The sequence below is a fragment of the Sprattus sprattus genome, assembly GCF_963457725.1.
Source record: "Sprattus sprattus genome assembly, chromosome: 8".
Classification (NCBI taxonomy): Eukaryota; Metazoa; Chordata; class Actinopteri; order Clupeiformes; family Clupeidae; genus Sprattus; species Sprattus sprattus.
Window position 1 is genome coordinate 20,655,441 of NC_137927.1, and position 72,089 is coordinate 20,727,529.

General features: G+C 40.4%; 2 protein-coding genes across 2 annotated transcripts; both read left to right on the forward strand.

The window, feature by feature from the left end:
- Positions 1–28,232: 28,232 nt before the first annotated feature.
- Positions 28,233–30,323, forward strand: slc35c1 (solute carrier family 35 member C1; the record flags this gene model as incomplete). Its single annotated transcript, XM_080843128.1, has 2 exons — positions 28,233–28,755; positions 29,115–30,323. 2 exons carry the CDS (start codon positions 28,233–28,235, stop codon positions 29,687–29,689), a joined length of 1,098 nt encoding a protein of 365 aa, XP_080699254.1. The 3' UTR covers positions 29,690–30,323.
- Positions 30,324–31,858: 1,535 nt separating this feature from the next.
- Positions 31,859–46,585, forward strand: LOC308369641 (cryptochrome-2-like). Its single transcript, XM_080844142.1, has 12 exons — positions 31,859–32,077; positions 32,718–32,826; positions 34,402–34,544; positions 36,740–36,924; positions 37,187–37,272; positions 38,089–38,229; positions 38,705–39,016; positions 40,339–40,490; positions 40,949–41,151; positions 41,800–41,889; positions 42,313–42,467; positions 42,587–46,585. The coding sequence occupies exons 1-11, from the start codon at positions 31,920–31,922 to the stop codon at positions 42,462–42,464; spliced, it is 1,731 nt and encodes a 576-aa protein (XP_080700268.1). The 5' UTR covers positions 31,859–31,919; the 3' UTR covers positions 42,465–42,467; positions 42,587–46,585.
- Positions 46,586–72,089: the final 25,504 nt, after the last annotated feature.

Consider the following 72,089-nt stretch of genomic DNA (forward strand, 5'->3'; position numbering starts at 1 on the left):
TGGTCTCTTAATGGGTCTGCCCAGAAAGACCATTAAACAGCTGCAGCTCAATTAAAATGCTGCTGCTAGAGCTCTATCCAGGACCAAGTGAAAAAAGCACATTACTCCAGTTCTAAAATGTTTACAGCGGCTTCAAGCTAGTTATAGAATGGACTTCAAAGTGCTGCTATTAGTCTATAAACCACTGAATGGTTTTAGGCTCTAAACATATCTATATGTTTAAAGAATATAAATCGAGTAAGGCTATAAAAATCAAATATAACAGATGAATTTGCTACAGATGATTTTCAGACCAAGCAAAAAAAAACGTATAAGAAAGAAGCATTTTTGAAAGCGTTTGTCTGTTACAGCCAATCAAAATAGCGGCAAAGCGATCACACAGGAAGTGAGATGATATCTCGGCCAGCCTTTGGTCAATAGACTTGAAACATGCTGTGAGGGAATACAGCCAATGCTCATGACATATTGACATCGGGTTTCCATGGCAACTCTAGCATGCAGGCAACTCTCATCGCTGCTTGCAGCTATATTTTTTTATCACATTAGTCTCATTTAAATGTTATATACTATATTCTCTATGTACTTTCTTTTTCATTTTTATCTTTTCATTTAAAATCTTATAATTATTGATTTTTCACTTTTTAATTATTGATTTTGTCTTTGGATGTTCCTTTTGCTTGTATTTATGTAAAGCATATTGAATTGCCTCTGTATGAAATGTGCTACATACTGTAAATAAACTTGCCTTGACTTGCGCTGATTCACCCCAACATTGTGCTGATCCACCCACGTTTGCTGAATCTTGCTCATATTATGAAATTAGCTAAATGATTTTGCCAAATTATTAAATTAGCTTTAGGTCATACGCGATGGACTTGTTGTGTGTTGCCAGCTGCGTTGCCCATCAATTAAATGATAGGCCCAAGAGTGTAAGTGAATTCCAACATCAATTACACCTCCAGCCTTCAGTAGTTGTTTTATTACATCTCTCAAGAAATGCATATGAGCATTCACTTTATTAAAAGCTCGATACCTCCTACACTGAAGGTTTCAGTCATTGTTTACTTATCATCAGCTTACTATTCTGCTCAGGAGAATGAAATTAGGATTGTACTGAATATGGTGGTTTTCATCAGAAAGCTCCAGGAAAGGTAGATACATTGTGACATACAAGATCCATCATAGAATTTTACTGTAAGTGAATGACTTGTTTTTTAGTAGCCAACAAAATCTTAACGCCCTGTTGTGGAAATTATCCATAAATAACAGGTGAGGCAGGATCTCCTTTAAATCTAAATCACAAAGTTTGTTATCCAACCAGTTGCGCACATGTGAAGCGAGTCACAAAATACAAAAACCACCAGTCTACTAACTTCTACCCAAATTTACATCACTTCAGAAGAGCATTCCAAATAATCATCCTAAACTTATTATTTTCCCCACCCCATTCCAATGGTTTCAATGGTTGCTGGCCTTTAACAGTGTGGTGCTCAAACAGCACTTAGAGAAGGTTTTGAAAATATTCCCTACTGTCATATATGAAATTATGAATATGCATTCAAATGAAGTTTATTGTTAATTTAATTCAATATTCATACATCTACAACCAGTAAAAAATCATTCATTTTAAATTGTTATGATCATATCAATTAATGCAAGAAATGTAGTAACACATAAGAAATCCATAAATGAGCTCAGCTTCCACACTCCTCTGTCTGTTATCATTGGGAATGTAGAGAGAACCTAAGATATCAGTTTACCTGCTGGCAAGAAGAAAATAAATAAACTGTTTGCATTGTGAGTTTAAATAATACACATTTTAAGGAATTATGTATCAAAAGGTCCCAGAATGTGTAAAGATTTGTGATTTGTGATCAGTGCAAACAGCTGTCTCTACTGTGGAGACCAGGAAACAAGAAGGAATTGGAGGATGGCAAACCATGCTTGTGGTAGGACCTAACTGGATGCTGAGAGACTTAGAGGCGATTCATCTGAACAGGTCCTTGAAATTATGCATCTGTTGTTGTAATTATTTCTGGTCTGGCGTTGACAAGTTGGTTTGCCAGCTTGTCACATGACCCTAGGGATTTAAACTTGCTTCACAATCAATACCCTTTAGGGCTCCTTCAGACTCACGGTGTCATTACAGTTCCCTATCTAATTACATTATTAGTGACTGACTTAGACTGATTGTGGCTGATTGCTAGAGAGGAAAATAATGCCAAGAGCAGGATAGTGGCTATAATCACAAGCATGCTGGTGACTTCAATGTCTCACAAGCAAAGTGACAAGGTTTCCTTCAGGGCTTTTATTGTGCTTTAACATACTGTGGACTCTTAACAGGATCATAAGCTAGAACTCTTCCCAAACACTGCGGTGCTGCCTGGCATTTTAACATTAACACAACACCCACACACATGACTGACTGGTGGCAACTGTTGTTATGAATACAAGACATAATGAAAGAAAAATTCTTAAACAAAGTGAACTGAAAATAGTGTAGATTACTTCAAAGAAATTGTCTATTTTCAACTAATCTCATGTTGGTTGGTTCTATTTGGGACTCACTTACATTCACACCATAAACAGGTGTAGCAATCTTCAAAAGCCACTCAGATTATTTAAAGCCAGATTTTGTCGTCAGTTTTGAGTTCACATATATCCGTATGGAAAGTAATTTTCTCCACCTGTTGGATATGTTAAGACCTGAGACACTTCAGTTACCAGAATAATGTCCTAGACTTAATCACATTGAGAAGTGAACTGCCACAGTGAAATGTGGAATAACGCCATGACTGGCTTTTTCTGTCACACCCACATTAAATCCAGATTTCATGATATTAGCTCAAGCAAGACTGTAAATCACTTCCTATGACCCTGTGGCCATTTCCACCCTCCCCACCCCACCCCCACCCCCAAGTAAAATCTCATTCGAATTCACCCTCACTTTTTTTAAGCGCTGAAAGTCATTTCACTCCAGTCAGCAGGTGAGCCTGGCCCTGAACACATTGCCCACAGGGCTGACTAGATTTATTGCAGCAGTCCTAATTGAATTTGAATTATCAATGGGTTCTTAAATGCTGCAGATCTCGGTCACTGGAAAGAGGCAGAGCTGCAAAATATGCAACCGAATGCAAAAATCAGTCCTCCTGCCAATGGCATCTTCCAGAATGTACTTTCCCATCTCAGAGGAGCATGCTGCTTCTTAAATGCCATATTTTGGTCATTGCCAAATTGGGAGGCAGCAGCCTTCCCCTTTCTGTCTCCTACATTATGCATGTCTAGGGGAGCCAGGCAGGAGAGCTTACAACTGTGATAAAAAAGTAAAAAGTGATCTCACCTCAGGTAAAAGAAAATCTCCTAGAATAGTCTAGATGTGCACAGAATGTTCTGGTTTCTGTAGGAATTTTGCATTATTGTATTGTTTTGTAATTCCCACTCTCAAACAAACGTATGTTCCTGTTGCATTAAAGCCAATTTGTAAATTCCAAATGGAACAGATTTCCTTGAAAAAGATGGATGCCAACATGACAGTCTGCTTACAAAACATTAGATTTAATGCCAAAGAGTTGCAGGCCTAGATGGGTCCTTCCATCACTAACTGGTTTATGAACTGCCTGACTGACTGATTTATTTATTTATTTATGTATTTATTGATTGACTGACTAATAGACTGATTGGTTAGTTGGTTTCTTGGTTGGTTGACTGATTTATTGCCTTCCTTCCTCAATTTGCATGGGGTTCCTTCTCCCAGCATTTTGTCAGTGTCTTACAGATTGCACACACTCAATAATTCACCTAGGTTAAAAAGATTATCTAAAATATTTAAAAGTATACCTATGGACTATAAAACAATGATTGGGCGTACAGGTAGAGACATTCCCCTACCTGTTGGTTATACCTGCCTGTTACACCTTTGCTGGTGCTACAGGTGGCATAATGGTCTTTCTTTAAAGACCACATTCAAATAATGGTTCACCTGCCAGTAGCTCCCTGTGTTAGTGGACTGTGGAATGCAAAAATACATTCAAAAATGATTCTTATGTGTAGATCTGTTTCCTTTCCTCATTGTGGAAGTCAATAGTGGTGGTTCTTGAAACTTGACATTTTCCTGAAAGAATGAGTAAGGGCAACAGTCTGTAGAGACCCTTTGACATTTGTCAAGGTATCATTGAAGGATAAGGGGTCTTTGAGGTTCTCTGTTGAGATAGGAGCTGGAGGATTGTCTATGAGATGTGCACATGGTAAGAGCTAAGGGAGGTTGGGAGTTTGAGCTGCCAGCACATATCCACAAAGAATAGGGGTTAGATAACAGTCGTCTTAAGCAGAAAGAGTTGTAGAGGGCTGTGTGTTGGGTTGTGAAAAGGCTGCAACTGTGGCCGGACCCCTATGGGTCCCCTATAAGGTTTAAAGAGTACACCTCATTCATTTAAGTTGTACTGGTAGCTGACAGTATGGGTTGAAGGGAGTCCACCCGAGATTGTTTTGTACTGCAGAAAAGAAATGTGGTTACAGGTTTTGGAGGGAAAATATTGAAGTGAAGTGAACAATACTTTCAGTCACATGTAAAGCCTGAGATTGAACTAGGCTGAGAGTCCATGCCTTGGGTCATCTTTTGATTCTATTAGCTATGGCAATAATGTCTGATATAACTGAGAAGTCTACTCAACTCTTGTGGACAAAAAGAGCAGAGTAAATAGCCTCTCCTTCTTACTGATTGATACCTTAAAACAATGCAGTGACTTAAACCTATCTCAACTTTTTTTCTATTTAATTTACTGAATAGATAATGTAAAATCTTCAAACCTCTTGATGTAATGCATTCTGGTCCTTCAGTCCGATATCTCCTTGTTCTACACTTGCAGTACTTTGAAGAGAAACACAACTCTCTCTCCAAAGTACTCTAACAAATATCAAATTGGGTCTCAAATTTGAATCATGTTCATTGGGAATGACTTTAAGATCAATTCACTGCATGAGTTTGGTTTTTAGTTCCCATGAATTACGTCATCACGTGAAACTTCAATAATCACTTTTAATTTTGATGTTATTAAAACTAAGGACACTTAGGAGCCAGAGGAATACAAATGACCCCTGTTGATCGTGATTAGCTCCGTATTCTGGTTTGTGTTTCCAGAGGGAGTGAATAATTGCTTCTTCTGAGATCAGCACAGCTAATTTTGTCCTGCAATTTGGGTAGAGATGGGAGAGAGAGTGGTAATTCATTCTTGAATAACACAAATTTGGTAGTAACAGGAGCCTGAAGATATCTGTGTAAACACTGTCCTCCATTTGAAGGGTGCAATAGCAATACAATATACAGCAATTGTAACAACAATTGAAATTTACTTTGTGTAAAGTATTTATATTATTGCATGAGCCATTTACAGACTCTTATCTGCAGCCCGGACACCAAGCGTTTACAATCAGTACTGCATTCCAACTCCAAATATTGGAGAGCATTGTCTTTCCCTCCCCCTCCTCCCCAGACTAAAAGCTCACGTGAATTGCCAGGTTGAGGACACTGAACCTACACAAATGAGAGCTAAATATTAAACTTTGCAAATGGAAAGCAACAGGGAGTTCTACACTATACGTAAATCAGCTAATGCATACATTTGCAGTGTTACTATGGTTTGCTAATTATAAACCAGCATATATGCATATGTTATACTCAGTGCCAGTGTTAGCTAAGATTCATTTGTTAAGGTGAGCTAACCTTAGCTCAATGCATCAATGCATTTGTTTTACTTCATCTCGTGTCATGCAGCTTATCCGAAGAATGCGTAGGATTTTTTTGCTTGGGTAGAACATTATCTGTGTTGGTCCAGTTATTTTGCTTTCTTCCATGGCGGTCACACGGTGTGTCCGTGTTCTTATCTAGCAACCCAGGGTGTCAAAATGGTACTGGAGAAAAGGGCAGAATCACACAGGCCAAAACACAGACAGATGTTCCATTCTGGAAACGGAAATGCAAAAAGGATAATAAACTGGCTATAGCATTGTTGTTGGAGAAGCCAGTGTTTCAGTTTAGCATGTTTCCTTAAACTCTGATGACATATCATGTACATTTTAAGATTGAATACAGTAAATGCTTTAATCTTACCACTGGAGGCTACACACTAACCCTCTTTCATTCTCTTCTTTTCTCTTACCAGAATTTTTTTACTCCAAACTCTTACCTGATTGTCACAGATTTAAATGCAATGCTGGAAGCAATCCTTTGTTATTGTGCTAATGTGTCCATAGTATTGGCCAGCACACTTTAGCACCTAGTGCATAGCATGCCAATTCTGAAACACATGCTCCAGCAAGAACAGCAGGGTTTGGACTTTGACGTGCCTTGAGATACAACTTGCACACCCACAAATATAGCACTGATTTGTCGGAAAAAGTATTTCCTGCTGATAAATGTCTGCTGAACATTTCCACAGCCCAGTCAAGGTGGATTAACGAAATGTTTTTTCTTTTGGTACAGACTGGCAACCAACTCATCCAAAGTTGAGTTTGATATTGAAAGTGCATTTGAATTGGGATTAAAAACTTTCACACTGATAACACTACTGCTCCATCAGATGTACCGTCTAGAATAGATAAAGCCACCTCACAAGTAAAGTAAAAAAAAAAAAAAAGATATTCAATTAGAAATTCACCTCATGTTAGATAACAAAGGTAATGGTTCAGGGGGAAATCATTTTCATTTAATTAACTCCATCAGAGTTGTACTCTGAAGATAGATAAGCTTTTAGCTGTGGCTCTGGAGTCAAATTCAGGTTAATGGACTCAAGAGGAGAGTTTTTATGTAATGCTGAAATCTACAAATACCATTCAAGAGAATGTTAGTGGAATACAAACTCTTCCAGCTGCAGTCCAAAACCAGTCTGCACAGATTGCACAGTATGGGGTACTCTATATCATTACTGATTTTATTTGAATTTAAATTCATTCACACCTTTGATCACACATTATACGATAAACACAGATGTTATTTACTTTGTAAACAATGTTATTTGATACCATTGATGGAATAAAAGCATGCTGACTGTGTAGTATACAGTATTTATTGTTGCCTTCATTATAAGCACAAGTGACAAGTTCAGTCATCAAGATTTGGCAATGGAATATAATTATTAAGCACATTCTTTATTTGTCAGTTACACATAGGCTGTCCAGTTACTACAACTACATGTACAGGGAGCCAAATACAGGAAAACAAAAATGTTAAATTCTTACTGTCAGTTCAACAACTCTGGACTGAAGTCAACAAACAAAAAAGCAACATTTGTGTCATTGATCAACCTTTGTGGTGCTTATGAATTCTACATGAAACATTACTCACACAGTGAAGAATAAATGGTTTTGATACCAGTTTTCTTAGATTGATTACTGGCAACATTGTACCTCTTTTGAAGATTAAACTGATCTCACCAAGGGGTCATTTTCAGCTCCAATGGTCAGTTACAACCGGTGAGAACTAATGACAAAGCTGTGACCTGCAACTATCTGTTTGTGTCTTGAGTTTTACTGAAAAGTTGCCTTGACTGTCTCCTGATAACTCAAGATTTGCCATCAATAAAAGTTATTTAGAGATGCTTAATTGGTTTGCCACAAAATTGACACGACTCCGTGTGAACGCGATAAAAAAAGGTACTGGACCCAAAAATGTTTCCAGATTCAGGCAATCCAGGCTCAGAGTAAATGTAGCCTAAAATGGTTCTCAATGGCCTAACCTCATTATCATACTACAATTAGGGGCCCTTGTTTACACCTGAGTTGATTTCCTGACCCCAGTTGCCAGAGCAATGGCCGGGTGTGGACCTTTCCTTACCATGATAGGATTGCCATTGGGGAGATTATAGCGACCACTTTTATGGGGGTCACAGCAGCTCCTTTACCGTGAATCTTACGTTCTCCGGCAGGATATCCTGTAAAAACACTGACCATATCTAAACACAGTCCTGCACTGGACTTGAACCTGCACCCTGAGATGAGGCTCGCTTGCAACAAATCCAAAATCAACTGATTTTAGCACGTCTCACGAGGTGTCAGGGAGGTTCACTCACTTTTACTGCTCTATACATACTGTAGATGGTGTGTAGGATGTGTGGTTGAATGTTTGTAACAGGTCATATCTGCAAAGTCTTAAAGAGCTAAGAACGTCATCGTTGGTGTTTCTTACATTCCCTGCACTGTGGCATTTCCTCTAGTGATGACAACCATATAATAGGAAAACAGCAGCCCACAGCACATGTTGAGTCTATCTGGGTGTGAATCATTGTAGGACCCAGTAGTGCAGATCGATCAAACCTTGACTTTCAGTTAAATGAATCGACTGAATGAGTTTCCCCATTGGAATAAAGCAGGTCTTATACTAATAACTAACAACATATGTAAATGATGGAAAAGGTCAGGAAGCACATAACACATCACATAAGGATAATGTGGCTGTGCAGGTATCAATCAAAAAAAGGAATTATATGTAGTAATGGGCATGAATAGATAGGAGTCAGTGGTGTAATATACATTCTCATACATATCTAGTAACATCCAAAACATCTTGTGGCTTTGAAATGGCTTTCTCAGGTCTTCATTTCCACACACTTTCTCAAATTGTTCATTATTCTGAAGAGGTGGGGTAGGCTTCCTATTGGAAATGTAAAACAAATAATTCGAATCTTTTCAGGAAAAACGGGAAGGTGATTTTTCCCATGTTGAAAGTGTGTCGCTGTGTCGCTAAAAGGGAAAAATCTGGAATTGTATCTACTTAGCAGCCTCTTCCCCGGAACAACTGTCTTCCTGTCAGAATTCCCCCTGGCTGAGACCTGTTTACGTATTCAGGCAGAGAAACTGTGTGTGTGTGTCTGTGGGTGGAGATCCACTCCTGCCCAATTAGTTGATTGTGGCCCTCACTGTTGCATCTTTACGCTCTCCTACTCAGTGGGTGGAATTCCTAATGATCTAAAGAACCTGCAACTAGAACTCAGTGAGGGGAAAAACAGCCTTCTCACTTTTCTCTGCAATGTGCAACAGACTAAAGTCAGAAAACCCAGAGGAGCAGGTGTGCTAACATATTGGCACCCGCTGGCTGGCTACACTTAGTTGAGGTTTAACTGCGTTGCAGCATGCACCTTAAAACATGGCATGGCATGTATGAACAGACCGCACACGGCTAAAACTGCATTCTGCCTGCTGCAGGAGCGCAGAATGATAACATGCACTTTACTGACTTCTGCAAATGCATTCATGGGAGGGTCATGGGAAAAGTTTGAAGAGTTTAGGGCAAAATGATGGGAGGAGAAGGTGCAAGGAGTGACTGATATCGCATTCTGTAATGAATTTATGAAAGCTGAGGGGGACAGCGCACGTCTATTTTGCAGTGAAAATGTTATGATGTCCAATGTCTGATTGGAGAAACTTCCAGAAACAATGGAATAAGAATTCTGAGAAACAGTTTTGCTCATTTGCACCGTGTGAAAAGCAACATATACTTTTGTTTGCCTTTTTATCGCTTTTTCACTTCCCTATGTGTACACGCCTGCTACACTATTTGTTTGTCAAAGCTGCAGAAATAGTCAGAGTATTTCTTTGAGGGGTGTTTGATGACACCTTATTAGCATGTGTATCTATATCCTGATCCCTAAACTTTTGATGTCCTTTTAACCCAGTCGCTCGGTCCATGATTCCATTCAATTGCGCCCTTGATTGAATGATACCATTCAGTGACGGGTGCCATTCATTATGGTTAGAGGGCGATGGCATGCCTTGATTACGCGATCAGTCGCAGCTTCAAACTAACCGTACATTCAACCTAAAATGAAAAGGCACAGCATGCACTTCATGCAGACAGTCCGGTTCACTGTTTACGCTGTGCTCTCTAACTTCTACCCCTTTGCAGCACATTAAGCTGACATGGAGTGCTGAAGTTTTCTTACTCATGAAACCATCTCCAGATTTACATTATGAAATATCAGCTTAGTAAGCTAAACTAAAAAATAAGGATTAGTCCAGCTCCAAAATAATATGTGCAGAGTATTGATAGAACTACAGCATGGACACTCATGTTAACGAACTGATGGAGGCTGTTAATCAAGACCAGAGTTGGACAGATGGGAATCACCCTCAGTCTACTCCAGTCACCTTGTGACAGATGGATGGCCACATTCACAAAATATAGTAGGCTGGTTTACAAGTTGTGTATGCTAGTACTCCATAATGATTGTCTTAACCCAACAGATTACTTTATATTTTCAAGGTGCTGGTTTGTGTAAAAAAAAAAAGAAATATGTCAAATATATGGATATTGCATGTGGAGATACAAATACCCAAGATTATAGGCTAGGCCATGCATGCAATCTTTTAGAAATGGCTTTGAAAGCTATTGTATAAGATGATTCCTGTCCCTATGACTAGTGGTGCATTAGTTATGCATTATTTTAGTGTGATCATGGGTAAATCACTGTCAGTGTTACTTTATTTGTTAGCCGGTGTCCAATCCACAGCTGTGCGAGCTCATCTTGATGCAGCATCCTTTCCACTTCTCCCTAGAGGGTGTGTGTGTGTGTGTGTGTGTGTGGAATGGCGAGGCAAAACAGTGGCTGTCACTCTCCAAAGCATCTTTATTATACTTAAATCACAAATCCAGCCCACAACCTATGAATTGAGCTAATTGTATTTGTCGCTATGAGAAAGATACTACTTTTTAAAATGGCTATGTGGACTTGTGTCTGTGAGTGTATGGATTATTCTCCATCGTCATGACGTAAATACATGTACTGGATACTTGGTTATCTTAGATTTTTATGACGTGTGCAGCCATGTTTAATCTTATGTGAAGGTAAACACACACCTCTGAGCAGAGACATACACACACCATCAGGTTTACAGCTCCTTGAATCACTCTCATTCATCCCCTGACAGTAGTTGCTGACAGGCAGGCAATGGGAGCCTTAATAAACCTGTCAACATGGGTAGTTCCATTAAAGCAAAAAAATGTAATAGAGCAAGTCCATTATAATTGTGTGAGTGTGTGTGTGTGTTTGTATCTGCCTATATGTAAGATGTTGTCAACTGTCAAATAAAGCAGAAAACTGTACAGCCATGCTAAAATCAATGAGGCCCATAGACAATTTAGAGACTCTACTTGTCTGCAAAATGCCAGGTATCTTCTAAGAAGGCAACATAGTCATAATGAATTGTTTACAGAACAGAACTAATGGTTGGAATGGTCATGGTCAGCATGCATGACTTGTGTTTACTATACGGCTCTGCTGCACATCATGGTCCTGTTCATCCTGTCGGGATTTATTTTTCAAGAATGATTGTGGACTATAGATTATCCCTCACACAATACATGCCTGTGCTTTCATTGTAATGTACATTGATAAACATACAGCATACAATGTCAGACAGTGCAACAGTGCATCTTGCTCAGGTATGTGTGTGTGTGTGTGTGTGTGTGTGTGTGTGTGTGTGTGTGTGTGTGTGAGTGTGTGTGTGTGTGTGTGTGTCTGCTTGTGTGTGTGTGTGTGTGTGTGTGTGTGTGTGTGTGTGTGTGTGTGTGTGTGTGTGTGTGTGTGTGAGAGTGTGTGTGTGTGTGCCTGCTTGCATGCGTGTGTGTGTGTCTGAGTGCTCCTATTCTCTTCTCTTCTCAAGTGATCTATCCTGTTCAGTATGTTTAGTCTGTATATGTGCATGCCAATTCTCTGTGTGGCTTATTACAGAATCAGCGATGTTTGTGTGCATCATCTTTATTTCACCTACTGTGCACTGTTGTGAAGATTCAAGAAAATTGTGTAACTTGTTTTTCAAACATTCCCTCAAGAATTGTCATGAAGGGAGCAATATAATTTTCCAGCAACCAGAGTGACAATTCAACGATCAGTGATTTAAACAAGCAGCCTTCATGCTCTTGCACTCTCCCCTTTCTACCTTAAAAGGACTGTGGAAAATTAATGGTTGGGAGGACTCCTCTTCTCTGAAACATGGTGTCATGACTGTCAGGGTCTGTTGCGCTTTGCAGTGGAAATAATAATTCCCAATTGGTCCCATTAGCCCCCAAAAGTGAAAGGCCACAGCTGTCGCCACCTCTTACTGTAGGTTTCCAGTTTGAACTCCTCCTCTGCCTCGTTACCATGCCATGACATCAACAGTAACAGGGCATTCTTTAAGCAACACTGTGTGCAGCTGAAGGCTGGCACAAATCACAGCGTATCGTTACTTATTGAATCATTTTTATTTGATATTAGGAGTGCTGTTATTATAAAGGTGAACTGTAAGTTAAGGCCTTTTAAGTTCTTTTGCCCAGAGGTGACTAGAGATTATTCCAATTTTCTGAATATTTAATGAGAGCTATAGTTGTGTGAATATTCAAAGCCTGAGAATTCTCAGATCTTCACTTAAAGCAAGAAAAAAATACCTTTTTCAGGGGCATTCATGAAAGTTTTATTTTCTCTTCATAAAAAATGTATACCTCTGTAGCTGGGAGGGTGGGCTGCCCAGATGAGACCATGTCATCAAACATTTAAGCCTAATGCCAGAAGTCTGACACTGTGACATATTCATCCATATCCCTGCGCAGAGACACATACTCGTTTGCTAGTGCACCTATCAAGTCAAACCTATCATCAAATCCTTGAATAAACTGCTGTAGTTTTTGATTTGTGAATGCTAGTATGCACTTTAACGCTTCATCCTGTCCATAGCTAACATGTCCATCTTACAATAAGTACAGCAGACAGGGGCCCTGGTAAAAAAAACCAGATGAAAGAAGATGTACCCATAGTGTTCTTCACTGTCAGACCAAGTTATGTTTTTATCATGGATGGACTCTCAAAACTCACAGGCAATTAGCTGAATGTTTGCTTTATGCATATCCTTTTTGCAGGTCATTAATGTCTACACACAAGATGTTTTACCATCCGCTAAGTTCAGCTAATTATACAGTAATCCTTCACATTTTTAATGTATTTATTTGGGGGGGGGGGGGCATCAAGAGAGATGATGATTCAGCTGCTTATCATTGTTCAATCCCTTTCTATAAACTGCACAGTGCAATGCAGTGCAGTCTTTACCCTATGAGGAAAGGCCTTTGAGTGTCAGAGTGAAGCTTTGGTTAAGCCCACCGATTATGGTGTTTCTTTATTATGTAAATCTGGTGGAATTTTCCCTGGATCTTCCCAAACACATGAAAGCAAGGATAAACCTCTGTACTGCACACAGGCAGTGTTGTTATTATGTAAAGAGGTAAATGGGTTGTTGTAATACCTAATATTTCACAATTTTTTAAAGAGATGAATCATAGCAACACAAATTGTATAATGTTACTTCCAATGGTCGGTGCTCAGTAGACAACTGTCAGTAAAAGTCTGCAACCATAATTTTAGAAACCTACATACTTTGGTATTTATTTGTATTTATCATTCTCGGTTCTGACTGATGTTGAATGAAAAGCCTGTCATGTTTTATTTGTGTTTATTTACTTTGCTCAGAGGTGAAATGATGGGGGGTTAAGAATTAACCTCAAAAGAGGATTTTGTAGAGCTGTAATTCAAATTCCATTAGCATAAGCTGTAATACCTTCTGCAACTCTAAAGGGCATAAAGGGACTAGAAGCAAATGCGAATGTGACTAAAATGTCTACAGTGTCCTGGCTAATACTAGGCATGCGGGCGGAGAATGTCACAAAGTCCACATCATTATCCATAGCAATGCTTCCACAAGCTTACAACACACAGTCTAGTCAGAGAAAGAATGAACTGAAGCCATGGATGAAGGGCTATCATCAGGATAAAGAGGAACAGCGAACAATACATGTAGGGTAGAATTAGAATAATGCTTTCTATTAGACTGCATTGAAGGAAGCCATGCGTATTACAGACAGAGACCAGGGGCCGTATTCACAAAGAATCTTAGGGCTAAAAGTAGGTCATAAGTGGCGAATTTAGGAGAAACTCCTAAAAATAATGGGCGTGTCAGTCTTAAATGTAGGACTCCTAATTTTTTTTACTAAGAGCAATTCACAAAATATTTTATCCCTAAAAGTAGCACCTAAGTCTAGGACAGCTTAAAACTCCTCATGAGGACTCCTAAATCACTAAGACCTATTCACAAAAAATCGTAAGATGGCTGCAGCCGACTTGGAATTGATAAAAGACATTGCTTAAACCGTGAAGGTATTAATATTGTCGTAGAATTAGCGCGGGATGCAATGACGCCTTTAAACAACAATGTGTCCCGAAGTGAAATGTTTGGAAACATAAAGATGGCCTATTTGGCTTCGCGGAAAACGCAACTGACGAAACTGGGAATCATCAGTCAGCCGTTTAATTCATCAAACTATCAACCCACTGTAGACCCCACATCATCCAACAGTTTATCCAGTTGCTTTTGGACAATCGCCTATTACACAATATCAAAGTAAATTCCATGGCGATCGCAGGAATGTCCAGTGACGGGACACACATTACAATAATTCGTCCACCGTGGCCTGGATGTACCGATGACTCGTGCATTTCAACGGAGAGCGGTCGCAGGTTTTTGAGAACTTACCAGCTGGATGCCGCTGGGGTGACAGTGGCTATTGGTCCTGGGACCAGTAGGCTTTCGCCTAGGCTACGGTTCACGTTCGTTTCGCTTTGATCAATTAAGATTGGAGGGCTTGAAGGGCCGTATGTGCTGATATTTGAAGTGGTCAAGGGCTGGAAATATAATAGCCTAACAGTTTGCTGGGTGCTTTAATTATTACTGCCTTGATTACATGCAATTGCCATATTATGTATTGATCGCTTTCTATTTATCTTATCGTGCAAATTGTCATTCCCGTTGGATGCACAAACTTGTCATCATGCGTGTGCATTCTGCTAACTGCACTGTCCATAACTATTTAATATGACTTAATTTGAAGCCTAGGGTATTCTCTTATTTTCAGTTGATATAGTGGGATTGTTAGAGGGACGTCACGAATGAGTTTTTAATGAGAGAGCCTGTCAACAACCAATCACCGTCCTCACCCCTTCTAAACTCGTGCATGAGAATCGTCGTCATCCATAGCAACAGAGTTTTTATCTTAAGCTTAGGAGTTGGTATTATCCTTAGTATGAGTAGGTCTCAGAGCCGTTGTGAATCACTTTTAAGAAATTACTCCTACGTAAAAGGTTTTAGCGCGAGTTAGGAGCACTCCTAGTGGTAAGATAAAAGGCTTTGTGAATACGGCCCCAGATTGTCAGTAGACAAAAATAAGAATATTACCTTCTGGACTGAAACAGTACAGAGTAAACTTCAGTGTTAGTTTCTATTTTAAAAGAAAGAAAACAGGAAGTTTAGAAAACAATAAAGGGGGACAGTCAGTAATCATAGCCTAGCCATAAGGGCAAAGCCAGACAGACCTAGTGACTCAAAGAGACTAGGCTGCCCAAATATTACAGGACGAGTTGGAGAGAGTAATCCACTTCTTGACGAGTTGTCCATGACATTTAGAAAAAAATCTGTACATTTGACAGTTTGAAACAATTTAGCCAGAGTTCCAAACCCTGCAGGGTAGGAGGGTCAGGTGAAGTGGGGGAAGAAGGAGATGCTGTGTCACATAGTCCTACCTGTGTGGTCCCTGTGAGCCAGTCTCTACTGGGGAGAGGGAAACTCAGCACGCTGTATGGTTGTCTGCGTGCCTGTGTGCAACAAAGAAACAAGTTTGCACGCGCACTCACACACACACATACTCACATATTCACCACAAAGGTGAGTTTTTGTGGTATATTAAATAAATACAGACATTTTATTAAAATTATATACTTCTGCCTTTGAGCCCGGATTTAGCTATTTTTAGGTGTGGAACATCAAGTGTTTTGCTCAGCTCGGTTGAAACTGATAACTGAACTTAGTCTGTAATGGCACATCAGAGTCTCTGGCAGCTGGTACATTTTCAAAACACCATCTGTGTCCAACTACCTTCTTTCCCTCTCATCCTCCTCGTCCTATCTCACTATTTCTATCTTGTGTCAGTCTCTCCCACAGCCTTTACTTTTTAAAATAGCCCCTGTAAGAGGGGAAGATCTGAAGTAACTCCTTACACTTTGCAAGGGGGAGCAAAGAAGTACCTTCTGTGACTGCAGCTCACAGGGATGACTTTACATAGTGATAACCTCTCAAGTACACCTCCCATGGTGAAATCCTCTTTTAAATGATTGCTTACATGGTAATTAATTTCACAGGCAAGACTTTTTTTTTCACATGCTCAGAATCAGGTTGGCCTCATCCATTAGTGACAGAAAGGGGGATTATTCACCTCAGTCAGCTTTCGCTCGCCAGCAGGTTGGTGTTTAATTCATACTTTACAGATGTTCACATGCTCATGATGGAATAGCAGTGGTGGCTGTATTACTGCCTTGTGAGTTTTGATATGGACCTCAGAGCTGCACTGTGCTCCCTTGGGAGATTAAAGTGTCATATGCCGAATACTTTGATTATTACTCATACTCTAATGCAATTTGTTTGCTTTAAATGTTTTTTGAGTGTTTGATTCACACTACTGATATATGTTACTTTGTATTTTTTACATTTACAATCCAACAGACAATACAAACAACATGTGCAATAAAACCGACAATACAAACAACACGTACAATACAACCGGAATTCATTTGCAGCATTAGATGTGACCGAATGATAATGTTCCTGCAGTTCAACTACTGAATCAAGGCCCTAGCAATGCAAGCAAGGTCATGCATTTCATTTTCAGTGAGCGTACATACTGATATAACATATACTTTCCCTCATTGCAAGTCGCTTGGGATAAGAGCGTCTGCTAAATGAATAAGTGAAATGTAATCACAAGAAGGCATGCTCCATGAAATAAGGGCATTTGTGATTAGGGGGACCTAATGGACATACATAAGGATTACTGATCATATCATGTACCTCAGCTGAACAGTCAAACGCTCTTTCATTACCCGTTGCAGCGTTTCCAGTGTATTGCGAGTCCCTTCTCTGTGGAGCCATTGAACAGTGACTTGTGTGAGATGCACTGCCTCCTGAGGAGCGAGGTCATTTAAACAGCAGGGCTGTCAGAGGAGGGGACAGAGGTGGGTGCTCCCTCTCACCAGACACTGGTGCTCTGTGTGGACTCGTTTTTTACAGCGCTGCCCTGAAGGCTAATCAATGCAACCGCTGGAGGAAATGAGAATCCCGTTTCATTTCATACACCCCTGCTGGTAAGCAATATGCTAATGTACACAAATAAATAAGGACATAATGCAATTCATCGGGGCTCAGTAAATAAGAGAGTGGAATTCCTGAGCTGAGCTGACGTTAGCCTGTTCGATTAGAATTATAGGGTTCATTCTGCCCATGTGGTGGTGTCTGTGTGTGTGATAGTGTTGAGTAGGTGGCAGGCTGGGGAGGTTACAGAGATACCGGGGATCATGGAAACAGACAGCAGAATTACAGCATGTCACTTACGATCCTTATCTTACATATTCCATATCATACAATCTGACAGCACAAAACATTTTCTGTCAGATGGTTCAATGAATTGTGAATTTCAAACACATGTCACTGGCAAAAAAATGGCACCCGGTGCGCCATATTGGTGTCACTGCCTGGAGGAAAGATGTCAGAACAAAACGTCTCTCTTTATATTACTGACACCAACATAGTACTGTATTATTTTTCTTTTGGACTCTATTGGTGTGATCTGAACGGTGCTGTTTCTGTATATATTGCCTTGTAATAAAGTATACAAACACTAGTGACTGAAAAGAGACTCCAGGGAAGTGTGAGGTGAATTTCCCACATTAATCATGATATTGTGAATGTGATACAGTGAGCTGAAAAATATGTTTCATCATAATAACAGCATGCCAAGCCTTCAGATGTGTCATGAGTTTCATTATTAGTCATAACTAACAGATATCTAGCATGACAATGATAAAATGACAGTCTCAGTGTACTGTAGCGGGGTGTGCACTCCTAGAGTTCCATGTGTCTGTTTATGTCCATGTTCTATCCTGTGCTTGTTCCGTTTAAAGAGTTCTAATGTTACCAATGTTGAGTCAGTGTGTTATGTGAAATGTACTGCTGTAGTTTCCTTGAGTGTTAACGTCTGTGCCCACCTTTCCTTGTAACCTTTGTCTGCGTATAAGATTCCTAAGCGTTTCCTCTGTTCGGCATCAGTTTGAAGCTTGTGTTCCTAAGTCAATAAAGGACATAAAGTAAAATAAAAGCCTGACTGAATCTTTGCTACATACTATATTTAAACACATAGCCCACACACACCCACACTATTCATGTCAGAATTGTAGAGAGAGAAATGTTGTTGAAAGGAAATGGACTGTTGACTGCATGGGCCTGATCCTGTAGTGTAGCTAGAGGATTTCACACAGGGAATTGTGCTTATTAATGATCAGGACAACAGTGTTACTACCTGTCCTACCTCCTCTCCACAGATCTCAAGTCTGTGTCCGCAGGAAAGGCTGAAAGTTGGAGTATTAATCTAAAGACTACTACAGAAGGGCCCCGAAACTAGCAAAGTATCCCTGAAGCTGATCATTCTCCATACTGCATTCTCAACCTCCTCTTCTCCCAAACACCATCACTCCACTCCCAATCCCTTGCAGGTAAAGTCTCTAGAGCTTTGCCAAGTTACTATCTAGACACTCCAGCCAAGCACTAGCTTGCCCATTACTGTTCTATTCCTCAGTGACCTGACCTCCAGTTCCTATCCACCTCTTACGTGGCAACAAGCCCTGGGTCACCCAAACTTAACTGCACCACAGCCCATGTCACTAGCCCCAACATGTGAGCACTGACCTCTGGGGTGTCCTTGCCCAGGCATGCCGCAGCTACTCCTCCCCTCTTCACGAGCCCAGGGTGCCCAGGGTGTTTCAGCGCAGTTAATGTCACACCACATCAAGCAGTGTCACGTCATCTGCAAGGTTTACAAGAAAATAGCCAGCCACTTGAGAAGTAAACAGGCTGAGAAACACAACCAAAAGTGCTGCTCCAAATGCAGTGGGCAAGGCTGTTCTGTTGAGTGGGCTGACTGGCCATAGAACCGCAAATTAATGCGGGTGTGTACCGTATTTACAGCCTTGGGCCGTGATTTTGCAGTCTCTAAAGATCCAGGTCTCATTCAATTAATGATGAAAACATAAATTTCACCACTAATGTCCTGCCTGTCAGATGCTCTGCTGGGCTGGCCTCGCCTCAGGTTTGACGAGACAGTGACAGCAGGACAGATTGTTGTTTGATGAGGGCATCAATCATGATTGGGGCTCCAGAAGAGGTTTATTATCAACCCATAAAGAACATATGCAATCCTCCACTGCTGTAGTCACAGTCATACTCAACATGAGGGTTATTTACAGCCAAGACACAAACTCACTGACGGGAAACATTAATTGTCAGGAAAATATGGCAGGTTCACGGAACTTCTTACATGCAACAGGCATTGCTGTGGCGCTTGGCCATTCAGCAGGAGTAATATTAACAATTTGCCATCATTTGGACATTTCATATTAAGTAATATTTATATGTGTTCAGTCAATTACTTTAAAAGAGCCTCTTGTACTCCCTGCCACTTTCTTGTCCAGCTATGAGATAGAGATGTTAATTATGCAAATGCCCGATGCCTACAGTAAGAAATTCTACCCTAGTTTGCCTTCTGTTATTATTTCTGGTTAGCAAGGACAGGGAGATGCATCAAGCGAAAACACTGGATGAAGAAGAGAGAAGAGGCGGTGGTCTAAGAAGTTTGTATGCAAGGACTTCGGAGTCGGAATGCATCCAACGAAAAGGCATACGGCAAAGATCAAAAACTCCTCATCCACAGAAAAACGAGAGCTAATTAGAGATGTCCTTATTAATTCAGCTGCAATAATTAGGGTGGAATTAGTATTTCACAATGAGCCAGCAGTAGGCACAAACGCCACATGGGACCTCCAGGTCCTTTTCACTGGGGTTTTATTTTTTATATATCTTTGTGCCGTCCGGCAGACAGATGGACACATGAGTCATCTGTCACCTCTGGTGCTCTCTTCTGTTGGAAAATCTAGGGAACATGGGAGGGAGGATGAAGGTTATTTTAATACAGAATGAACAAGCCATGTCACTTTCAGTTTATTTCTGTTATCGTTGTCGTTGCTGTTGTATATACAGTGGGGAAAATAAGTATTTGAACCCCTGCCGATTTCGCAAGTTTGGCCACTTGCAAAGAAATGTGTGATCTAGAATTGTAATGGTAGGTGTATTTTAACAGTGAGAAACAGAATATCAACAAAAAAATCCAGAAAACTGCATTTTATAAGATTTATGACTTTATTTGCATTTGATGCAAAAAATAAGTATTTGAACCCCCAAGCAAACAGCAAGAATTCTGGCTCCCAATGGCCAGTTATGTGCCCAAGAAGCACACAGATTAGTCCTCATTAGGTCTAACAAGGTATACCTGATCTCAACTGGTGACCTGTATAAAAGAAACCTGTCCAAAGAATCATACTTCACACCTTCAACCTCACCACCATGGACAAGACCAAAGAGTTGTCCAAGGACGTCAGAGATAAGATTGTAGACCTGCACAAGGCTGGAATGGGCTACAAAACCATTGGCAAGCAGCTTGGTGAGAAGCAGATAACTATTGGTGCGATTATTCATAAATGGAAGCAACACCAAACAACTGTCACCCGCTCTAGGTCTGGGGCTCCATGCAAGATATCCCCTCATGCGGTATCGGTGATCATCCGAAAGGTGCAGGATAACCCCAGAACTACACAGGGGGAGCTTGTGAATGTTCTCAAGCGGCTCGGACCACAGTCACCAAGAAAACCATTGGCAACACACTATGGCGTAATTCTTTGGCGTACTGCAGCATTCGCAAGGTCCCCCTGCTCAAGGAAGCACATGCACAGGGCCATCTGAAGTTTGCCAATGAACACTTGAATGATGCTAAGTAGGATTGGGAGACATGATGTGTTCAGATGAGACCAAAATCAAGCTCTTTGGCATTAACTAGACTTGCCGCGTTTGGAGGGGGAAGAAGGCTGAATATGACACCATCCCCACCGTCAAGCATGGTGGTGGAAATATTATGCTTTGGGATGTTTCTCTGCCAAGGGTACAGGACGACTCCACCACATCGAGGGGACTATGGATGGGGCCATGTAACGTGGAATATTGGGCTTGAACCTCATTCCCTCATTCCCTCCCATTGAAACGCAACCTTTAGGATTTTGAGAGGATCTGCAAAGAGGAGTGGACCAAAATCCCTCCTGAGATGTGTGTAAACCTGGTGACCAACTACAAGAAATGTCTGACGTCTGTGCTTGCCAACAAGGGTTATTCAACCAAGTACTAAGTCATGCTTTGCTAGGGGTTCAAATACTTATTTTTTGCATCAAATGCAAATAAAGTCATAAATGTTATAAAATGCCGTTTTCTGGATTTTTTTGTTGATATTCTGTTTCTCACTGTTAAAATACACCTACCATTACAATTCTAGATCACACATTTCTTTGCGAGTGGCCAAACTTGCAAAATCGGCAGGGGTTCAAATACTTATTTTCCCCACTGTATACAGTTTGTGTGCCACTGGTGTGTGTGTGTGTGTGTGGGTAGACTCACTATGGTGTATCAGTTAAAACACAATCTGCGTGACGTGCTGATGTCAGATCTGTTTTTTCTGGTTTTGTGTGTCTGTATCTGCACATTTATGGTGGGCATAATGGAACCTTTTGATTATGTGCCATTTAAAGCTACAGTTTTCATTTTTTTTCTAAAGATACTGCTATTTCATGCTTTTGTGCATCACTGATTTATTACAATTTCCCACTTCAGTCTGTTCAAAGTAGGCAACTTCCCATCTGGCTCAATTACATCATTACTCACTGAAAGTTAGTTACCCGAAAGATAACTATGCCCTGAAGAAGGCACGAGCCGCTAAGCATGGGCATTTATAACATTCCAGCCAGGACATGTCAGTATCATAAAGACATTTTAACCTTAATTAATATTGATATTGGATGAATCTTATTTGTTGATTTAAATGTTCAGGGCTCTGCAGCGTATACATATTATTGTCTCTTAAGTCACTACTGTTATTTTAATCCAAAGAGCTTTATGCCAATGTCTCCAATTGCCTCTGATCTGGAAGTGGTCATTGTAAGTGGTGATTTCTCTATTATTATGAGATGGGAATCCACAGCTTGAATCCTCATTTCAATTTAATCTTTAATTAATACCAGTCACAATATAGGCCTACCATTGGAAAAGAGCAAAGACAACATATCATTTTGTTCTGCCATGTAAATTAAATCATTCATACCATTTAGCCTTTAGTTATGTACATTTTCCTCCCATAATAGTGAATGGCTCAGTATGATTCAGAAGAATGGTAGTTACACATACTGTAACTGTATAAGGGGCAGGTTGCCATAGACTAATTTCATGGACCATGTCTTTTTTGAGTCTGCATATAGTAAGGAAGAGAGTTGTTGAGTTGTTGAGCAGAGAACGGTAAATAAAACCAGTGCAAACATGAAATACAGTGCACTTATGTAAAACCTAAGAAAAATGTAACAATTGAATACCGATTTAACTTACCGACAAAAAAAAATCAGTAAAGCACTTAAACATAGATCAGTAACAATACATTAATGACTGCATCCTAGAAAACCAGAGCTTTTATCATTTGACTGATAGACCAAAGAGCTACCAACATCAGGACCATGCGATGGCTTCACAGGGAGCATAACTACTGAAAATATATCCCCTCATTGTAATGTAACTCACTTTGGATAATTATTTTTAATTATTCTGCTTTGGTATTCTTTTCAATTAATTAATAACTGTGAATGTGAAGGCTAGAGAGAGAAGCTCAGATTCTGAATGCTTGCATACTGACACATCCAACAATAGCTAAGTCAAAGCACAGACTGCCATTTCCTTTAGTTTGTATGATTTCATGGTCTTCCGTCATGATTTTAACATTAATCAAATGACCCAAACTACCCCATGATGCCATCCCAGCCTATGAATGCATGTAAAACACATCCGTGATGCACAAATATGCATTCACAAGGGTAAGCAAGATGCATAATTAAGCTCCGATTCTACTACGGCTCAGGGCAGAGTGGTGATGAAGAGGGAAACAACCAGCCTGAGATCAACACTATAGAGATTCTGCCTCTCCTACTTTTGAACTATGATGGCGGTCATAATTAATTTCTTGAAATCAATCTGTGGTAGGCCAGCCACCCCTCAGAGCCAACATGTATTATAAAAGGCTTTTAATTGAAAACACAATCCTTTGGCCTGCACCAAACAACTAAAAACATACTGGTCTCCTCTGCCAAGTTCCTTTTCCCTTGAACATCACACACTACCCAATAAACCTGAAGTTATAAAACATGAATGGCCTATCCCTGAAGAATTAAATAGCTGAGCCAAGCTATTAAATGAACATTAACTATGCAGAACACGCCCGATATAAATGCATGCATGTGCTCAAACTTAAAACATCTGTCCAAATGACTAGGATCTATTCATAGAAATGCACGTGGTCTGTTAAAGAATGACATGTTTTTTGACGATTCTATTGCTTCTATTCTGGTGTTGTGTTCATAAAAGTACAATAACTGGATGCTTGATCCAGTGTTAGATTACAGCATAACTAATGAGGGACAACAACTTGGAGAAACAACGGCCGGACACCTAAGCTATGGTGTCAGAGCATACTCTAGTGGACAACATATATATAACATCCAAATAAATGTACTGGCATCAAGTAGGCTACATTTCTGTTTTATACTGAGATCATTCAAAACATTTAAAATGGTCGTATCATCATGAATTTAGCACAAAACTATTATATTTTTCTAAACAATGTTCGGTAGGAGCCAATAGGGATGATTGACAGCTCTCACTCACTCAACTTCCACATTCCAGAAGATTTAAACCAGCTAGCCTGTCTGATAGGTCATTGTCGCATGCCCTGGCGTTGCAAGCATTGACATAATAGCTATGACTATGTCTATATGTTTTATGGTTGCAAGCCCATCTCAGTTGGCGTAGGCTCTCGCTTCCAGGAATCTCCAGTCCAACTACACAGCTTGCTACTAGCTCCTTCTTTATACGTTTCCACTCCAGTCACTCACTCAACTCCCCCAGCTTTGATACACTAACTAACACCTATCTCCCTCTAGTAATTTAAGATTAACACATTTTTCAGAGTGTTGGTCTACAATCAGTTTTAAAGCATACATTGTATAGTTAGCAGACAGCTGGTTTTATTTATTATTGCTTAGCGACATAGTGACGATAGTTTCAAGGTGGCTGAGGCGAGCTGCAACACCCTTTCTTCATTTGATGCAACAGTAATTTCCTTAATAACTATTATAGGATAACTGTTGCATGAAAACAATGTCAAACCTGGAGTTGTGGTAACTGCCGTGGCCTACTCACTGAACATCTGCAGCATTAAACATGCAATTACATCTAATCACAAGTTTCGAATACCAAGGGTAACTTTGGCGGGCCAAATAATTCAAAAGCCTGGCCAAGAGAGACATCACCTATCCTGCTGCCCTTCACTGTCGAGTCATCTTGCGTGTGCAGATAAGGCGGGGCAGGTTTGGCCAGCAAACGAGGCAGGTATAGCGTTGACATAATAATAGGCCTATGATGACTGGACCTCCATAATGCTGTACCTTCTGTGAACACGGTCTGCGTGAGGTCTCCGGTTTGACTGCATTTGCGCAACTGAGCGTGCAGTAGTTTGCCGCTCCAATAGGTGGGAGTATACCTGCATCTCTCCTGCGCACATACCTCCCCTCACTCAAGAGCATTCTCACCCGTCCGTGAACAATGAAACAATCCCCAAAACATTCCAGAACCTTAACAACCAGTTGCCTTAAGCAGCTATTTACCGTCCAATAGTATTGCGAGGCTAAACCGTATGACCCATAAACTATACAAAAAAAAAAAACGTTGACAGAATATTCTCTTAGGAAAGCGAAAAGTGATGGGCCTTACAGCGTTAACCTCACAACCACTCAGATGTATCTGTCCCTATAAAGTAGTTCAAACTAGTTCCACCTCCAGCAGCTGCATGCTTTTACAGACTGATCTTTCAGTGTTGATAGTGTAATGTCATATTCATGTAAAGGACCTAATAAGTACCTTCACTTTAATACTTTAATATTGACAGCACATACGGTTGCTTGAAGACTTTAAAATGTATTGATACTTTTTAATTTGCAGCATTACTATGAAATGGGCAATAAGATTAAATTAATCCTTATAACTGCCCCTTGCTGTGCTGATGCACTTTGGGACGTCTGGAAAAGAGTCTTTAGATTATTTCTTGCCAACAGTGCGGCCCGAGCAGGTGTTGCCCCTCACTCACACAGACATCTCCATCTGGCCTCATATGGTCTGCATAGCTGGTCTGAATGTACTGGTTGGTTCCAGAGTCTGCAGCATTACACCTTTACGATGTGCATGCTTGGCCGGCTGAAGATCCTCATGTGTGAAGTCATGATGCAAAAGGCATTTTCGATAATCCTGGGTCCCTGACAATGGCGGTAGATATACAGTATATGCTCTGGTCTGCACTTAGTAAGATCCTGGTAAGACAAAAGAAAGAAAGAAAACGACCATGTCAAAATACTCAGTGCACTTACCATGAAATGGTCAAATCAAATTTGAATGACTGAGTGGGTCCCTTTCGCTAAAAAAAAAAGGTCACCACCGGCGTTTGATAGGGCTCTGATTGGACATGCTTGTCACCTATTGCACCCACACACAGAGTACAGTTCCATATACCCCAGAAATCTTGCGCAATGACCTCCCAATGTGCTTGAGATGATAAAGCTACAAACTTGGCTGAAAACCTTTCCAAATGGCTAGGCAGACCTTTGGAAGTATCTTCAATACTGTGTGGGACCCCAGCCTGTATATTGCAGCTATACTTACTGTACATCCAGCAGCCAAGTATTACAAAGTCACCATAGATTCTCTTTCTCGTTTAAACATACAGGAGAAGCCTATACTCTGTGTGTGTTTTTGTGACTCTACATCCGTGACTCTCATGTCATTAAGTGGTCACACACGCCACCTTCCTTCAATAACAGCATTTAACAATTCAGGGTCTTTCTCTCTACAGATTGTCATGTTACAATCTACCGGGCACAATGTTTGTGTTCTTGTTTTTATCTTCTCCTTCATCTGGGGATTATGGGCTTACATTTGTCTAAAAAAATAACTGCAAATGCACAGAGGCTGATCTACAAATATGCCTTGGAGTTGCACACGTGTTTTGCAATCCACAAATACAAATTTCCTATTTGTAACTTGTGTGTTGGTTTTTACAAATATATGTGTATTTGGAAATATATCATTTTACATTTGTAAAACAAAAAGCCATTTGTGAAACTGAAAATTTAGTTTGTGAATCGTGACATCAGTGGACAACAGTGCCATCTGCTGGATGGTGCTTGTGAATCACGAGCTCACGAGTTTGTGGATCTGTGTGGATTTGCGGAAAGAATGTCTCAAAAATACGAACGTGTGATTGGTGATCCACAAATGCTGAGTCACGATTCACAAACAGAATTTTCTGTTTCACAAATGGCTTTTTTTTCACAAACAGAATTTTCAGTTTCACAAATGGCTTTTTGTTTTACAAATGTAAAATGATACATTTACAAATACACATAGGCCTACATGTAAAAACCAACAGACAAGTAAGAAATAGGAAATTTGTATTTGTTGATTGCAAAACGTGTGCAACTCAAGGCATATTTGCATCACCCTCTGTGCATTTGCAGTTATTTTTGAGAAAAATGTAAGCCCATAGTGGATAGCCCTGCTTTGAGACCACGCCCTTTCCCGTCGCCAGTGGGTCAGGCGGGGTATTTCAATAAGGTCGTAGCACACATGCCCTCAGCTTGTTCGCAACTGCACAGGGACGACTGTACTTGGGACACATCAAGGCGCACGTCCGTATCTGTATTCCGCTCAAGTATTCGCAGGGTTTCGCGGCACTATAGTTTTCCGGTCCCCGGAATAAAAGTTGTGCTGCACTTTTGCCAAGTGCCAAAAGCGACTAGTCGAATACCTACACCACAAGTCTCTTATCTACATAATGCAAAAGCTTCGCTTGTACATTACAACATGAATACAAACGCTGATTATTGAACTGTGGATTATACAGAGAGCTTCTTGACCTTTACTAGATGGGGACACTTTTTTGTTTAAGTCACAAAGCCTTTTGAAGGATGAGGCTAACTGACCTACTGTTTTTCCGGTTTAACTCCTATTAACCTCCCGCAACATCTAATGTGAAGTTGGCTGTCCGGAGAGAGAGAGAGAGAGAGAGAGAGCGCGCGCAGTGATTGTACATTTGATTTGGTATTTGAAAGTTTCACAGCATGACTACAGACTTCAATAGCCTACATAAAAGCAAATACTTGTCTGTCAGGTAAACAAACCTATCCCTCTCCCTCACAGCCAAGCCTCCAAAACGATAGCTTGTTTGCAATAAGTAGGCTACAGGCTCAAGGATAGGTCAGTCAGGAAAAGCAAGATCCACCTCACCAACAGGTTTTCAAATCAGGCGTTAACACAAGCGCTCGCAATTGTCATTACACGACGAGTTGAAGACAGCGCCTGGACAACAAGGTAAAACCTACGTAGATATATATCTCTATAAAAAAGTAACACCTATCGTCTACTTAGACGTTCAGAAAACGCATGTTCCTGATCAATGTCTCCTTGAGAATGAGCAATATTAGAAATGAAAGTGAATAGAGAAGTCAGGAAGCAAATAACCCTTCTATCACTGTCTACTGTATTCGTTCAGGGAGGCAAAGTGGTGCAGATTGCACAAGGTACAGTTTTTGTCATTCAGCCACAAAGATAAACGTCGTTAAAGCCTATCACTAACCTATGTGCTGATCAAAAAAATAAATGTTTCTTTTTTAACGAGGTAACATTTAGTATCCATAGAAAATGTCAAATGAAAATTGCAAGCCGGATCATGTTCCGTTTTAAAATAAGTGCTGGTCCTTTAAGAGTACTGCAACCAGGAAGTTGTCATGTTTAAAGGAAGAGAGTTTGCTTTGTTGTTTCCAATGCACGGTACATGTATCAGATATATAGATTGGGGTATCGGGGAGCTCACTGTTACATTGTAATGTTGCCTCGCCTATTGTAACTTATACTTGTTATGTTGTGGTTTTGCAAATATGAACAGATCTCAGTTGAAGCGCTCCAATATTTTAAGAATGGCGCTTGCTGGTTCAAAGGATTCCACGGACCAGGATGGGACGGGCGAGAGTTTCATATTGAGATCCATCAAAATTGCTGCCGTGGTGACACTTTATTGGTTTATCTCCATCACGATGGTTTTCCTTAACAACTATCTGCTCGACAACAAAGACCTGGATGCACCAATTTTTATAACATTCTTCCAGTGCCTAGTCAGCGTGGGACTCTGTCGGTTAATGTATTTCTTATCCACTCTGTTCCCCGGCAACATTGACTTTCCCTCAATGAAATTTGACCTCAAAGTGTCCCGAGAAGTGCTGCCTCTCACAATTGTGTTCATTGGGATGATTACTTTCAACAACCTTTGCTTAAAACATGTTGGAGTCGCCTTCTACACCGTTGGACGCTCGCTCAGCACAGTTTTTAATGTTATTTTTTCATACACAATTATTAAGCAGACAACATCTCTTAAAGCACTGTTATGTTGTGGGGCTATTTTGGGTAAGTATCACTAATGTCACATTATGAGTGGATTTTTGTGGTGATCTGTGTTCAGGGATTTAGCAGGTTTATCTTAGCCTAAGTTTATGATGCTTGCTTGATCAAGTGAGACAAATGTATCATGCTTCAAACTGGTATGAGAGATTGTCCTGGTGCGTGTTCACATACAAATGTTCTAACCCGTAACCTAAAACCAGTGATCGTTTTACCTACTTTGACCTACATAAGCTTTGTGTTGTTCAGAAGAAGTTTCAAGTAGCCTATATGTTAATTTTATCAGGGTTTCTTACCTTGGTGTCACATCTTGCCACAAACATTTAGTCTGAGTTCAATAAATGTTAATGCTCTCCCTTTTTCAGGAGGGTTCTGGCTTGGTGTGGATCAAGAGGGTGTTGCTGGTTCACTGTCCTGGACAGGAGTCATCTTTGGAGTCTTAGCCAGTGCCTGTGTGTCTCTCAATGCCATCTTTACCAAGAAAGTTATGCCAGTGGTAGATGGCAGCATCTGGAAACTATCCTTCTACAACAACCTCAATGCATGTGTTCTCTTTTTACCACTCATTGTTATTTTTGGTGAACTGGGAAGTATCTTGAAGTTTAACCGCTTGGGAGACCCACAGTTCTGGGGTATGATGAGCCTTGGTGGACTGTTTGGCTTTGGCATCGGGTATGTCACTGGCCTGCAGATTAAGTTCACCAGCCCTCTGACGCACAACGTATCTGGCACTGCGAAGGCTTGTGCACAGACGGTCCTGGCAGTGATGTATAATCACTCTAGCAAGTCTGCCTTGTGGTGGACCAGTAATATGATGGTACTAGCGGGCTCCTCTGGCTATACCTGGGTTAAAGGGATAGAAATGAAGAAGGGTCCAGCCCAGGGACCACCAGTAACTGTGTCCAAAGAAGTGACAGAGAAAAAATATCCAGACGTATAGGGCTTTGGGAAGGCACAGAATAGCCCATCAGAGGACCAATGAAATGAAGACCAATCATGTTATATATTTTAGATTTTTATATTAACACCATATTCTGAGTAATATCTGGTGATGCAAACTGCATTTGTACCGCTTTTCATCAGCAGTTCATCATTTGTAGGCAAGAGAAAAAAAAGCATTTTGGGTTACACAAACAAGAAATAGTAAATTAAATATCCTTAAATGTTTTTTTAAGTAAGACTGTGATTCTTATTTTTTATTTGAACCATAAGTGTGGTTTAGATTTGCCAATCAGAAAAAAATAAACCACTGATTTTTTTGGTTATGAATATATACAAAATGATAGTGAAATCCCACGGTGTTCTCTATACAGGTGCTTTACTTGTGTGAAGCCACGTTTAGTAAGTTTCATATTGTTTGATTGCTTGTCTATTTTTTATATTTTTTTTGTCATGTGGCCTCTTTCTTTCCATCTATCTCATCAAATCTCTGTCCAACCCCCCATGGGATACACTACAGCCATGGAAACTTTACATCTATACTATACTATACATCCACACTTCTAGCTTTTAGGACATTTGGACACTGAGGTAGCAACTGAAACACTCCCGCCATAGGAACATTGACAGCAAAGAATGTAGTTGGGTAGATGAAGGACAAGGACATAAAGTAAGGTAACAGTTTATATTGGATAGATTTGAGCTATGCTATGTTTGTGAGCAAAACATTCTCTACAAAATAATAGAATACACATGCAAGTGCAGAATAGGATGGCTTGTGAAATGTATGTGAGCTTAATTTACATTAAGTCATTATGCAGATGCTTTTTTTTTTTGGTTCAGTTTAAAAGTCTCATGTACATGATGGAAATAATAGTGTTATAACTTGTGGAGTTATAAATGTTTTGTAAGTGTATTTCATTTTTTATTGCAAAGCATTTTCAGACAGTCCACGACTGACTAAATTAAACTTGTTGTATTTCAAAGTAAACTGAGTTACTCTTTGTTCACACTATTGTCTGTGGAGTTGTGAATTAATAGAGCTGGCGGTAATGTGTTTTTTATTTTCTCTCAACTGAATCAAACGAAAGTACGTCAGCGCACACAGTCTGACTGTAGGCTACCCCAAAAACATGTGGAAACCGCTAGATGGTGCTAATGACTTTGTTAACCACTGTGGGTCAATGATTTCAAGACGGTATTTCTGTGCAAGAAGCATATTTAGGCCAATACACCCTAAGCATATTCGCTTTGCTTAGTATATCTCGGCTTTTTAAGGCCTCCCGTGCGTAAAACCTTTTAAACTTAGATGTTGGCTAGGGTTAGCAGTGATATTGGTGTAACAAGTTACAACTGGTTTGAAAATTGCTCGGAATTATGTTGCAGATGGAAGTATGGTTTAAATCATAGACCTACATCACAAAGGCTAAATCCAATATTTTGACAAATCTATATCAACGTTTATCTTGGAACGAAAATAAAATGCCTCAAAAACAATAACAAATAAAAATATATTTTAGATTTTAAAAACGAACGTTTAATTATCTTTGTGTTGTGATACTGTTACTTTCAACTCCTCGGCCTTGGCTTGCTTTAAAAGCTTATAAAACAACGATGATGTAGCTGCTCTTATATAAAATATCCGGTGTCACAGCACGAGATAGTTGTTTTCTCCAGTGCGCGAGTCTCCCTAGTCCAGATTGCAACATCAAATTTGGATAACTAAGCAGTGTATTGAAAGTGTGTTAAAAATCAAGAATTCGTCAAATAATGAGTTTTCGTTTTACCCAGTTTGTAGTTTTAGAGACGCTTTGCTTAGCCTATTAATAATGTTTTAGAACGGAGAGGGAAGAGGAGAGCGGTAAATGATGTAACCTTTGCCTAGCCGGCAAAGGAAATCGCTATTGGGAGAATATACAAGGTGTAGACCCAATGGATTAGTGGCATGATTTCAATTATTCCTCAGTTGTAGTCAACATCGCTCTTGAGCACACCACGAAAACGTGACGGGGCGTTGTCTACACGTGCAAACTGACCAATCGACGAGAAGATAGGCGTGTTATATCCCTTCCATTTAGCCAATAATTGAGAACATGTCCAGTGGCGACGAATGTGTCTTGAAAACTATGAGGGCGGGAGAGGTTTACTCTCCGCACAAGAGACATGACAAGACTTTTGACAGAACTTAGAATCATTTAGTCGGTAGGTTTGAAGGCGATTTATTAAAAATCATGGTTGTAAATTCAGTGCATTGGTTTCGTAAAGGCTTGAGACTTCACGATAATCCTGCTCTCCAAGAGGCTTTGGATGGTGCAGACACTGTGCGTTGCGTTTATGTGTTGGATCCTTGGTTTGCTGGATCTGCCAACGTGGGATTTAACAGATGGAGGTTTGTATTTATATTCATTGAACATTAGAAGATAACTAAACCAGTTTAGGATGATCAGATCGTATGGTGTGTTTCAAGGACCTGTGCGTTTTGCTAATTTAACAGTAGCCTTGGTGACGCTTGATAATAGGTAACCAGCATCACCAACTGTTGCTATTTGTAGTCTAAATGCGAGAATAGTAAACTATCTGTAGTGTGAAGAAAGTATGCGGTATTATCGGGGGTGTCTTATGAAAAAGCTATTCTAACAGTCTTGGACATGGGGGTGTTTCGCTTACGTTTCGCTTATCCGCTGGCGGTCAACAACCGTTTGGCAGTTTGCACGTGAGCGTAGGGCAAAAGTGCATGCTAATGACTTGGATTTCGTAACTGCATACGGTTTGCAGCTTAATGTAGATTTCATGTTCTTTCGGATAACTATATGTGACAATTGTCTGTGACAGTTACTGAATAGATACGATCATAAACACTGGCATATTTCAAAAAACTCTATGCTTGTTAACTGGTGAAGGTAATATGGTAAACTGCTAAAGAGAGGTTACTGTCCGCTAAAATGAATGCTGCTGGTTGATTGGAATATTATCAAGCTTATTATCGTGTCAATAGAATAGTCAAATCAGGTTGCTATTCTACACCACAGGTTTTTATTAGAATCTTTGGAGAACCTGGACACCAGTCTTCGACAACTGAATTCAAGGCTTTTTGTGATCCGGGGACAACCAACAGACGTATTCCCACGCCTATTCAAGGTGCTGTTCTGCGTCATTTCAATACACACACACACACACACACACACACACACACACACACACACACACACACACACACACACACACACACACACACACACACACACACACATCTGAAGTTTCACATACAGACATGCACATACACAATGTTCAGAAAACTACTGACAGAACATGCCCTGATTTGCTTGAGAGCTTGTATGCTTAGGAGATGATGGTCCTTTTATGCAACCTTATTTTGACCCAGTTTTCATTTTACCCGCTGTTGAATTCAAAGATTACCAGGGGCATTCTGGAATTGGAGGACATTTTCTGTACTACCCATGACATTTCATTGACCTAAAATAATGTGTTGAATAGCCAAGATATTTGAAATAATAGTAATTATGCATTTGGAGTTTAGCCCCACAACGTGCCTGAACCCTTAGCCTGGCATGGGAAGACAACACATGACACAGAGGAAATGACATCTTCAAGCCATTTGCTAACACCATGGGTAGACCACAGGTTAATCCTTTCTAATATTTTTCATATTTTTCCAATCTTTTCAACCTTTATTGAGTGTCACTCTAACCAACACAACCCTGTCACTCATATTATCAAAATAAAACAAATTAACTTCCAACTTCTTTCTTTGTTTATATAGCAAAGTTTGTCCTTGACCATGACAGTATAGTTACATTCCACAGCTAGCTGATAAAAGCTATCGTTAGCATTTATTTGCAACCCTGTTCCTATAATTAAAGTGACAAGGTTGCACTACAGTAACAGGGTTGCATCTCTTTCAGCTCACTCTGAAGGGACAAGCTATTATCTATAGTAAAATGAAATGTGTATGTAAACTTGAGATGACATGATTTAAATGTATTACCAGGTACCACTAAATAGCCTATTGAGGTTGCAACACCTACATGAATGGGATTATTAACTCAAAATTAACTCAGCTGTGTTTAAATCCTGTTCAGATCATTTTGAATTGGTTAATAGACATTTGTTTTTATTTGAATGGGTTTCTTCAGAGTTCTCTCACAGCATTCAGTTCAACTGAAAAGCAGAGTCACTACTGTGCCAGGTGTGATGCTGATGAACAGAGGAGACAGTAGCACTTAGAACAGGTGGAGGATAGGTGTGGAAACAGGGAAGAATGGAAGGCAAAAAGTCAACCCTGTTCCTTTGCAACCCAGTTACTCTAATACTCCATGACCTTATATACAAAAAAAAAAATATATATATATATTTTCAGGTTCCTGAGTATTCCTAAAAAGGTTGTGCCAAGGATAGCACAAAACAGTTAAAACGTCTCATAAAAAGTGTATATTTTCGCCTGCGTTTGACAAAATTTTATTATTTGACGGTGTATTACTTGTTTTTTCTTAAATATGTAACAAAACTGTTTCAAACGTGTTGATGCCTAAGTTGTCCCTCAATTCTTGAATGCCCCACTGGGTAAAAGGAGGATGTGGTTCAGCAGGTTACTGTTCCTTGCCCCTTACTCTGTCTACTATGACTGCATTGAAGTGAATGTGCAGAACCATGTGACTAAGTGCCTAATTAGTTTGTACAAAATTTGACCTCCAGGAGTGGAATGTGACCCGTATGACCTTTGAGTATGACTCTGAGCCTTACGGGAAGGAACGGGATGCTGCTATCATCAAGATGGCACGGAACTTTGGAGTGGAGACCAGAGTGAAAAACTCACACACCCTTTACAACTTGGACAGGTCAGATATATGCATCCTATTTTTGCAGATGTTTGTCCTTTTATAAACCTTGTCCCCTGTTTTGTTAAAGAGAGAATAGAGAGTGCCAGGAATGTGAAGATTGGCCTACTTGAATCACACTTTGAAAGGATGAGTGCATTCCAGAATAGTTTCTGTCGTGTCAGTATCTGTATAGCCTCGACAATGCTACAAATATTGAATTGTTGCTGAGTTAGGCGCATGTAACAGATTAAATATGTTTTAAAAAACTTTAAAAAGTGGACATCAGGAGTCTTTCGCTAAGTATAGCTGGAAGATTTAGATACTGGCCTTGTGTTGTGATGTGTGTACAGTAGGCGTACATACATGCAACTGTGTGTTTGTATGTGGACAGGTCTCACCTCCAATGATATCATGCTGAATGACATCAGTTACAGAGTCATTGGTTCGTAAGCTAAGCAGGTTGGAGGTGAGGCAAGGAAAGGCCATTAGATGAGGGTGGTCTTATATTCTCCCACTGTTCTGTGTGTGTGTGTGTGTGTGTGTGAAGCTTCCTGTGTTTGTGTTCTCATGTTTTCAAGTAAAAAGTAACCTCATATGTGCCCCTCATATATAAAAACAATAGTGTCTTTCAACAAAGCTGTGTATAACAGAACTGTCATAGTCTGCATATGACGGCTAGTCAAGTAGCAGAGGCTGCTTGTTTATTGTTGTTGTTCTCATAGACCGTGGTGGTTAGCATAAATATGTGGCATTTGAGTTGTCTTTGGGTTATGTGCCTTAAGTCCTTAGATTAAAAGCATGGTACATGGAACGATTTCCCTTCTAGAAAGCGTCTGTCTCAAAGCTTTGGTTGTGACCAACCTAGACCTCACGGAGTGTACCATATCCATTTCCCGTCCCGGTCTGTCTCAGTTGACTGGTTGTTGTTCAGGCAGTTTTTTGTTATCAGCTTCTGCAATTACACTTGCACAAAACCTGCCCCATCCCATTATCTGCTGCCAGCTAAAAGCCCCCAGCAGGGAGCAGGTCATTCTGTCTCTAAAGGAAGGAGGCTTACGTTACACCATTACTGAAGCCATTGTTGTTTGTAATGCCCTTTGATCACCTCCAAGCTTCAAGTGATCCTATAGGAAGAGAGAGGAAAATAGTATAGTTTGCTTCAGTTATATAAATAGCATTGAGGCTAGTAGCATTCAGCATGTGAGCTGAATGTTGGGGGAGGATGACGTTTTCTCTCTCTCGGATAGCCACGTTCTGCATCCTTTCCTCACATGATATATCCTGTCCTATCCAGCCACTCTGGGGCTTAATCGACGTCACATGACACACTGCCCCCTACTGGCTGTGTGAACTGTCTCTCGGTCACACTACTGAACATGTGCTGGGTGCCGCCACTGTAGTAGACATGTGCTGGACGAATCAAGTCAGTCACAGAGTGTGCGAGAATGTGCTGTATGTCCTGTAGGAATTTATATAAACACACACGCACAGAGAAAGGCACACACAAACACACACCCCTTTTTCTCCAATCTCAGGACTATGATAACAAGTCTATTACAGATGTAGGCTCATGCTGGTAAATGATTGCTGGTGTTACAGTACATTTTTTACATTTGATACTGTTTTTTTGTTGTATTAAGGATAGACAAAATTTGGCCCGGTTGTAGTCTATATATTGTGCTTTGAGCTTTTTTTTGCTTGTAGTTCCAGTTATGACCTCGACGTTTTCAATTTGCTGTTGCTGTGGGACCACACTGTGTGCAATGCAAATAAATAAACATTTTATAAATTAATAAAGAGGATATTCAGCAATTGCCAGTAAATAGAGATAACAATGTAAACTCTTTTTATTTTTTTAATAATATTTATTTTTTATTATATAAATCAATGGAAAGATTTGTCTATTGTTATACAACTTTATGGTCTTTAAGGGTATGATGATATATGTATGAATAAAAATTCCGCTGTTTTTTTGTTGCTACTTTGCTCCATATTATTTAAAGTGTTCCCAGAGGAAAGCTGTATATTGTCCCCCTTACATTTTGAAGAGTTTTGGGAGTGGGAATCTTGGACTTAGCCAAGATAACTGAATATATCAGAAGTGAACAAATGCTTGGGAACTTAACCTTGGCTGTTTTGGAGGGGTGCTGGGCTGTCCCTCTGACAGGCCTGCTGCTCTCAGTTAGTGCTTATCGTTTTATCTCTGCCTCTAGGATCATCGAGATGAACAACAGTAGCCCCCCACTCTCCTTCAAGCGCTTTCAGGCCCTTGTCCAAAGGCTTGAACTGCCCAAGAGACCCCTGCCGACTGTTACTGCAGAACAGATGGACAGCTGTCCAACTCCCATTGCACATAATCATAATGAGCTTTACAGCGTACCCTCTCTGGAGGAACTGGGTGAGAACCTGGGAGATTGAAACTCTATCTATTTCTCTCACTAACCACTGGCATCAGTCACGCTGGCAGTTTACCAGTATTTAACCCTTTTAGATCTCAGACAGAAGGTCTTCATTGGCCTTCATTTGTTATTCACCTGCTGAAGATGTTTTGCCTTCCTGCAGATCAAGGAAGTGCATTTTAATCTTTTTATTGTGACTCTGTGATTACTGTTTGGGTACTTTGAGTCATTTCCTTTTTTTCCCATGTCTTCTCCGAACAGGTTTTAAGACAGCTGGCCAGGATCAAGCTGTGTGGAAAGGAGGGGAAACAGAGGCTCTGCATCGACTGAACCGACACACGGAAAAGGTGTGTTTTAGGGACAAAGGGTGTGGCAGGAAGGGAATGCTGAGCTCATGTTTTACATATGCTGCAAAGTCCATGAAGGCTAGTGGCCTGTAGCAGACATGTGGGGCTGGACGTCATGGTTTCAGTCTGAGCGTGAGTCAGCAGTGGGGCTGGACGTCATGGTTACAGTCTTGAGAGTGAGTCAGCAGCACTCAGAAGAAGCCTACTCTGCACACAAGGCCTGAGGACTCTGAGAGCAATGGAAGCACCTGCGCACTGAACTAAGTGGAACAGGCTTATGTATGGAGACTGTTTAAAGATAAAGCACTAGATTATTAGCGTGACTCAGCCAGCGTCCTAGCCTTTGACATATCTGCACTTCTCAAACACAGGACATCTGTCCCTATCCCTTTCAGTGCTCTCCAGTGCTATGTGACACAATTGCAAACGCAAACATTTTTAATAAAAATATACATGAGGCGATCTGCCCCGCGCCTTGCTCAACCAAGGGTAGTAGTGTCAAACCAGTCCTTCATAGGTTAAAGCATTCATGTCCATGTAGCTTGCATAGAGTAAGAATAACCACGGTCCTCTGATGCTGTGACGCAATCACACATCTCTAGTTTTAAATCTAAAATGTAACCACTTCCTCTGACTGAGTGCCTTTATATACCGTTGCACACCGTGTGATCTTTTACTTTGGATTTATCTACTTGGGATAATATATATGAAGAGACATGAATGTTTTTCCCTCAAAGAAAGCCTCACTGTTATTATACTTTTGGCAGTGTTTTCTGATCTCAGTGTTCTAATGATATGTTTCTGGGTTCCTTAAAGGAATGGATGGCGAGTTATGAGAGGCCACGCATAAACGCCTGCTCCCTGATGGCAAGTCCTTCAGGCTTGAGTCCTTTCCTTCGCTTTGGCTGTCTGTCTTGTCGAACATTGTACTACAAACTCCGAGATCTCTACATGAAGGTGAGAAGGCCTGCTGTGGGGAGTCTGTGTAGTGTAACCACACGTTTCTACATGTTTTCAGTAATGCTTAGGAATTCCTTGCATCGCAGCACATCATTGATTATTAAAAGAAATTGATTGGGATGGAATGTTTTTTTTTTCTGGGTGGATCATTTACGCCTTGACATCCACAGAAACAAAGCTCTTTAGACCGTGAGGTGGAAGCCTACCATGGTTCATTTAGATGATAAGCTGTCTGTGAAGCTCTTTAGACCTTGAGATGGAAGCTTACCATGGTTCATTTAGATGATAAGCTGTCTGTGAAGCTCTTTAGACCTTGAGGTGGAAGCTGACCATGGTTCATGACATCCACAGAAACAAAGCTCTTTAGACCTTAAGGTGGAAGCCGCCCATGGTTAATTTGGATGTCAAGCTGTCAGTGGTCCATGAGAATAAGCAATAACCTGTTGTGTGTTTATATTCCTTTTCCCATCAGGCAAATAAGCAGATCACACCTCCCTTGTCACTCTTCACTCAACTCCTGTGGAGGGAGTTCTTCTACACAGCAGCTACCCGCAATCCCACATTTGATCGGATGACGGGCAATCCCGTCTGCTTGCAGATCCCCTGGGATAAGAACCCTGAGGCCCTGGCGAAGTGGGCAGAAGGTCGGACAGGTTTCCCATGGATTGATGCCGTCATGACCCAGCTACGGCAGGAGGGCTGGATCCATCACCTAGCCAGGCATGCCGTGGCCTGCTTCCTGACCAGAGGAGACCTGTGGATCAGCTGGGAGAGCGGCATGAAGGTGAGCACCCATAAGTGTGACTGTGGATATGTGGCTTTGTCTTGTGTGATTAATGTTACAATGTAAGTTTAAGTTAATCAAATTATTAATACACTCAGATTTTCACTCTACCATTTTTCAGTGTCACAGTAATTGTTCTTGTGTTAAAATATATAGTTTAATCTTTAACAGATTAGTACTTGTGTATTTATATGCAAGCAATTGTACCTTCAAACTTTGGTTTTGGTACAAAACTTAGATACCTCCCCATGATAAAAGGTCGAAAGGTTAACCTTTAAACAATGGATTCATATTACACATACACATATCCAGAAATAGTGTGAGATGCGAGTTTGCATCGTATTGAGTTTAACTATATGCCGTTTGGCATTTAAAGTAAGGCTTTAAGGATAAGGCACCAAAAAGTACACAGAAAAAAAGCTTTTTGTACAGCTGATAAATGTAGGACATTTATGAATCTCCAGTCAATGATAAATATTTATTAAATAAAGAAATGTGGTACTCTGTGGAAGATGATGACTCATAGTGTTCTTACTGTCTTGATCCACTTCAAGGACTTCATTTTAGAGACATAAACAGTTGTGGTCACATTGAGTGACAATAAGGAAATATACCACAATTTGACTGTACTACAGTCCCCACCCAACAGAGTTTCTTCACTTTTGAAGTGACATTTAAGGGAAATGCTACCATGTTTAAGGAAAGAGGGCGAATGTAGTGACTAGACATGTACTTTACTTGAACCAAATCACTGGCACAGTTTTAACAAGCGAGCATTGCACTTCTAATTCACTCAGATGACTGTGAGATTGTGTAAGACCTGCTTTGAAGGAAAAAAATTGATGTCTCAGTGGTTGAAGACAAAAATGCCTCCTGCAGTGAAACTGACCTGTAGTAAACCCATTCCAAATGCATTCACTGTGCGGCTCAAAACAACACAAGCAGTATTACAGCCTCTAATGAGAACAGAGGAGGCAGGATATAATCACTGCAATGTGGCATAAAAAAAAGGCAGATGTTCTGAATGTACCAGAATCAAAATTACCTAACTGTGCCGTGACAAGGTCAATGGAGACAAAGACATTGAGAAATTGGCACCAGAGGAGTGAGCCTGCTGAATTAATTTAATCTTTGATTACCATGAGGTAGCACAAGTAAAGTCGGTTCTGAGTATTTTTCACCTCGTAAGTCAACCACCCTTGTCATCTTGCTGCCCATAAGTGTCTTTTGGTCTCATGATTTTATTATTTGTATTTTCTTCTGTCATATATTTATTTGTTTGTGCATGTACTTATTGTCCACTGCTTGCCTCTCTACCCCAGGTGTTTGAGGAGATGCTGCTGGATGCTGACTGGAGTGTGAACGCAGGCAGCTGGATGTGGCTCTCCTGCAGCTCCTTCTTCCAGCAGTTCTTCCACTGCTACTGCCCCGTGGGCTTCGCCAGAAGAATAGACCCCTCCGGGAATTACATAAGGTAGACACAGATTGCCCTGCAAACTCACACATACGGACAAAAACTTTAAAATACAAAAAACAGAATGAATACCGTAGTTATGAGGCTCGCCATCTTGTGCGTTCTTGTTGTTCACAAGTGGTGTGCATCCATCTACTGTGCACATCTATTGTGCTACCACATAAAACATTTTTGACCTCCTGCATGTTTTTTGATCTAGCTAAAATAAAGAAAAATTACATGAATAAACGTGGAAAACCATAAACTTTTTCAAGCAGTCAGGCAGTCAAGTAAGGATAGTGTCATGCAGATATGTACAAACACACAATTATCACTTCTTTGAAGTTACTCAATGTCTGCATTTTTATTGCACCATCTTGTAGGTTAGTAAACAAATTATTGGACTCAACTCAATTTGACTGTACTGGCCTCAACTCTATTTGACCGTACTGTATTTGCCTTTTGTGAATGCAAAAAAGGAGGTACATCCCCAAACTGAAGGACTATCCAAACCGCTACATCCATGAGCCGTGGAACGCCCCAGAGAGCGTGCAGAGGGCCTGTAACTGCATGGTGGGGGTGGACTACCCTAAACCCATGGTCAGGCATGCTGAGACCAGCCGGCTCAACATAGAGAGGATGAAGCAGGTCTACCAGCAGTTCTCCCAGTACAAGGGTTTGAGTGAGTACACATTATTACAGTCAATGTACAGCAACCTGTGCTTTCACACAGATTAGTTATAAAAGCCTCCTTATCTAATTCTCCCAAATGCCAGGGGTTACCCCCCTTTAAGAGTCCCTTTCTGTTCCCACCTGAGCCTCTCTAGAGAATAAATTCTGCTGCTGTGCATCATGGCGAGCCGTTCTCATTCCCCTCAGGATGGAGGCCAGAATGAGTGAACAAAAAATAGGAGAGACAGCAGCTGCAGGCTCTATCTTTGAACAAGGAGCCTAGGACTTAGCAAGACATGGGCCTTTTGCAGATTTCTTATGTCTTCTGGGCTGCTGCACTTCTGCACATTTAAAAAGCTTTCCAGTTTGCAGTTGTAATTTTTCCACCTGTGATTTCATTGTCAGACTTTGAACTGAATTACTCTGGAAATGATATGAATAAACATAATTATATGAATAAACATACTTGTTTTTGTGTTTGTGCTGAGTTGGCACAGCATGCTACCGTCTGGAATGCATATGCTCCCACATCTCTCATCATGGCAATTTTAAAAGGGAGTCTATTTTGTTTGTTTGCTAATCTCTCTCTTTCTCTGTCTATCTATCATTCTACCTATCTATCTTTCTTTCTATCTATCTATCTATCTATCTCCCTTAGGTTTGCTGGCAACAGTCCCTATCATACAAGAGGAAGCTGAGACTGACACATCAGTGCCTGCAGCCTCTAGAAACCAAACCTGCTCCAATGGTGTGTTCATTGTTCAGACACAAGACGTTTTGTGTTTCTCCTGTACTGGCCCTTGGGCCAGCAGCTAACCAGATTTACCGGTTAGACCATTTTTGGGCAGCGATTACGCATCACAATGTTTTTTATGGCAACAGAAGCCAGCTAAATGTGTGTGGAGCTCCATCTAGTGGCCACAAGAATTACACTTTAAGTTTTATGCCAAGTGGCATGCTTTTTATTACAGCATTAATCAGCATATTCTCAGTGCACGTTGACCTTAGTTTAGCTCAGTTTGTGCCATACCTTTTGCATGCTCAGAGTTGACTTAAGTTGTACCGTATGAAGAATCCTGGCAGTGTTTGTATGCAAGTGTTATTATTGTTAGAAGATTGAGTTGTGTGTACGGAGAGAGACGGCATCTAAGTTGACCCTTATGTTTTGCAGATGCCATGGAATCCTCCATCTCCTCAGTTTTGTCCCACAGGAAGAGGGAACGTCCCGCTGAACTGCAGTGTTCCCACAGTTACATCCAGCCCAAGCTGCAGTGCAGTGGTTTGGACAAACACCCCCACAGATCCCAGCAACAGCAACAGTAACAGGTATTCCTACCACACTGCCTCACAAGTCTGCCTACCTGACAGAAAGTATTCAGCTAAATCATCAATACTGTAGATGTGAGAAAATTCTAATTGAGCTAAGTCAATTTGTGTATTTACAGTTGCCTTGGAGGAGCTGTAGATGCCTGCCTCAGTCCTCCCTGCTCTTCATTGGTGTGGTGGAGTGGCAGTCCCTAATGCTCTCCTGGATAAAAGCAGATAGATCTGTTAAGATGCACCTTATCTGTCAAAATGCAGCCTTCCATTATTTCTCTTAACTTAATGTGTGGTATCTACACCATTGTAACACTTTGCAATCCAATGGGTTGCTGCTGGTCATTAGAAACAAGTCACTTTTTTTGTGTTAGCCACTGTTTAGAGTGTCATGATCATCTCGTCAATTCCCTTTCTAAATCAGAGAGTAAGAGAGGTAGATGTAAAGAAAGGCAAACAGAGAGTCCTATTTTAGCTAGACAGTGTGTTGAACACAAGCACATTCCCTATATTTAATCACCACTTCTGATGGTGTTGAGAAAGGTAGTTATGCCATTTTCACTCTGAATGCTAAAGGGAAGGGTAGAGGGTCTGGTTTATATCTAGTAATCATCTGCACTGAGAACAATGACAAAAAAGTAACGTTTCAATCTGTTGCAATGGCAGATAAAAAACTCAATGCCGTACTTCATGGATGTAGATTGATGTGTCTCAAAGTTACAGTTAAATGACAGATGGCAGATTACACTAAGTATGTGGTGAGAATGATTTAAATTCACCTATGTCCTATGTATTTCCTGCATATTCCAAAATGTGTTTAAAAATCAGACCTTGTGCCTTGCAACAGTCTTTTCACCCTCGTGGGAAAGGGTCCCAAAGCAAACAGGAGAGAGAATGTTCTGTTTCTGTCATTGTCAAATGTTTGTTGTATATTTAATGATGTACCTGTGTATCATTTAGCTCAAAGTGAGTGTTCTACAGGGGGAAGTTTAAGATAGAGATGCATGTTGTTATGCAGTTTACTTTGTCTGGGCTATGACGTTTCTCATGTATTTAAGTCATTTAAATTCAACATATGAATGATTATAATTCTTTAAATGGCTTTTTTGAGATCATACTGTTACATAAAGATGCATTTCCGCATGAAAATGTAAAGTGTACACAGCAGCAGATTGATCATTAACCCTTGTCGAGCAAATAACGTATTACACAGCTCTAACACTACCCGTAGTGGGGTAGTTTTAGCTTCTAGTATACGCTAGGCTAATACACGGAGTAAACTTTAGTAAACATCCAACATCAGTTAGCAATAAGCTAAGAGCATGTCAGCTATATCACTTGCTATGTGACCGTTATGGGCCGTCTGTTAATTACCAATCAGAACAATAGTGACAGACGTACTATTTATAACTGACTAGTGCTGTAGCGTGTAAAGGCAACGTATGAGCAGATACAGGGACACAAACTAACATTAGTGCCTTATAATTTGTTATCGACTTAGTTAAGTAACGTTAGCTGTTGGTTTGCACTGAGTAGGCTACTGATGAGTGGTTTGTTATTGCATACATTAGATGTAATGTTTCAGAGGTAAACATCAGATGATCTGTAGGCTGTGTAAGCTGTAAACATTAACATTAGTCCCCTGTGTTGCTATCAGTGTCGATATCTCAAAAGTGCTTAGTATGTGTTTAGCTTATATTTATCTCCCAAGAACACTCCATATTTTCAACTCATGTATTAAAGGCTGAAGGCAGGGTCCCCTTTAAATTGTGAAGTGTTGTCATACTCCATCTTGTATGAAGTGTGTATAGATGATTGTATTTGCTCAGAGGGCTGTACTACGAAGCGAGGTAACTGGCTTATCCAGTGTAGCTTTATTGGCAATCGACCGGTTAACAATACTTGGACCAAAATAGAAATACTTAGACTAATTTTAATATGCATAGGCTAGGCCGATATACAGAACACATTATTCTCCATAGGATACACTGATACACATATGCCTATTAGAATGCCGTCAGAAGAATCACAAATCAATTTGTTTGTCATTTTTTGATCAGTGGATTTATTAATTCATGTTCTCCATTTTCAAAAAATGCAAAGAAAAAGGGTTCGAATTGAAGAAACTTAGGCCTAGGAATGGTCAGCAATGAACAGGGTATGAGGGGAATGCTGTTGGCTGGATCAATAGTATCCCAATCAACTATAAGAAAGGCATGTGATCCAGGTGGACACTTAGTTGCCACTAGGATCAGAACTGGACCCTCTTCATTATGGGCTTTCCTGTGGTGTTTGCAATGGCTTATTCCTTTGCCTGTGCAGAAGTAGCAGGAGGTGGCCCTCCTGTTTCACAAGCCCAGCCTTTTTCAGCTTGCTATGAACATACAAATAAGCTGGTGTATAGTACACCCCTTATCTATTCCCAGCATTAATGAGAGAATGCAAAGCCTGCAACTTATAAATAATATTTCCTAACAGCCTAGCAAGTAACCCTTAATTAATTAACAGTGAGTAACAGGTCAATTTCAGAACTGTAGCCCATGTGTAGGCTTTAATGAAATGATCCTTATTGTTTTAAAAGTATTTAGCTAGGCTACTGCATGTGTCCTTACATCTCAATCATATTAAACATGGACAAAATAAGCAACAACAACAACAAACCTTCCTGATTTTGGTGCCACGGGTTTATTAAAACTCTTTATAGCCACTAATTATCATAGTGCATTACTTCAGTGAAAATAAATTGGACATAAAGTCGGCCTCCGTTGGCGAACATGCACATACTTCAGTTAGGTCAGTTAACAGAGTCAACTAACCAACATCTTAATTACCGTTTTAGTACCGTTTAACACTAATTTAGGCAATCAGGGTCTGTCACACCTTACTTCCCGTTCATTCTAAGTCGATTAAACTCCCTTCGTAGTATGGCCCTCAGGTGCAGCTACATTGTTTGGACATAAGCTCATTTAGGTAAATGCATGTGTAAGCAACAGCCAAAGCTACTTCAAATGTTCAGACAGATTCATGTTCAAGTAATGCTAAGAAAAGTATTCTTTATGCTCAGTTTATAAATGTCTCCATGTAAAAGCCTGTGTTACATGCGTTCATTTGCTCAAATAAAATAGTTCTCTTAGGCAGACAATTAGGGAAGATTAACACAGCACAATAGATGAACAAATAATGAAGATTAACACAACAGAGGCGACAGGAAACTGTGAATTAGCTCCGAATCTAGAAGCCAAAGAGGCTGATGAACTGCATTGCTTTGACTTTGATGCAGCCTGTTAGCATGGATGGCAATGAATATTTGGGAGTTCATTTGCATCGCACGTGGCATTGAGCTAGAGTGTGCCCTTCCCAAAAAACATTTCTGAGGCCTCTCGTGTGGCTTATATTCCATATGGCATCAGCTTTAGTTCTCATTTGAGTGGCAGCTTTGGACTATTGTCTGTAAAGTAATGTCAGCACATAATTTCATTCAGTGTTTGAGTGTGTGTGTGTGTGTGTGTGTGTGTGTGTGTGTGTGTGTGAGAGACGTAAGTCCTTATCTCAAATATGTGTGTGAAAGAGCTTTGTTTTGGTACTCCTGGAGTGTGCTCCATAAAGGTAGATCCTAGTCTTAAATATGTTTGTAAATAGTAAATATTTAAAGGTAAATAATTTCATATTTTGGTTTTGTATTCCAGCGTATGTGAGGTTGAGGCCTCAGGCACAATGTATAAATATTTATCTACCCTCTCTACGTTCTTGCACCAGCATGATATCTAAATATGTCAACCTGTAAGGTATTGGATTGCTATCAATATTTTATCTGGTATAGCTTGGCATATTCAGTGCCGGCATAGTATAGAAAAAACTGTGCCCTTCGTTCAAGATGTGAGGTAACAGGAGAATTCAGAGTCTTGGTCAAGCAAAAGGTTTTATTGCCTCTGCCTCTTTATTTATTTATTTTTTTCTTTAAATGCCCAAAGTGAATTGTGCTGCGACAAATATGCAAGTTTTTTAAATATTTGTGTTTCTCATATAATCACATAACAACCTGAGAGGTACTGAATCAGTCAACATAATGGATTCATCAGAATCTGTTGTTGGATCAGATTTGTTTATTTTGTATGAAGTCAACTAGATGCTTAACTGTATTGTGCCTGAGCTATTCATTTTGTAATAATGTATAATAAATTTGTTTTCATTTTTACTTAATTTGTTCAAGTGTGAAATATTTTCCTCCGCAATTAAATTTCCTCCAAAGCCTTGTGTCTTTTTATGGGTGCTGTCTTTTACCAGAATGGGTTCAGTCTGAAATGCATATTCACACATGACGTTTGATTGGTGCAGCCCGCAACAGGGTATCATGGGTGGTGCTTTACTGCACACTATGATTCCCATTTTCAATATCTTAAATCTAGTCATTTACCTTTGCAATGCACATGATTACATGGGCCTCGTTTCCCGATAACGACGTATTTTAACGGCCTACGTGGATTTTTAAGACATAGTAGACTCAGTAACACTTTCTATTTACGAGCGTTCCCCGAACATCATCTTAAAGTCAGGTGCACGAGCGTAACGTGCACGAGTCCTTAAGTACTCTTAGTGGTTGGAGCTGTCCATCACAGTGGTTCTGAAAGTAACGTAATCGATGGCAGAAGAGTCGATGTTCTCACTTGTCTATAGGCTCATGAATGAATTTCCAATATAACAAGTGTCGACATAAGAACAATACCTCAATAAATATATATAGGCTAGAAAAGAAATAAAAAACATCACTCAGGGCATAAGCCGCCATAATATGTGACTGCTTGGAAGCCCAGGAAAAAAAATATAGGATACATACAGTATATGGGTGGATTTTGTCCCGACCAAAATAGCCCACATGAGGTAGTAATCCAACTGGTGGAATAGGTTTACCACTTAATTCAGAGATTTATTGAAAAACAACTACAAAAGGGCGCGTGTGCTGAATGAATTATTTAAAAACGCGCTCCGATGAAATAGCAAACAGACTATGAATACAGCACGACCCAAAATGTGATTGACAAACGCCCACACTTAGGCTAGCCTAGTTGTTCATCTGTGTTTGGGTGATCACTGATTGCAGGTGATTCCAATGTATTGATTATGCACTAGGATTGGCTGATGCATCTTATATTAGAACCTGTGGGTAGTTGTCCGTATGAAAAGATGGAGGCTACTCGTAGAAGGCGTGCGCCGTCGTTTGCAAAGGAGGAAATATTTGTACTCCTTGAGGAGATGGAAGACAATAGGAGCATCCTATTGGGCCGCTTCAAAGGGCAAGTGTCAAACAAAACAAAGACTGCTGTCTGGAAAAACATCGCTCGAAAAATGGCTGCTTCCAGCTCCTGCCCAGTCAGAATGTGGACAGACGTGAGGAAGAAATGGCAAGACCTCGCCACCCCTCACCCCTGAGGAAGATAGGGTGCTGGCCATCATCGGCCACACTGCCTCCAAAGGGATCCCGGGGAGCATAGATCTGAGGGCGAGGGCTTCCACCTCCCAGCCCCCCGGGGCCTCATCCCCAGCCCTGAGCTCCGATGCCTCCTCGCCATCCCACAGTGCCACGCCCACCACCGCACCCAGCTCCCTCCCGACTCGCGGCAGACCTCGGACGAGAGCTGGCAGGTGGCAGAGTCGCAACGGGCTCTGCACCTGCAGCGAAGGTCTGTTGCAAGTGGAGAGGGAGAGGGCGCAGCTGGAGAGGGAGAGGTTGGAGGTGGAGAGGGAGAAGGTGAAAAATAATGAGGGCCCAACTCGCGATCCAGCAGAGACAGCTGGAGCTGCAGGAGGCGCAGTCCGCGAGGCCCTCATTTAGCCTATTCCTGACGCCTCAGGGTGAGTAACATTTTACAGTGTCCAATTCTCCAGTGTATTCCATTCAATTTCACTATTCAACCTTTCTTCCTTGCAGATGCCCCAAATCCCAGTCCACCTCCAACCTGATGGCGAGGAGGCATTGGAGCTCCGGCCACCCCTCTGGTGTGGGCGAGTCTTGCCATTTCTTCCTCACGACTGTCCACATTCTGACTGGGCAGGAGCTGGCAGCAGCCATTCTGCTTGCCATAGTTGTCCAGACAGCGGTCTTTGTTTTGTTTGATGATGTCCCTTTAAGCGGCCCAATAGGATGCTCCTATTGTCTTCCACCTCGTCAAGGAGTAATGGTATTCCCTCCTTTGTAAACGACGTTGCAATGCCAATAAAGCTCTTTTGTTTATTTCAATTTTGTGTGTGTTTCCTATACGGTTTCAGTGGAATTGTGTTGGAAGGGGTATTTTGTGCTAAATGTACTTTGTGTCCAGTCATTGTATTATCAAACCTTGCATGAAATGTGTCTGTTTAGACGGTTTATGTCAGGATTCACTTTGAAAAGGAAAGAACATCACATACAGTACGTCCTCTATTTAGTTGGCCATGGGCCAGTCGAGGGGTTCAATACTTCGCTACTTATGTTTCGATTAATCATAACCCATGTGCTTGGTGAATCTCTGCGTAACGTGCGCTTTACGCATGCAAACTTGGAGCTGGTGAGCTGCTAACGTTGGTTAGCTTTAAGCATGACAATTGTGATTTGATGGGTGCCACACTGCTGAATGATAACAGTAGGCTCATTGTGGGGTGACATTGGGCTGATGGAGGGGTGGTGTTTGGGTGGTGTTTGTGACAGGTGCTGGAAGTGGGGTGCTTGGTGACTGTAAAGGAAAAGTTGGGGGGGGGAAAAAGGAAAACAAATAATGATAATCATAAAAAAAAATTTAAAAAGTATAATAAAAAAAAAAAACCCAAAAAGGACAAATAAAAAGGAAAATCCAGGAACAAATGTTCAAAAACAGGGCTGTGACGAATATCACCCGAGTGCTCCGCTCCGGAGTGAACCGGAGCCCTCCCGCTGAGCGGTGGAGACAGCGGAACCTCAGCTTCCACCGACCCAGCACGCGCTCCACCAGGCCCCTGGTCTATGGAGGACTAAACATGACATAAGTATAAATAAATAAATAAATAAATAAATAAATAAATGCATAAATAAATGTATAAACAAATGCATAAATAAATAAATAAATAAATACGTTAATAAATGCATAAATAAATGATTAAATAAATGAATAAATAATTAAATGCATGAATTAATGTATAAATAAATACAGGAATAAATAAATAAATGCGTAAATAAATGTATAAATAAATACAGGAATAAATAAATAAATGCAAAAATAAATGTATAAATGCTTTATATTTATTTCTACATTTCTACATTTCTACATTTCTTTATTTCTACATTTCTACATTTATTTATTTCTGTATTTCTGTGTCCATATGTAAATGAGGTAGGAGGTCCTAACCTCAGTCAACAGCATGATTGGTCAAATCGGAGAGCCAGACAAATGCAAACGATTCCCGATCCCAAGGCTTCCTCCCTGTAATGTTGCAAACCAAGCAAGAGCCAAGCTGAGCCAAGTCATTCATCAATCTATCCAGACGAAACTGAACATAATCGGTTGCATGCTTCTCTAAATCGTTCGCTAATGATCGTAATTCATTTGCAATCGCTCGTACAAAGAAATGCCATTACTAAACCAGAGCTGCATCACTAACAAATGTCAACAACTGCAGCTAACGGTTAGCTGAGCGGGCGAGCTGCTAGCCAACAACTTTCCTGTACACCAGGGGTATCCAATTAAAGTTTCCAGTTTCAAAACATTTCCTCAAGCTTGGGTCCGGAGGTCTATCACGCATTTTTTATGACCGTTGATTTCACTGATATAGGACTGCGTGTGTTTTATGTACCAACAGTCAAGGTGTGCATTATGATTCAGGGGCATATTTAGCCAATATAAGTACTTTAGGCGCTAGTAGTATCAGTGTCTGTTTGGTCAACAACTGACTATCAGATCAAATGAAGGTCTACATTTCAATAATATTTCAACAGTGTTTATTGTGTTTTTCCATATTTACATTAAACATAGTGTCCAGCATATAACCTAGCAAAGTTTCAGCTACAGCACTCATGCACTTGTTTGCTCGGTGTTGGGCAGTGAATGAATTAGTCAGGATGATGGAAGATAGGGCATACTGGGCTTTAAGATCATGTATTTTCTGTGCTCGCAGTTCGGATTTGAGAGGGTTATTTTGATCAAATTCTTTGTGCTTCATATCGTAGTGGCGTTTCACGTTGCTGCTTTTGACGAGAACCACCGTCTCAGAGAGCATATCAGGCACACAGGCTTACAGCTGCGCGCAGGCAGAATGAACGTACACGTCTGTCCACTCCTCCTTAAAAGCTCGGTTCTCGCTGTCTTCCTTTCTCTTCTTAGAGCATGTCATCTTTCTCTTCAACTGCGAACTGCAATGAATCTTGCTTTGCTTTCCCTCTCAACTCAAACGCACACTTTTCTTCAGTCAATTTGTCTGCAGCTTGTGCACCAGTCCCACAGCTCGCTTTGTGCGGAAGAAGTCCTTTAACAGCGAGCCCGTAGTAGGCTATCATCTGATTGGCTACTGGCATTATAAAGTTTAAACAAAAACATAAAGTTATGGTTAATTTAAGTCAATAATAAAAGTCACCCAAACATCAGTTGTTAAAACCGCTTCTTGTGTCTCGGTCTGCCTATTGCCGACCCCACACGAATCTGCTCCGTCAGTAAGGCAGAACTAGTAGACCCGAATCGAGCACACTCCTGTAACCAATCATGCTGTTGACTGAGGTTAGGACCTCCTACCTCATTTACATATGGACACAGAAATACAGAAATAAATAAATGTAGAAATGTAGAAATAAATAAATGTAGAAATAAATATAAAGCATTTATACATTTATTCATGCATTTATTTATTAATTCATTTATTTCAGCATTTATTTAGTTATTTATGCATTTATTTACGTATTTATTTATTTATACTTATGTCATGTTTAGTCCTCCATACTGGTCCTGATGTGGGCCGCGTTGTAGTTCTCCTCAGCTGCGGTAGCGGGATTGGCCACAGGAGTAAGGGCTCAGATACACATACGCGTCTTTTTTCAGGCAGAAACGCTTCAGTAACGCCTTGGCAAAGTGCGGCGGCCAAAACAGAAGCGGTGCGCTTCCCTGACTTGCGCTGGAAAGTTGAGAATAGTTCAACTTTTAAGCGCACCTAAAAAACGCTTCAAAGACGCAAGGCGTGGTGGAGAAGGGGTGCACGCTTTAAACGCGCCGTACCATAGGAATCAATGCATTTGCTCGCGTCCCGTTTTTACAAAAATGCGTATGTGTATCTGAGCCCTAAGGAGGTAGGATCTGAGCGGGTAGCCACTATCCCCGAGGAAGATCCCCCTCCCAAACACTCCTGCGGCCGCATCCCGCCCCACAGCTGAGTCGGCCCAGATGAAGGCGTCGTGGGCGCTTCCTGGCCATTTCGCCACGATGTCCGTGAAAAGGCCTTTTGAGTCCACGACGACCTGGACATTCAAGGCCGAGTAGCCCTTCCGGCAGATGAATGCCCCATCCAGTAGCGTTGGGTTGGCAATAGGGATGAGCGTGCCATCCACCACCCCAATCACCCGGGGAATGCCCGCCACTTGGTGGAACAGCTGGTTCTCAGTCAGCCTTTGTTGTGGTGTCTCTGCCACAAGTATGTGGTGCTGTGCATGTTGGGCCAATATAGCCGTGACGGCCGCCACACTCTTCGACACGGCTGCCCTGCTGAGCCCGACTCCATCGCCCACCACCTGCAAGAAACTCCCAGTAGCATAAAAGCGCAATGCCGCCAGGAGCTGGACCGTGGGGCTCAGGGCATAGTTGCGCCTTGTTGCCCTAGATATCAGGGGGGAAACGATCTCCAATAACTGGAGGATTACCCCCCGGGGCAGGCGATAACATGACATTACCTCCCCATCTGATAATGTCGCGAGGGGGTTGAATCGCACCCTCAGCTCCGCGTTGATGATTACAAGACGGCTGCGCCGTCGCCGAATCCTATTGTTCATTCGAATTAGTCTGTCAGCACCCGCCATCTTTACTCCTCGAAGAGTGTAACTCAGCACTACCTTGATATAGGGTAGCAGGTGCCACCCTCTTGATTGATTTCCAGGCCGGCTCAATGACATGTCAATTTCCTAATATTGCAGCCTAACTACACAGTCAGAAAAGCGACGCCCCTGGTGGATTGCATCGCTAAGTGTGAAGTTAAGTGTGAAGTTCGCTAAGTGTGAAAGTTACTACTGGTCCTGACCACACGTAGAATTCTTCTCAGCGAAAGAACAATTTAAGCTAAGTGCGGCGTCGGGAAACTGCTCTGCAACGTAGGATCCCTCTTACGACCAATTTCAAGTGCTTTTTCGCGTTCGGGAAACGGGGCCATGGTTGTAGTACCTGCTGGGTAAGCACATTTATACTTCAAGAACGTTTTGCTTTTGTACCTTTTTCAGTAATTTACTGATGCAATATCTACATTTTAGTGCATTGATCTGGGTTTGTCTTATGCACCCATAAGTTAAGTTAAGTAGCCTACCCATAAATGATAGAATGACAAATCCAAAATGCTAGGACATGCGGTTTCCCCTTCACTTATGGCCAATAATAACTGTACTATAATAGGTCTCATAACACTAATATTAGGCTATTACTATAATAGGTTTCGTAACACTGCTTAAAGTTGTCTGCTCAGGCTCTGAAATGTTGACAGAAGAAACATATTTTGGGATCAGAGACGAATGGAGACTCCGGATATTGGAAGGCAACAGCCATGAACAGAAAGGAATACTGATAATACACCTCACATTTTTCTAACTACAGTGCCGTTGACTGAATTGCCAAGACCACTTCTGTCGAATCACTTGCCATAAAGTCGGCCTACGTTGGCGAACATGCACATACTTCAGTTAGGTCAGTTAACAGAGTCAACTAACTTACCGTTTTAGTACCGTTTAACACTAATTTAGGCAATCAGGGTTTGTCACACCTTACTTCCCGTTCATTCTGAGTCGATTAAACTCCCTTCGTAGTATGGTCCTCAGGTGCAGCTACATTGTTTGGACATAAGCTCGGGTTTGTCTTATGCACCCATAAGTTAAGTTAAGTACCCATAAATGATAGAATGACAAATCCAAAACGCTAGGACATGCGGTTTCCCCTTCACTTATGGCCAATAATAACTGTACTATAATAGGTCTCATAACACTAATATTATTACTATAATAGGTTTCGTAACACTGCTTAAAGTTGTCTGCTCAGGCTCTGAAATGTTGACAGAAGAAACATATTTTGGGATCAGAGACGAATGGAGACTGATATTGGAACGCAACAGCCATGAACAGAAAGGAATACTGATAATACACCTCACATTTTTCTAACTACAGTGCCGTTGACTGAATTGCCAAGACCACTTCTGTCGAATCACTTGCCATAAAATGGCACTGAGAAGTGTAGGGTTGGAGGCAGCCATGTTTGCCAAATACAGTCATCACTGGGAATCAGATGGAGCACAGTATTTTTTTTTTGAAATGTGTATGTTGTGTGTGCATTGTTGTTTAGATTGTTTGTGCACTTGTTTATTGTATGGTGATTTACATGTTGTTATAAAAGCGAAAGTCAGAAGAGGTATGCCTGTCTGCGATCCCGCATACATCAACGGATTTTATATGTTTGTATAATCCAGAATAGATCTAGAAAAGCTTCAACTCAGCCTCCGGCCCTGACTGCCATAAGATTGTTACATATACCATTTATCAACACTTGGGTAGTATGGGAATTAAAATGATTTAATACGAATGACAATTAATTGTATTCTGTGGAGACATCGATAAGGAGAGGATTGAGGGAAGTCAGGGGAACAGATGGGGTCTTCAGAGGTAGAAGTTGGCCTAGTTGACTGAGGCCATTCTGGCGTCCAGCTCTGGGGCAAAGTCACCTTGTTCCTCAGGAATCTGTGGGGGGAGAGAGAGAGGTTAAAAGGTTAAAACTTGTGCATTTATATGAGAGTCCTTAGTTGGGTGACAGAATATAGTGGAATATTAACAAACATGCCATGCAAGAATAATACCAGTTTAATAAGAATGAACTAGTTTAGTTTACAATGGCTAAAGGAATGGAGTCTCTGAGACAAATAGATTCAGGCAAACACTGAGACCAGTAAGGCATCCTCCAGTTGAACCTACCTGCTGAAGCCGACCTTTGGTGAGCAAATTCCTCCAGTTGTCTCTCACTGAAGACGAGACAGAGAAGCCACAGTGTTAATACCCACCAGTCAACTTGCTCAGATGTTCATATACTCATGTAGGCTACTTCAAAACCGTATGTGTTATCTTTCTGCTAAAATTGTATGCTAATGCTAAATTGTGCAAATAAATGGCAAACAACCCAAGAGATCTCACTTCCTCACAATTTCCCACGGCCACACTGACCACCACTCACCTCTCTTGTGGGAGGGTTTCTGTTTTTGAGGGTAAAGAGGCAAGCGGATGAACTGTGTTCCCCTCAGTTCTGCCACCAAGTCCATAAAGTCCATCAGCCTGCGTGTGGAGAAGAGGACACTGAGACCTATAATCTATCTCTGCCTGGATCATGTTTCACAACTGCTTTACATGCTTTGAGGTTTACAGTCAAAATCACTATCAAGTAATGGGCATTATATAAACACTGACCAATGTGGGTGCAGATTGAGCACATGTGTGACTAGGTGACTAAGACAACAACATGGCGAGAATAAGACATGGAGATATTCAAAAACAAATGTAATGAAATGTAATTGTGTAACACTCCAATACCTATGGTGTAGAAAAAAGACCTCCGTCTTCTTGTCCGTCAGCTCACGCTGTAGAGCTGAGGCCTTCATCTGTGTCAAGAAGAACGACACCATAGGATTGAAACATCAATTTAAACTACGTTATCAAACTATGGTATGGTGTCATATAATGGTTGACCAAAAATACATACCAATCTCTTGTGGGCTGTGTTTTCCAGTGATGCCACCTGTAAAAACGAACCAGTGTATTTATGAATAACACCATAATATACAACCATATTATAATACCTCTGTTCATGTCTTCAAAAGTATTATTAAAAGATAAGAACATCCCTCCACTCTTGCCTGGCTTGTAAGTGGATCTTAAGCTATCTGGTAAGGAGACTCACATGGGTCTTGACGGACTCGTCTTTATTATCCAGTTCTTTTGTCAATTCTCTGATTTTGTGCTTGAGAGCCATCTGTTTTTCCTCTGCGTGACTCCTCTCAACTTTTGCCTTCATTTCAGAATAATGATACAAAAAAAGACATAATTCCTTTCTCTCTTTTTTATCTCATTGTTAGGTCTGACAACGGCATTAATGTTTAAAACACAATCTACAATATATCGAGAGATGAAAAATTGCAACGTTGAAACTTACATATTGAACCTGGTCCTTCAATGATGCATTTTCCTTCTGGCAGAGCTCCTTCTCTGACTGCACCTACAGCGGATATTAAGAGTTTGAATAATGCATTCTTCATCTCTGCAAATATTGTTAAATATGTCCACTGTCAATATTGATAAATTCATGTTGAATGGAATTCTCAATTTATATTTTAATGTTTTGTATTCATTTTTATTTATTGGTATGACTGTTACACAACCCAGCATTGTAACTAACAATCTTTAACTGTATTACAGATATTGCTATTTTGTATTACGTCCAACGAAATCTTTTAGAATTCTATTTAATTAAGCAAGTGTGTTTCTCAAAATATTCGTCCATCAAAACTCACATTATCAACCTGGTTCTTTAAAGTGGCATTTTCATTCTTGTAAGACTTGACATTTTTCTGTAGCTTGCGCACTCTCTTGGCTAACACCTAAAGCAGTAAAGTGACGACAGGCAGAATGACGAGAAGGAAAAGACGAAGAATAAGCAGAGGAGAAAAGGGAGAATGAGAATAGAGCCAAGCAGGTATGCCAACATGTCGTAGAAAGTCAAGTAGGCATAAAACATGAAAATAACACAATCATTCTGACTGAACAAGACGATTGATGTCAAGAACAATAAATAATTGAAAATAAATTGAAATAAAAACACCTCTCACCTTCATATCTTCATTTTCTTGCTCTGTGTGGTGATGATAAGTCACACAATCGTGGATGTGGTCTTGTAACTTTTTGTTCTAATTAATTAAAAAGTTTGGTCATAACATGAAGTTGCTATACTAGGATGACTTTCTATGTAACAAATATAAGTTGAAAAAAAAAAATAATGGAAAAATGGCCAAACCCAAAGTGACAAATTTCTTTTCATTAACATTTAAGTATATTTAAATCAATATACAACTTGACCTAATTTCAAAACATTGGTATATAATCATAGCTGAGATCACAAATGCTGCACCCACCATACCTCAACACTAAAAAATAAGGTTATTTCACTTCAGTTCTAGTAAACCTACCTCTAAGTTCAGCTCTGCAATTTTTGCCTCAAATGTCTGCTCCAAGAGCTGAAGTTCTCCGTCATCCCGTTTTGATCCTCTCTCTGGGGAGCAGACAGAACAGGATTTTAAGACACAGCCATACAGTAAACACAAACAACCACATACTGAAATAAACGACACAAATGAGATGCACTAGAGTATGTGACAAACAGAAAACATACCATGGGGTTCTTGTAGAAGGGCCTGTGGAAATAGCAAGACATATATAAGTGTAAGTTTAGACAAATTATGTTAATTAAAAAAAAAGCAGTGGTTCAAAATGGTTCATGTGGTGGACCAACAATCACAAATCTCACATCAATTGTTTTCAGCATGTATAGCAGATATATCATCGCTGGAAGAACAAACAGCTGCAAAGACAGAAAGGTACAAACAACAGAGAGACAGACAGACACTTGGTTAGTGTTTGTGGTAGATAACAAAATCACAAAATCACAACGTGACAATAGTAACATGACAATTGTAGCTTATTGATTACCTTCATTATGTTATTTTTTTTATTTTGCAATTCAATTTTATTTAGATTTCAAACATTAATTATTAGATTTTGAGCACTCTAATAGGCTACTTAGATTGATGATCACACGTGGGGAAAAAAATCAAAATTAGATGGTAGGTCTACTTACAATTTGAAACAAGATAATAAAATCCCCAAATCCGATGGTTCCCATGGCCTCCATTGGTCTTGGATGATATTTCTACTAACGGACAGCAGGTGGCGCGAAAAGTCCAACGTTTATAAAAAGGCAGCCTTGAACGTAGTTTAATTATCAACGCAAGTTATAGCAAAAGTCACCTGTCTCGAAGTGTGTCGTATAAGCAATTAAACAAAATAAATCAATTAAATATGTAAGTAAATCAATCTAGTTCAACAAACAAGAACTAGAAAATGCATTTCCTGAAGGAAATACCAGTGCATGAAATGCAAAAGTTAGGAAAGGAAGAAGAAAAGAAAGAAGAGTGAAAGAAGGAAAGAAGAAAGGAAAGAAGAGTGAAGAAAGGAGAGAAGAGAGGATGAAGGAAAGAAGAGTGAAAGAAGGAAAGAAGAAAAGAAAGAAGAGTGAAGAAAGGAAAGAGGAGTGGAAGAAGAAAAGAAAGAAGAGTGAAGAAAGGAAAGAAGAGTGAAAGAAGGAAATAATAGTTGAAGGAAAGAAGAAAGGAGAGTGTGTGGGATAAAAAATATATGTTTCACATTTAATTAAGTAGGTTAGTATAGGATTCCATAGGATAACATAAATTGAATTGGTAACTTAGTGTGGCCATGTATTCTGTCTGACCTGTTGGGTAAGGTTTGATGAGCTAAGAGAGTTAGTCAAGACTTGGGGTAAGGGGATCCTATGTCAATAGTCTTATCTATAGTGGAGGACAAGGTGGCCACAGTGTATTAGTCCGAGGGAGGGGTTTTAGGTATAAGAGCTCAGTTTGCCCAGAGACTGATGGGCATTGTTGTGGGACATTTCATGAACATGGATTGCTTGTAACAATGCTCCCGATATCGTTAATAAATCTGCAGTACCACTCCAGTTGTCTGTAAGTAATTTTGACCACATAAATGGTGTCAGAAGTGGGATACCTATCTCCGAGGAACAGCGAGGAAGACCGAAGGCTCAGGACCCGACACAGATGAAGGGAGATCTATTTCTGATCTTTGGGAGAAGGCCGTCGATAGCAACAAAGACATGCTCCAGCGGCACCCAGCCTGGCCAGAGGAATTCCTCCTGTGACCTGGATACGGTATCACCATTGCTTGGTGGTCACAGACAACTCTGGTGAGGCCCTAATTTTACTTTAACAAATGCTAGTAAAATAGGGTTGTTGTGTGCACTGGTGCCTACCAGAAGGGCTGGTAGAGAGGTTCCTACCAAAAGGGTTGGTAGAGTTGTTTCCTACCCATAGAGGGGTAGAGAAGATTCCTGCTTGGGATAAGCAAAGGGAATACCTGCCCAAAGAGAGGGGTAGAGAAGGGAATACCTGCCCAAAGAGAGGGGTAGAGAAGGGAATACCTGCCCAAAGAGAGGGGTAGAGAAGGGAATACCTGCTTGGGGTATTAGCAGAGAGTTTTGACCTGCCTAAGGATAGGTGAAAGATATGCATATATTTCCTGCCAGTAGAGTGGTAGGAAATGTGGGGTATTTGTTAAGGAATTTGTCACACTTTGTTTGCTTTACTCTGATTTAGGCGTGAGGTAATTGGGAAAAAAAATATCACTGGGACACTGCAAATATGGGGAATAATAAGAGTAAAACTATTAACACACCTAGAGAAGTAGAGAGACCAGGATGTTTGAGGGACATGTATAAAAAATATGGACCTGAATGTGTAGATGAGAACTTACTAAGGAAGGGAAAGAATGAAAAGTAAGTGTAGAAAAGTAAAAAGAAGGTAGGGCTATGATGGAAAGTGGAAGTGTATGGGAAATGGGAGAAGGAAGCAATGGATAGAGAAGAGAAGAGAAAGAGAGCAGAGGGAAAGAAAAGTTTTTACAGGAGGGAGAGGGGAAATGGCTGCCCAGAGGACTACGGACATTACAGCAGAAATGTATGTGCAGAAGAATGAACCAGAACCAACAGCCACACTCCCTGTTCAGCCCAGACCTCCCAACTATGATGCTATGTGGGCCTTGATATATCCATTGTCACCCCTGCCACCTTTGCCTCAGTCATTTCAGCCTCAGGTATTCCTGAAATTATTTCAGACTCAGTTCCTCCAGCTATCTGTGCCACAGCCTCCCACATAGCGTACACAACCAGCTGTTGCACAGGCCACTGTCCCCAGACCAACATAGTCTCACAGCAGGCGACTGGGAAGGAAGAAAAGGGGGGCAGGAGTGGATAGCAACAAGCTTTGGCTGATTTGTTTACTGAACTGTGAACTTGTTATACAGCCACTGAATATTGGACTAAAATGGCCATCTCAAGGTTTAAAACAAACAGCTAAAGAATTCTTGGGAAGAATGGCACAGGCAGGGAATAGACATGGAGAAGGGACTACAAATGCAGCACAGGAGGAAGCATTGATAAGACAATATTTCATCCTAGGAAAAAAAAAAAAAAAAAAAAAAAGAGCTCATGGACAATGTGAAAAGTCATCTTGTTACTTGGAGTACTGCACCTCCCAATGAACTGTTACAATATGCTGAAAATTGTGAGAGGAGTAAAGACAAGAGTGACCAAAAGAAGCAAGATGGATTTCATGGTGAAGCACTCAGTGACTATCAACCAAGTGGGCAAAGTGCAGGAGGAAAGGGGGGAAGGGGAGGACAGGGAGTGAGAAGAGGATATGGACGAGGGAACCATGAGGCTAATCAGATGGGCACTAACATGGACTGCTGGGAGTGTGGAAGAATGGGTCATTTAGCACGAACTGGTAGACAGAAGAAACAAAAGCAAGACTTGGACCCAGCACAACAGCGCTCTCAACCTCCTGTCTGATCACAGCATGAAAATGCAGGCCTTGTGGCACTGGAACCTTTGTTGACACTTCTGATTTACTGATTGGATTGTCTGAATGCTGCAGCCCAGCCTAAACTCTCTCTTTCTTAAAATGGACATATTTTTCTTTTTTGATTGATACAGGGACAGATATTAGTATGTTAGGAAAGAAGGATAGTGGAAAGTGTATGACAAGTGTATGACAAGTGTATGAAAAGTACCAGAATAGTGACCGTTATGGGAGCATCAGGTCAGTGGATAGCAAAGTCAGTTTTTACTCCAATATTACTACAATAGGAACACACAATGCATTACAACACCAGTTCATCCTCAGCAGTGTTTGCCCTGAAAATTTACTGGGCCGAGACTTAATGTGTAAGCTACAGCTTACTATTTCACTCACACATACTGGGGTTGGTTTAGAGGGGTCCCTTTTGTTTGTATTATCAGATAACTTGCCCAACTTGAAGTGGAGTTTTAAAGTCACCAGTCTTGGTCCAGAGAGATAAGGAACTTCCAGAGTGTTTGCAATGTGTGACAAATTTTTTCTCAGATATCACAAAATCCGGAGAAATGGTACCAAGTCAATTATATCGTTAAAGAATATTGACATAGCTAGCATTATTATTTCCAAAAGCTACACTGCAGCTGTAGTAGACCTGAGACCTGGTCTGAGTTTTTTTTTTTGTTTGCAAACTCAACTTTTTCTCCCCATGTGCCTTTAGAAAGAAAAAAGGGGATAGTGTGATTGTGGACTTTTGGTTAAAGCATGTGTGCATGCTGATAATTGGGTGTCCATTCAACATACCCCTGGATTGTTTTATTCATCCTCTCTGGAGGCATACTTTTTTCAAAAAATGGAGCTCCTTAATTGTACAAAGACATATTTTTGTAAAGCCTGAACCTTCCTATTTACAACAGCAAGAGACTTTAACTTTGTCTGCTGAGGAAAGAGCAACTCTGAGACATTTTGTGCTTGGATATTAACTTAGACAGAGAGGGCACAGCCTCTCCAAGCATGTGCAAATAATTGTAAAACCTTGACTGACTAATTGACTTGGACTGACAACTCTGATAAAAATTGTGTTGAATTAAGATAGGCGTTAGTATCAGCTCCAACAATGGGGTTGCCTAATTATGACCTGCCATTTAATTTATTTATGTGTGAGAAATTAGGTTACATGCAGGGGGTGTTATGTAAACAATATGGGGGGCAGCATAGACCTGTGGAACACTTAGATAAACAAATTAGAAGAATTGACTAGAAGAATGATTTCTTGTTTAAAAGCAGTTGCAGCGGCTGCCAGTGCAGTGTTAGGTAGTGCAGACATAGTAGTGTTGCATTCACTAACTGTGAATGTCCCACATAAAGTACATTCATTGCTTTTACAAGAAAAAAGAAAAACTGCACATCTTACACCGGCGCGTCTCTTAACTTATCAGCATGTGTTATTAACCGTTTCCCTTTGACCCTTACCAGTTGCACCACACTTAATCTAGCTTCTCTGCTGCCGATAGCGGAGGATGGTGATTCACTGACATTTCTGAAACACCTGTCTCTAACCCTGATTTAATCTTGTTTGTTAATGGATCATCTATGAAACTGGAGTCCGGAGAAGGAGAGGGAAGAGGTGATTGTAGTGAATCCTTTTGAAATGATACACTCACCCCTCACAGGATTTTTTTCTGCTAAAGCAGCTGAAATGGTAGCCTTGGTGTGAGCATGGAATTTGGCAAAAGGCAAATCTGTAATATGTGATGAAACTAGTTTATGGGATAAGACCATTGAGAAAAAAAAAAGGGGATAAACTGCGGGCATGATAAAATATGAAGGTGCTATGATGGCCACATGGTAACTTCATACATGTTATTAGCCCTGTTGCTTTGTGCACACTTTGATTTTCAGTGTGCAAAGGGGGGTATAAGAAAAACATTTGAATATGGGGTATGGTCACCCTATTTATGGGAGGTATGGGATTACAGTATGTATAATGCTGTGTTTGTAGCATACAAAATTTATTTTGCACCAGGATTCACTACAGTAGCAGCCATGTAATGTTACAATGAGAGTATAAGGAAGGGCATCATCCATCACCTGAAAAATCCATTTGAACAGAATTATGATGGATTTCATTTAATTGAACAAATGCAGAGGATATGAATATTGTTTGGTCATAGTGGAGATGTTTTCAAAATGGCCTGAATGGTATCCAGTCAAGCATGCAAATGCCATATCAGTAGCTAAGGCTTAAATGAGAGATGTTGTGCCTAGATGGGGAGTTCCAAAGAAACTAACCTCAGATAATGGAGCACATTGTGTCAACAGAATCAGTAAAATGCTGTCTGAGAAATTGCAAATGGACTTCAGAACCCATTGTGCATAACATCCACAGAGTACAGGTGCTATGGAGATAACTAATTCAATGTTGAAAGCAAACCTGACTAAAATTACAGTGTCAATAGGGATGGATTGGGTGACTGCACTTCCTTTAGCTCATCTCCTCAGAGGCCGTTCATTCAAGATCAACAGGGCTCAGTCCTTTTGAAATTTTGACTGGACGTCTTCTGCCGGCTCCAGGGTTTACTAATCCACCTAACTTAGAGGATGTAAATAAACAATGACTAGTTACATGCGAGGACTGATTGCTGCTCTGTCTTTTGTGTCTCAATAGGTGGCGTCAGCTTTTCCACAAAGTTTCCAAAGGACACACCCAGTTGAGCCAGGAGCCTGGGTTCTGATCAAAGATTTAAGGAAGGACAAATTGGGATCAAGAGCGGTGGCGAGGACCGTTTGAAGTACTGTTACATCTACGACTGTGAGGAGGGCTGAAAGAGACACTTGGGTACATCTGTCACACTGCAGAGTGGTGAAAAATCTGGAACTATACATCAACTGAATTGGATTGGTAATAAGAAAGGATTGGCAAACAATCTTCAGGAGGCTAAAGAATACAGACGACAGGATAGATTCATAAGTATCACTAGCACCACATCAAAGTATTTTTCTCAGTTTAGCTAGATAACCGTTACAAGTTTGTTGTTTTTGTTTCATTTTATTTGGACAGTTACCTGAGGCGGGTCTCAAACAACCCAAGTCAGCTCTGCTGTCGAAGACTAGATTAGGATTTAATTTTGAGTTTTTGAATAACTGAGAAAACACAAGATGTTGGGTTTGGTTTTGTTGATGTGTGGAACGAATAAAGTCTGTGTTTTAGCCTTCCATGCCAAAACAAGATTAAACTGGAGTCTGTGAAATCCGTTAACTTTAGGAATGTTTACGACCTGATAAGAGAGTGGGTCTCGATGTTATCTGAGACTAGATTTGTCTGGTGGAAGGTAGTTAGTGATTGGCGGATCCATCTTCTCCTTATTCTATGTGGTAAAACCAGTGGTATGATCAATGTATTTTGGAAAGCTGACAGAAATGATTACACGTTTCAAAGTAGTCCCGTGTCAACTGAAATATATGAAAATGTTTTTCCATTCAAAGAAGTCCCAAATAATGAGAGAGAGGAAATATGGTAGTAACAGAAGTGTACAATGAGTCTGACCCTATTTTGAAAAAACCTGGTTTAAATGATAGATAGGCAATTGGAATTTCATGTTGTTATTTTATTTTCCATGAGTAATGGTTATTTCTTTTATTTTCTATGTATAATATGGAGTTACATTTCAATAATTAGATAACTTGGAGGAAGGAATTTGTAACCATGTTTTGCTATTATGTGTGTTTAAGGCTAGTAATCAAATGTAATGATGATACATATAGTTTTTCTAGGTGTGGTACTATAGTACCACAAGGGGGGAATGTGGGATAAAAAATATATGTTTCACATTTAATTAAGTAGGTTAGTATAGGATTCCATAGGATAACATAAATTGAATTGGTAACTTAGTGTGGCCATGTATTCTGTCTGACCTGTTGGGTAAGGTTTGATGAGCTAAGAGAGTTAGTCAAGACTTGGGGTAAGGGGATCCTATGTCAATAGTCTTATCTATAGTGGAGGACAAGGTGGCCACAGTGTATTAGTCCGAGGGAGGGGTTTTAGGTATAAGAGCTCAGTTTGCCCAGAGACTGATGGGCATTGTTGTGGGACATTTCATGAACATGGATTGCTTGTAACAATGCTCCCGATATCGTTAATAAATCTGCAGTACCACTCCAGTTGTCTGTAAGTAATTTTGACCACAAGTGAAGGAAAGAAAAGTGAAAGAAGAGTGGAAGAAGGAAAGAAGAGTGAAAGAGAAAAAGAGTGAAAATATTGAAAAAAGGAGATAAAAATGGAGTGAAGAAGAGAGATTGAGTGTGAGAGAAAGTAGACTGAGAGGGATAGAGAGAAAGATGGAGAGATGGAGAGAAAAAAAGTAGAGAATGGAAGGTGTCTTAATGTTCCCATCACTGTAAAAAAAAAAAAAAAGTTGGGTGAACTCAAAATTTTAAGGCAACAAACTTCAGTAAAATTTTAAGGCAACAAACTTCAGTAAAATTTTATGTTTTGCTTTTGAGTTTGCTCAACTCTGAATTCTGATTTTGGTCAACTCAAGAGTAAGTCCTACTAACTCATAATTTTACATTGTAATAACATTTAATCCTTACTTGTGCCAACTCTCCCCTAAGTTGTACTTACTTATTATTTAACATTGTAATAACATTTAATCCTTACTTGTGCTAACTCTCCCCTAAATTGTACTTACTTATTATTTAACATTGTAATAACTTTTAATCCTTACTTCTGCTAACTCTCCCCTAAATTGTACTAACTTATTATTTAACGTTGTAATAACTTTTAATCCTCACTTCAGCTAACTGTCCTGTAAATTGTAGTAATTACAGTGCATGAAATGCCCTGTATTGTTATTCCTAGGCTTCTTCTTCTTCTTCTTCTTATTCTTGTTACCTTTTTCTGCGATTAATTCAGCCCGAACCGCTTAACGTAGAAACTTCATTCAAACTTTGTCGCGTAGGTCTTGTAAACGACACTTATGCTATGTATTTTTCACTTTTCTAAACTTTATACTTTTTAAGATATTAAAGAAAAACGAATATAAATTTCTCCCATTGACTTACATTGGGCCATTATGACATCATAATAGGGTCTTTAAACTGGCTTGCACCTGTGCTTTACTGACACCTGTGCCAAATCCAAGGAACCTCTTCTCTGTCCCTCTCAATTTAACTGTAACTAGGAACATTAAGACACCATCCATTCTCTATTTTTTTTCTCTCCATCTCTCCATCTTTCTCTCTCAGTCAACTTTCTCTCACACTCAATCTCTCGTCTTCACTCCATTTTTATCTCCTTTTTTCAATATTTTCACTCTCTCTTTATCTCTTCATCCAGAGCCACTCTTGTTCACTCTTCTTTCCTTCTTCCACTCTTCTTTCCTTTCTTATTTTCTTCTTCCATTTTTCTTTCCTTCTTCCACTCTTCTTGCCTTTCTTTTTTCCTTCATCCACTCTTCTTTCCTTCTTCCACTTTTCTTTCCTTTCTTCACTCTTCTTTCCTTCTTACACTCTTCTTTCCTTTATTCTTTCCTTCTTTCACTCTTCTTTCTTTTCTTATTTCCTTCTTCCACTCTTCTCTCCTTTCTTCACTCTTCTTTCTTTTCTTCTTTCCTTCTTTCACTCTTCTTTCCTTTCTTCTTTCCTTCTTCCACTCTTCTCTCCTTTCTTCACTCTTCTTTCCTTTCTTCTTTCCTTCTTTCACTCTTCTTTCCTTTCTTCTTTCCTTCTTTCACTCTTCTTTCTTTTCTTCTTCCTTTCTTAACCTTTGCATTTCATGCACTGGTATTTCCTTCAGGAAATGCATTTTCTAGTTTATAATTTTACATTGTAATGAGTTCTTATACAGAATTCACTTTAAATGGGTTTAGTTAGTATAGCAGAATAATTTAAGAGGAATTTAAAATCGCACAATGCAATAGTTTATAATGTAACTCAACTTTATAATTTATAACCAGGAACTTCTAATCAAATGTATAGATAATTACAGACGCAACATATACATTCAAAACATTTGTTTTATTTATACTGTATCAAATCCCTTCCAAAAGGGGCAAGTAAATGCAAACTATCGAGACCATGTAACATGTTTCAGAAAAACCAACCAAAAAAAAAATGTTTCAGAAAAAACTAAACAAAATAAGATGCAAAATAAATGTAAAGTGGGAGATCGAGATACACAACAGTTGATTAATTAACATGGAGTTGGATGGACAGAAGGGAACAATTCCAGATCCAAGTAAATGTAAAGTGGGAGATCGAGAATACACAACAGTTGATTAATTAACATGGTGTTGGATGGACAGAAGGGAACAATTCCAGATCAAACACTTTACTTCACTGAAGAAGTTTGTTTTTTAGGGATCTGACCGTTGCAGAGAGGTCCGACCCCAGTTCCATTATGACCTTTTGGACAGTTTCAAAGGTGTATTTCAAATCCTTTGGGTAACTAAGGTTTAATGTATAGATCAGTCCAACAAGGTAGGCAAATGCAGTTGGCAGGTAAGGGAGATCTTGGAGGACAATCTCTTCTTCCAACACAAGAGCAACATTCCTGACACTTTTAGAGACTGCTCTGCTATCATCCTCCAACACAGTGAGGATACCCACAATGAGGCCTTTCGTCTGTCCCTCTTCTGGGTCAGTGTCCTTGTGTTGACAGACAGAAAACACCAAAACATGAATTGCAAGACATTAGTAATTAAAATACTGTGAATCAGAATAAGCTCTTAATCTAAAATAACTCAAAATATTGTATAAACATTTTTTTTCCAAATAGAATTAATTATGAGTTTGACATATTAACTATTTCCATCCCATACACCACAATCAAAAATGTAACCCTCATACACACATCATATGACATCAATTAGGCTACATCAAGTCAAGGGCAGGACAGTGAAACTACAGAAGACACTCTGGACATGGTTAGGGAACCAGGAGGACAGAGAGGTTATGGTTGAAGACAACGTTAAATACAGCACTATAAATACAGTATAATAACATATTTACAATTTCTATTCATAGCCACTCACAGTTCCTGAAGAGCTTCTCCTGACTCTCACGGAGATACAAGGGAAGGCCCTTTAAAGCTGCAGTTTGTCTATGTGCAGTGATGTCAGATGTCTGAAACAAGAGTTGCATGAAACATTACAAGATGTAATTGACATATAAGAAGTAGAGTAAACATGCAGGCAGCTGTCCTTTTCAATATCCAAAATGATTGCTACGATTACGATTGCTCACTGTGAAGGTATATCCACTGGAGGTGCTTTTTGTGTCACTGACAGGCTCATATCATTATCAGTGTCTGACAACATTATGAAAAGGCTCCCCACAGAGCAATGTCTTTTTGTTTTTAAGATTACAATACCCTTTGTTTAACAAGAAAAAGCCGCTATCACCTCGATTTGAAAACTGAATCAAAAACGTCTAAAAATGACCCATATATTCCACAATTCACACTACATGGACAAAGATGTAAACAGTGTTGTTGGACTGATCATTAACTTCACTGGAGCAATTCCAAGAACGCGATTGGATAACAACGACAAAACGTCACGATTATCGGACCCAAAGTGTAGCTGCCCTCTCCATTTGCCTCGGGAATAAAGTTATCGATAACGACTTAATAAGCAATAACTGCAAGTGGCAACAATTTTTGTCTAAACGTGAATACAAACGTAGAACATATTTACAAAAACATGGCTTCTCCATATCCAGGGAACGTTAAAATGCACGAAATCGCACCTCGGGAGGTATGTTTGTCTTCATTTTACGGTAGTGCGGCCACGATTAGGGACCATGCTGCTATTGGTCAATCTGCGATTTCGACTTCCGGCTCCAAAAAATATGCGCATTTTCAGCGCTTGCATGTCAAGAAACACAATTACTAGGTTTCACTCGATTCACTCGATAAAATGGTACACAATTAGCATTTTCAGCGCTTGCATGTCAAGAAACACAATTGGTATGTTTCACTCGATAAAATGGTACACAATTAGCAGTTAGGTTTCAGTCGATAAAATAATAAATAAACTTTTTTTCATTTAGGAGACAAACTGCCACACAACTAGTAGGGACGTTTCAGTCTTGCTTCAGCAGGGAGACGAACCTACAATCTTCTCGTTTCTAGACTGCTTCTAATTACTAAACTGCTTCTCTACCTCCTAGACCACTGTCGGGTGATAGTGAAGGGATTATTTATTTGGTATTTGTCCGGCCCATAAAATTAATTATTATTTATTATTATTAGTTAAGGCACTGGTAATATTGGCATGGCCCATACATACACGTACCAGTTTAGGCAATGTACAGCTAATATTGGCATGGCCCTTACATGTACGGACCAGTTTAGGCACTGTACAGCTAATGTTGGCATGGCCCTTACATGAACGGACCAGTTTAGGCACTGTACAGCTAATATTGGCATGGCCCTTACATACACGGACCAGTTTAGGCACTGTACAGCTAATATTGGCATGGCCCTTACATACACGGACCAGTTTAGGCACTGTACAGCTAATATTGGCATGGCCCTTACATGTACCGACCAGTTTAGGCACTGTACAGCTAATATTGGCATGGCCCTTACATGTACCGACCAGTTTAGGCACTGTACAGCTAATATTGGCATGGCCCTTACATGTACCGACCAGTTTAGGCACTGTACAGCTAATATTGGCATGGCCCTTACATGAACGGACCAGTTTAAGCACTGTACAGGTAATATTGGCATGGCCCTTACATGTACGGACCAGTTTAGGCACTGTACAGCTAATATTGGCATGGTCCTTACATATAGTGAGCAGTTAAGGCACTGTACAGCTAATATTGGCATGGTCCTTACATGTACGGAGCAGTTAAGGCACTGTACAGGTAATATTGGCATGGCCCTTACATGTACGGACCAGTTTAGGCACTGTACAGGTTATATTGGCATGGCCCTTACATCTACGGACCAGTTAAGGCACTGTACAGGTAATATTGGCATGGCCCTTACATCTACCGACCAGTTTAAGCACTGTACAGGTAATATTGGCATGGCCCTTACATCTACAGAGCAGTTAAAGCACTGTACAGCTAATATTAGCTGTAGAGTGCCTAAACTGGTCCATGTATGTAAGGGCCATGCCAATATTAGCTGTACAGTGCCTAAACTGGTCCGTGTATGTAAGGACCATGCCAACATTAGCTGTACAATGCCTAAACTGGTCCGTGTATGTAAGGGCCATGCCAACATTAGCTGTACAATGCCTAAACTGGTCCGTGTATGTAAGGGCCATGCCAATATTACCTGTACAGTGCCTAAACTGGTCCGTACATGTAAGGGCCATGCCAATATTAGCTGTACAGTGCATAAACTGGTCCGTGTATGTAAGGGCCATGCCAATATTAGCTGTACAGTGCCTTAACTGCTCCCTATATGTAAGGGCCATGCCAATATTAGCTGTACAGTGCCTAAACTGGTCCGTGTATGTAAGGGCCATGCCAATATTAGCTGTACAGTGCCTAAACTGGTCCGTTCATGTAAGGGCCATGCCAATATTAGCTGTACAGTGCCTTAACTAATAATAATAAATAATAATTAATTTTATGGGCGTCACAAATTACTAATAAATTATTCTGTCACTATGAACTGACAGTGGTCCAGGAGGTAGAGAAACAGTTTAGTAATAAGAAGCAGTCTAGTAATGAGAAGATTGTAGGTTCGTCTCCCTGCTGAAGCATCTGCTTCGACGCCTAAAACTCCACTACTACTTGTGTGTCAATTAGTGTCCCTGCTGATGCGTCTGCTAAATCAATATGTATATGTCAACGAATGATTCTTACTTATTATTTTATCGATTGAAATCTACCTGCTAACTAGGGCCATGCCAATATCACCTGTACAGTGCCTTAACTGCTCCGTACATGTAAGGGCCATGCCAATATTACCTGTACAGTGCCTTAACTGCTCCGTCCTTGTAAGGACCATGCCAATATTAGCTGTACAGTGCCTTAACTGCTCACCATATGTAAGGACCATGCCAATATTAGCTGTACAGTGCCTAAACTGGTCCGTACATGTAAGGGCCATGCCAATATTACCTGTACAGTGCTTAAACTGGTCCGTTCATGTAAGGGCCATGCCAATATTAGCTGTACAGTGCCTAAACTGGTCGGTACATGTAAGGGCCATGCCAATATTAGCTGTACAGTGCCTAAACTGGTCGGTACATGTAAGGGCCATGCCAATATTAGCTGTACAGTGCCTAAACTGGTCCGTGTATGTAAGGGCCATGCCAATATTAGCTGTACAGTGCCTAAACTGGTCCGTGTATGTAAGGGCCATGCCAATATTAGCTGTACAGTGCCTAAACTGGTCCGTTCATGTAAGGGCCATGCCAACATTAGCTGTGCAGTGCCTAAACTGGTCCGTACATGTAAGGGCCATGCCAATATTAGCTGTACATTGCCTAAACTGGTACGTGTATGTATGGGCCATGCCAATATTACCAGTGCCTTAACTAATAATAATAAATAATAATTAATTTTATGGGCCGGACAAATACCAAATAAATAATCCCTTCACTATCACCCGACAGTGGTCTAGGAGGTAGAGAAGCAGTTTAGTAATTAGAAGCAGTCTAGAAACGAGAAGATTGTAGGTTCGTCTCCCTGCTGAAGCAAGACTGAAACGTCCCTACTAGTTGTGTGGCAGTTTGTCTCCTAAATGAAAAAAAGTTTATTTATTATTTTATCGACTGAAACCTAACTGCTAATTGTGTACCATTTTATCGAGTGAAACATACCAATTGTGTTTCTTGACATGCAAGCGCTGAAAATGCTAATTGTGTACCATTTTATCGAGTGAATCGAGTGAAACCTAGTAATTGTGTTTCTTGACATGCAAGCGCTGAAAATGCGCATATTTTTTGGAGCCGGAAGTCGAAATCGCAGATTGACCAATAGCAGCATGGTCCCTAATCGTGGCCGCACTACCGTAAAATGAAGACAAACATACCTCACCTCGGCCCACCACCTATAGGGGAAGCCAAGCTTTAAAGAAATCGCCACTGGTCGTAAGTGTGAACTAGCCAGGTAACAAACTACACACGATGGCAGACAATGCTAATATTTGTATGATGTACGCAAAAAATGAGCTCCCCCTCTTTGAAAGATCAGCAGCTGCCACTGGTGGGGCAGGCAGAACCGAGCAGCAACCTGTCGCTGGCCCCGCTCTCTCTCTGTCCCTACTAAACCAGCCTGCTCACCTGCTACCTGGAGCAGAGACGGAGCATGACTACCACTGTGTAGTAACACTACACTTCTGAAAGATGGCATAAAATGTCAGCTAATGTTGCAACCACAATTTTGAGTTAGCATTAATACCATAATGTCTTTTTTGTATCTGTAACAAGCTGGCAAACACGAATTAAAGCAGCACAACGGATCAATAGCTATACGCTAGCTATATGCTATCAGCTAAAACTGACGAAATCTCTTGAAATGTGCTGACTTTGACATTATTACAAACTAGTTATTCAACAACTGTCCTTACACAGTCAAGCAAGTGCAACACAAGACAAAGCAAGATGGCAAATAAGCTTACTAGTTCAGCAGACAGTGGAAAGTTGGGCGGCAAAACTACAAAACGAAGTTATGTGCCTATAGACCCTGCATAGCAATGGCGCGGATGCAATTCTCCATATTAAGAGTCATTGTAGCGCCCCAATTTTTTTCAAGCTGTTATTTTTAGGTTAAACTGATTAT

Coding starts and splice junctions, on each gene's coding strand:
- LOC308369641 (XM_080844142.1), top strand. CDS start 31,920: ATGGTTGTAAATTCAGTGCATTGGTTTCGTAAAGGCTTGAGACTTCAC. Junction 36,925..37,186: donor ACCCTCTCTGGAGGAACTGG/GTGAGAACCTGG, acceptor TTCTCCGAACAG/GTTTTAAGACAGCTGGCCAG. Junction 38,230..38,704: donor TCCGAGATCTCTACATGAAG/GTGAGAAGGCCT, acceptor TTTTCCCATCAG/GCAAATAAGCAGATCACACC.